This window comes from Anolis sagrei, chromosome 2, assembly GCF_037176765.1.
Source record: "Anolis sagrei isolate rAnoSag1 chromosome 2, rAnoSag1.mat, whole genome shotgun sequence".
Lineage (NCBI taxonomy): Eukaryota > Metazoa > Chordata > Lepidosauria > Squamata > Dactyloidae > Anolis > Anolis sagrei.
Window position 1 is genome coordinate 294,238,670 of NC_090022.1, and position 72,089 is coordinate 294,310,758.

The window sequence follows — 72,089 nt, forward strand, 5'->3', positions numbered from 1 at the left end:
TTGTCTTTCTCTTGTCACTTGAAAAACGCCTGAGATTTTACACACATACACAAACATACTGTATCTGTTCTCACTCACTCTCTTACTGATGCATGCATGCACCAATCACTTCTTTCTGTCCTGTTTCTACATTGTTATTTTTATTTTTATTGAAATACATATTTCTAAACACAGTAACCAAAATCCTACATTATGCTTGTATAGTGGAAATTAATTGCTCCAGACCTAAATAGCAGTCTCTGCTGCTCTAGAGATCACAACATGGAACAATGGATTCAAACCACAGGAAAATAGATTCTACCTAACCATTAGGAAAAAAATTCCTGATAGTAAGAGCTATTTACTCTAGGGAGGTAATGCTACCCCTCTATTCTGCTCTGGTTAGACCACACCTGGAATATTGTGTCCAATTCTGGGCACCACAATTCAAGAGAAATATTGACAAGCTGGAATGTGTCCAGAGGAGGGCGACTAAAATGATCAAGGGTCTGGAGAACAAGCCCTATGAGGAGCGGCTTAAGGAGCTTGGCATGTTTAGCCTGAAGAAGAGAAGGCTGAGAGGGGATATGATAGCCATGTATAAATATGTGAGGGGAAGCCACAGGGAGGAGGGAGCAAGCTTGTTTTCTGCTTCCTTGGAGACTAGGACGCGGAACAATGGCTTCAAACTACAAGAAAGGAGATTCCATCTGAACATGAAGAAGAACTTCCTGACTGTGAGAGCCATTTAGCAGTGAAACTCTCTGCCCCGGAGTGTGGTGGAGGCTCCTTCTTTGGAAGCTTTTAGACAGGGGCTGGATGGCCATCTGTCAGGGGTGATTTGAATGCAATATTCCTGCTTCTTGGCAGGGGGTTGGACTGGATGGCCCATGAGGTCTCTTCCAACTCTTTGATTCTATGATTCTATGATTCTATGATTTGACAGTGAAATCTGCTGCCTGGAAGTGTGCTTCTCTGGGCCCTTCCACACAGCCTTATATCCTAGAATATCAAGGAAGAAAATCCCACAATATCTGCTTTGAACTGGGTTATCTGAGTCCACAATCAGATAATCTGAGATTTCTTACCTTGATATTCTGAAATATAGGGCTGCGTGAAAGAGCCCTCTGTAGGTTTTTTAACAGATGGCTATCTGTAAATACTGTTTTGAACCTATTTCCCTGCATGGCAGGAGGTCCTTTGGATGTCTTCCAACTCTAGGACTCTATGATTCCAGGGGCCCTTCCACACAGCCCTTTATCCCAGAATATCAAGGTATAAAATTCCACATTATCTCAGTGTGGACTCAGATAACACAGCTCAAAGCAGATATTGTGGTATTTCTGCCTTGACATTCTGGGCTGTGTGGAAGGGCCCTATATCAATATTGTGCTGGAAAGTCTAACCTTTGTATGGAGGGACTTCCAGAGCCCTGGATCAGCCACCAAGAAGGTCCTGAATGTATGTTTCCAAAGTGTTTAGAAACTCTGATAAGAAAACCGCTCTACTTCTGAGATTCTTCACAGTTCAGTGTTTATTTTGTGCACAATTCATATATAATCTTTTTTGTGCAGAAAGCAGAATTTTCAATGCAGAAGAGACTTTTTCTATGCTGAAAAAATCAAGTGTTTTTTTTTTTTCATGGACTACAGCCTGGATTCCTAATTAACTTTAAAATCTGCATTGTTTTCAAAGTCTTTCCAAGAGCAGAAAGACAAGTGTGAAAATTAAACATCAGCCTCACACTGATATCAGGCAAGTTTCTGGAAAAGGAAGTGGTCTGCAAACACTTAGAAACCAAACAACTCATGCCAGACTAATCTAATCTCTTTTTTAAATAGAGTTACAAGCTGGGTAGATGCTGGGAATGCCATGGATGTGGTGTATCTGGATTTCAGTAAGGCCTTCGACAAGGTCCCCCATGACCTTCTGGCAAACAAACTAGTTAAATGTGGGCTAAGCAAAACTACGGTTACGTAGATTTGTAATTGGTCAAGCGAATGAACCCAGAGGATGCTCACCAATGCTTCATCTTCAACCTGAAAAAAAGTGATGAGTGGAGTTCCATCAGCAGTGTTCCATCCTGGGCAACATCTTTGTAAATGACTTAGATGAAGAATTAGAAGGTGTCATCATCAAGTTTGCAGATGGGACCAAATTGGGAGGTATAGCCAATACCCCCAGAAGAGAGGAGCCGAATTCAAAATGATCTGAACAGATTAGAGAAATGGGCCAAAACTAACAAAATGAAGTTCAACAGTGACAAGGTACTCCACTTAGGCAGAAAGGAGGAAATGAAAAGAATAGGGAACACCTGGCTCGACAGCAGTACAAGTGAAAAAGATCTTGGAGTCCTCATGGACAACAAATTAAACATGAGCCAACAATGTCATATGGTGGCAAAAAAAAAAAAAAAGCAAAGTTCAATGGCTTAAACTGGAAACTAGGACGCAATGGAACAATGGCTTCAAACTACAGGAAAGGAGATTCCACTTGAACATTAGGAAGAACTTCCTAAATATGAGTGCTGTTCAGCAGTGGAACTCTCTGCCCCGGAGTGTGGTGGAAGCTCCTTCATTGAAGGCTTTTAAACAGAGCCTGGATGTTCATCTGTTGGGGGTGCTTTGAAGGTTATTTTGGACTGGGTGGCCCATGAGTTCTCTTCCAACTCAGTGATTCTATGATTCTTTGATTCTATGATTCTACACTTCTTTCTTTGTAAGGAAGCTTGGGGTACATTTACACTGTAGAATTAATGCAGTTTGACACCATCATAACTGCCTTGGCTCAATGCTATGGAGGCAAGGGAATTATAGTTTGGTGATGCACAGACATGCTTTGACAGGGAAGACTTCCATTGAGACATAACAATTAAAGTTGTATCAAATTGCATTAATTCTACAATGTAGATGCATTTTAATGAAAAATTCTATCTTATTCCTTTTGTCCGTAATTTTAAATTATGACATTGAACATTATCAATGCTTGAATCTTAAATAAAACTAACAATCTGGGGGAAAATCCTGTTTTTCATTCAGTCAGCCATTTTATGAGTTGGAACTAGCCTAGAAAATCACAAAAACACCAGTAACAACAACAACTTTCTCTAATTGTTAGTCTTGTTATATTTGCAATTGTTTTTTCTGTAGAAAAAAAACAGGCTTCCTGTGCAGAGAGATATACTACCTGCAGAAAGAGTTCAATACTCTGTTACCTGACAGAATTAATTGGCTAACATTTATAAAATGCATTGTATCTTTCAGTGCTTCAGATCTGAATCTGGTAGACATTTTCTAATGGACTCTAAACAGAACAGGGTCAAAACCTATTATAATTGAGGGCACTCGCTAATACCCAGCACTCATAGTCCTTCCTGCCATTCTCAGTTAGATGATAATGCCACTCGCAGATATGACAGGGTGCCCAATGGAAAACAAAGGTTGGGGACACATTTGGTTGTGCAGATATGTGAGCTCATTTAGGACACTTTTCCACACCAGAGGACACAGCAATATGTCTCCATATGTTTCTGGGGCCACAAGGAGAAAATCTGAACATGAGCGCCAGTTCCATGGCACATCTTGTAATAGAAGAAAACAGAAGGGTGGTGATACACACATGAAACCTTCTCTGAGGGAATGAAAATAGAAAAAAAAATGTTTTTTTATTGCCACAGGAATTTGTTGACAGACTCAGGTTGGATGAGGAAACATTGATGAATGGTTGGTTGTTGGATTTTCTTCCTAAAACACTTAAGATTGCCATTAAGGAGTTGGAATTGATCATAGAATCATAGAATCAAAGAGTCGGAAGAGACCTCATGGACCATCCAGTCCAACCCCATTCTGCCAAGAAGCAGGAATATTGCATTCAAATCACCCCTGACAGATGGCCAACCAGCCTCTGTTTAAAAGCCTCCAAAGAAGGAGCCTCCACCACACTCCGGGGCAGAGAGTTCCACTGCTGAACGGCTCTCACAGTCAGGAAGTTCTTCCTCATGTTCAGATGGAATCTCCTTTCTTGTAGTTTGAAGCCATTGTTCCATTGCGTCCTAGTCTCCAGGGAAGCAGAAAACAAGCTTGCTCCCTCCTCCCTGTGGCTTCCTCTCACATATTTATACATGGCTATCATATCCCCTCTCAGCCTTCTCTTCTTCAGGCTAAACATGCCCAGTTCCTTAAGCCGCTCCTCATAGGGCTTGTTCTCCAGTCCCTTTATCATTACATAGAACAATATGAGGAGAACAAGAATAACCATCAGTATTCGATGCCACCTGATTCAGTCATGAAAAGCTGCTGGTGTTAGACAAGAAAAGAGAGGCCGTACAGTTAGCTCTCTATATCCATATTCAGCATTCATGGATTCAACCAGACTTGAAGGCTTTCATGGCCGGAATCACTGGGTTATTGTAGGTTTTTTCGGGCTATATGGCCATGGTCTAGAGGCATTCTCTCCTGATGTTTCACCTGCATCTATGGCAAGCATCCTCAGAGGTAGTGAGGTCTGTTGGAAGTAGGGAAAAGGGTTTATATATCTGTGGAATGACCAGGGTGAAAGAAAGGACTCTTGTCTGCTGGAGCTAGGTGTGAATGTTTCAACTGACCATCTTGATTAGCATTTGATGGCCTGACAGTGCCTAGAGCAAACTTTTGTTGAGAGGTAATTAGATATCCTTGTTTGCTTCCTCTCTGTTGTTGTGTTGTTGTAATGTTTGAGTTTTTTAATACTGGTGGCCAGATTTTGTTCATCTTCATGGTTTCCTCCTTTCTGTTGAAATTGTCCACATGCTTATGGATTTCTATGTCTTCTCTGTGTAGTCTGACATGGTGGTTGTGAGAGTGGCCCAGCATTTCTGTGTTCTCAAATAATATGCTGTGTGCAGGTTGGTTCATCAGGTGCTCTGCTATGGCTGACTTCTCTGGCTGAAGTAGTCTGCAGTGCCTTTCATGTTCCTTGATTCATGTTTGGGCAATGCTGCTGCGTTTGGTGGTCCCTATGTAGACTTGTCCACAGCTGCATGGTATACAGTAGACTCCTGCAGAAGTGAGAGGATCTCTCTTGTCTTTTGCTGAACGTAGCATTTATTGGATTTTCTTGGTGGGTTTGTAGATAGTTTGTATGTTGTGTTTCCTCATCAGCTTCCCTATGCGGTCAGTGGTTCCCTTGATGTATGGCAAGATCCACCCAGAGGAAAAGTGAAAAAACCTACAACAACCCAATGACTTGAATATATATATATTAAAAATATATTAATCCCAAAATAAATCATCAATTTCAACAAAACAAAAACAAAACAAAACTTTATTTATATATCACTCTATCTCCCCGAGGGGACTCAGAGCGGTTTCCAAGTAACATCATCAATACATAAAGAGTAAACAAACTGAGCCCTGCCACATGCACAATGGAGGACCTTCTTGCGGCAACACCAGAGGCACTCCAAGTGGCCAGATACTGGTCAAAGGACATTTAATCAACTACCAAGCTTGCCAACTTTGTGTTTTTTTATCTGTTTGTTTGCTTTGTTCTGTTAGAAATGTAATACAATGGTCTGGTTGCCCCTGACACGATAAAATAAATAAATAAATAAATTCCCACCTACTGCCTCCCCTTCCTGGCATATGTTATTCTTCCCTGGCACTTGCTTTTTCTGCTTTAGAGTAAGAGGCACTTGACTGTAGGCACTGGCAGTCATGTGCACTTTCCAGACCTGCCTGCATGTCCTGCCACACTTGCCCCACCACATTCTCCAAGAATGCGTGTCTGGTGGGCCATGCCTGCCTACATGCCCCACCACACATGCACACTCTTTCCAAGGCAAGAAGGCAAGTTTAGATGCACATGAAAGCAGGTTTTTATGTCAAACAGATTTTTGTGTGGGGAGGGGGCTTCCCATTTCATGCTTCCGAAGAAATGGAAGACACAAAATAAATGGTAGGAAAGAATTCCACACACAACTCTACAGAAGAGTCAAAGTTCGTGAAGGAGTCAAAGTATATATATATATATATATATATATATATATATATATATATATGTGTGTGTGTGTGTGTGTGTGTGTGTGTGTGTGTTAAAGAAATATTTTCAATTTTTTCTGGCCAATTAGGAAAAAAAAATTCTGAAATTTTCTTTGTCTCACCCTGGTCATTCCACAGATATATAAATCCCTTTTCCTACTTCCAACAGACCTCACTACCTCTGAGGATCCTTGCCATAGATGCAGGCAAAACGTCAGGAGACAATGCCTCTAGACCAGTGGTTCTCAACCTGGGGGTCGGGACCCATGGGGGGGTCGTGAGGGGATGTCAGAGGGGTCACCAAAGACCATCAGAAAACACAGTATTTCCATTGGTCATGGGTGATTTGTGTGGAAAGTTTGGGCTAATTCTATTGTTGGTGGCGTTCAGAATGCTCTTTGATTGTAGGTGAACTATAAATCTCAGCAACTACAACTCCCAAATGTCAAGGTCTATTTCCCACAAGCTCCACCAGTGTTCCCATCTGGGCATTATGAGTATTTATGTGAAGTTTTGTCCAGATCATTGTTTGAGTCCAAATTGCTCTCTGGATGTAGGTGAACTACAACTCTAAAACTCAAGGTCAGTGCCCACCAAACCCTTCCCGTAATTTCTGTTGGTCATGGGAGTTCTGTGTGCCAAGTTTGATTCAATTCCATTGTTGGTGGAGTTCAGAATGTTCTTTGTTTGTGGGTTAACTATAAATCCCAACAACTACAACTCCCAAATGAAAAAAATCAATCCCCCCCAACCCCACCAGTATTCAAATGTGCGTGTATTGGGTATTTGTGCCAAATTTTGTCCAGTGAATGAAAATATATCTTGATTACCAGATATTTACATTACGATTCATAAGAGTAGCAAAATGACAGTTATGGAATAGCAACGGAAATGATTTTATGGTTGGGGGGTCACCAAAACATGAGGAACTGTATTAAGGGGTCGCGGCATTAGGAAGGTTGAGAAACACTGGTCTAGACCATGGCCATATAGCCCGAAAAAACCTACAACAACCCAGTGATTCCGACCATGAAAGCCTTCGATAATACAAAATCTGAAATGTTGGTAAATTACCACCATTCAGTTCAGCAAAACAACTAAAACAAAACCTTCCTGCATCCCTTTTTCTACTCTGCTGCCACTGAGTTGCAACTAATCTGGAGTCAGATCCTTGGTTTGGAGGCAACAGCAAGTAATATAGAATGGGAATGAAGGACATATCATTTCATTTCTTACAATTTTTTATTGTATCTATTAAATTTGGTTTCATGTTTCACTTCCATCTAAGATAATATATGCAAATGAACATCCTAACAGCATGTATGAGTTTTCCCCCTCTCTCCCCCATTCTTTCTTTCTGTCTCATACTTCATTTTCAAAGCATGTTTCCCCCAGAGAGAGACTATGACCAGATCTCATTCTGTTATTTTCATAAATTAAAATTAAATGGAATGGTCATACAGTCTCCTCTCCTGAGATAGGCAGAAACTGGCTTCACATCTTGGTCGCTTATTCTAAAAAAGCAGGTGACTTTTTGACTAAATTAGCACTACTTAAGAAGAGAGGCTGAGGCTATGAGGGAGTAAATTAATTCACATCTTTGTTGAGTCAAAAGTTACAAGAGCTAAGTCCAAGTACAGCATTTTTCAATGGATTGCAGTGGTGATGTGGCATGATAGCATTTATTAGGCAAATGTAATATTCCTGATGGCCTTCTGCTCATTTTCATGATTATGTACATGAGAAATGAGCTAATTCACTGCATACAGTGACTTTAAAATTAACTTTTGTGAATTCTTTCTACCCCATTATATATATGGAATTAGTGACAATCTAATATCAGATGAGATTGTGTATCATGCTTCCATAGTGTAAATTTACACCCAAGTAGTTTTGCACTAGTTACATTACAGCACTTTTTTTACCACTTACGATTGTGCATCAGTAAGGCAGATTTTTTACCATTAGACAATGAGGAGCGTGCAGTGGCTGCTTCTGAAAAAATAAAGTGTTACATTGAAGTCACTGACACATACCTTTACATCAGTGGTTCTCAACCTGGGGGTCGGGACCCCTGGGGGGGGGGGGTAGACAGGGGGTGTCAAAGGGGTCACCAAAGACCATCAGAAAACACAATATTTTCTGTTGGTCATGAAGGTTCTGTGTGGGAAGTTTGGCCCAATTCTATCGTTGGTGGGGTTCAGAATACTCTTTCATTATAGGTGAACTATAAACCCCAACATCTACAACTCCCAAATATCAAGTCTATTTTCGACAAAATCCACCAGTGTTCACATTTGGGCATATTGAATATTGGTGCCAAGTTTGGTCCAGCTCCAACATTGTTTGAGTCCACAGTGCTCTCTGGATGTAGGTGAACTACAACTCCAAAATTCAAAGTCAATGCCCACCAAACCCTTCCAGTATTTTCTGTTGGGCATGAGAATTCTGTGTGCCAAGTTTGGTTCAATTCCATTGTTGGTGGAGTTCGGAATGCTCTTTGATTGTAGGTGAACTATAAATCCTAGAAACTACAACTCCCAAAAGACAAGTCTATTTCCCCCAAACTCTACCAGTGTTCACATTTGGGCATATTGAGTATTTGTGCCAAGTTTGGTCAAGCTCCATCATTGTTTGAGTCCACAGTGCTCTCTGGATGTAGGTGAACTACAACTCCAAAATTCAAGGTCAATGCCCACCAAACCCTTCCAGTATTTTCTGGTGGTCATGGGAGTTCTGTTTGCCAACTTTGGTTCAATTCCATTGTTGGTGGAGTTCAGAATGCTCTTTGATTGTAGATTAACTATAAATTCCAGCAACTACAACTCCCAAATGACAAAATGAACCCCACCAGTAATGAAATTGTGCCAAATTTGGACCAGTGAATGAAAATACATCATGCATATCAAATATTTACATTATGATTCATAACAGTAGCAAAATGGCAGTTATGAGGTAGCAACGAAAATAATGTTATGGTTGGGGGTCACCAAAACATGAGGAACTTTATTAAAGGGTCACTGCATTAGGAAGGTTGAGAACCACTGCTTTACATCTTCCAAGATTATATAAATGCAGTGTGATAAAAGCTGGTGCTTGGTCCTAGGGTCCATCCTGACAGCCCCATTAACAACTTTGGCTGGTATAAAAATGCAGTAAATAAAATAATAATAATAACGTAGGAGTTCCCACAATTAAAAGGGGGCTGTCCAAACCTGAATAAATTCGCCACAAACCAGGACTGTGGCGCAGCTGGTTGGGAGTCAGCTGCATTAAGATCACTACTGACCGAAAGATCAAGAGTTCAGAGCCAGTCCGGGTTGGAGTGAGTGTATGACCAATTTGTGTAGCTTGCTGTCAACCTCTGCAGCCTGAAAGACAGTTGCATCTGTCAAGTAAGAAATTTAGGTACCGCTTATGCAAGGAGGCAAATTTAACTAATTTACGAGGCCATAAAAATCTCCAGCAAGCATGAAAAGAACGAGGAAGTACTTCATCGATGTCACAAATGGTCAGTGAAGGGTCAGCTCCCCTGGTGGCCAAAATGCCCTCAAGAAAAGCTAGAATGTTAAATTGCCTCTGTGTCTGTCTATATGTTGTGTGTCTATGGCATTGAATGTTTGCCATGTATATGTACATTGTAATCCCCCCTGAGTCCCCTGCGGGGTGAGAAGGACAGAATATAAATACTGCAAATAAACCGGGAAAACCCTTGTTTGTGGCAAATTAATTTGTTAGTGGGTTCTTCCATGACTTCTTGGAAGGCGTGGGATAAACTCACTACTCCCACTAAGCCCCTCCCCAAAAGCCCCCTAAACCCCTTTAAAAAACAAAAGAACTTACCAGGCCTGCTGGAGCTCTCCTGTCATGTAGAAATGATGCACTAGGAGAAGGGGGAGGAGGAAAATCTCTCCTTCCCTCCTTTCTCCTGGCACACTCCTCCTCTACAAGAAAGGAGATTCCATCTGAACATGGAATCTGAACAGGAAGAACTTCCTGACTGTGAGAGCCGTTCAGCAGTGGGACTCTCTGCCCCAGAGTGTGGTAGAGGCTCCTTCTTTGGAAGCTTTTAAACAGAGGCTGGATGGCCATCTGTCAGGGGTGATTTAAATGCAATGTTCCTGCTTCTTGGCAGGGGGTTGGACTGGATGGCCCATGAGGTCTCTTCCAACTCTTTGATTCTATGATTCTTCATGCCAGAAGAGTGCCGGCAATCCTCTAATGGAGGCCAGGTAAGTTATTTTGTTTTTTAAAAGGCTTTGGGGGGCTTTCGGGGAGGAGGATAGTGTGTCCGGGTGTTCTCTCAGAAAGTTCCAGGAGAACATCTGGGCACCCACCCCCGAAAGCATGCGCTTTCTTGGGTGTGTGTGTATAGGGTCCAGGAACATTCACATTTTTAAAACACAAATGTTCCTGGGATAAAGGGCTGTGTGGAAGCGCCCCTAGTTAGAGTAGGCCCATTGAATCAATTGTTGAGTGGCAGGTCAACATGCAGGTAAACCTAATGGAGACAATAATGGGATTTGGGTACACATGAAATGGATAAATTTGTGAGTCTACACTACTGGAGAAATCTGTGGTCAGATGGGTCCTGGAATTGGCCACACACACACTCCCAAAACCCACAACCTCATGGTCTAGTCAGGCCATCACATCTTAGTGTCATAATTGCCACTCCCAACATATATATATTCCTCTTTCTTTCTGTTTGAGTGGGTGCCTTTGTAGATGTTTTGAAGGCCTGCCTCAAAAATCTCAAACTCTGGAGCATTCCCCAACTTTGCCTGAAGCTGGGTAAAGCCATATCAATCCAGGACAATGTTGATAGTCACTGCAATTAGTAGGACACCATGAAAGCAATCAAAGCCAATTCAGGATGCGTTTGGATTTTCATTCTCATGAAGACTTACCCTGAGTTGTAGACGAAGCCATTTTAGATATTTTTCTCTCTCTCTTCTCCCCCTCTCCTCGAGATCTTTTCTGAAAAAGAGCATGAAAGAAATCCAAGCACTGTGCAAAATTAACTACACATTTGTACATGTTAATATACAAATATTGTCTCTCTTTCTTTTTCACACACACATATTTGCAAATGCACACCTAGAAATCATTATACAAAATGGCCAAGGCAAATCGAGGAAAATAATTATTGCAGTTGATGGAGCAGAAACCCCATTACAGCTAAATTCTACTTCACAATACACAGTCTTGCCAGTTCAGAAGCAAATGCATTTTTCAGCATCTGTAACATACTTTATTAAATTAAGTTTTAAAATAATTCACTCCCTCCTCCCCTTTCCTATCTCATCCTGAGCTTTGTGGTCATTATTTCTGGACTTTTTTCCCCCCTCAATGTTTTATCATGACTTTTGTGTTGCAATTAATTTTGAATTGGGACAAAAAACAAAACAAAATAAGTTAACCATGTTCAGAGTCAGCTTTATAATTGGTTAATCTGTATTATTGTGGGATGGTTGCCCACAAGGCTTCTTGCGGCAATTCCTCCATGCTCGGAATATGGATAAATCTCTCTCTCAGTTCTTGTGGGTTTTTTTTCGGGCTATATGGCCATGTTCTAGAGGCATTTTCTCCTGACGTTTCGCCTGCATCTATGGCAAGCATCCTCAGAGGTGAGGATGCTTGCCATAGATGCAGGCGAAACGTCAGGAGAAATGCCTCTAGAACATGGCCATATAGCCCGAAAAAACCCACAAGAACTGAGTGATTCCAGCCATGAAAGCCTTCGACAATACATCAAATCTCTCTCTCTTCTCCCTCTTTATCTGCTTTTCCATCCTATGACAGTGAACAACAATAGAAACTCTGAACAATTTCCAATATTGTCCCACATTAAAGCATTGTTGCAAAAAGAGGTAGGTTTGCACACGGATGAAAACAAGACTATTTCACTTTTTACCATTTTTTTTGCCTACCTCACACTGTCAAAGAGGGTTTGGCAATTGGCTACGGTGTGTCTACATAGTTTTCATATAGCTGAGATTGAGGGGGAAAGAAGAGGTACAGCAAGCACCCATTCAGTGAAGGACACAAATCTGGAACTGTCTCTGCATGTCATGTGACCAGAGGGGTGAAAAAAGAGAACATCCTTGGAACTGGGCTCAGGATTTTTGCCCTCTCCAGAGTTCATGCCAGAGTCTTCACGAACATTTCTAGCTTCCAGAGAAACTCATATCTAAAAGGATTCCTCTTGGGGATTATGTTTTTGTTTTTTTTACTCAGGAGAAGCTGGGGGAGAAAGTCTGGAAGAGATCTCCTGCATCACTTTGTTTCCTATTCTCAGTATATGTCACATAGGGAAAAAAAAACCTGAAATAGGTAACAGTTAAATAAGTTGTCCATACATTCAATTCAACCCATATCTTGTGTTTGGTCTCATTATTGTTGTTTATTTGTTCAGTCTCTTTCGACTCTTTGTGACCTCATGGACCATCCCATGCCAGAGCTCCCTGTCAGCTGTCACCACCCCCAAGCTATCCATCCGTCTTGCCCTTGGTCGCCCCCTCATCCTCTTTCCTTCCATTTTCCCCAGCATTATTGTCTTCTCTAACCTCTCCTGTGTCATTGTTAGGCTTGTGCATTTCAGCTGAACCTAGATCCATTTCTGCTGCCCAGATTCTGATAGACTCCCCATATCTGTTTTCGTGCACCTCCTGAAAAGGGCAGAAAGACTCCACCTCAGAGTCTGAGATCTTCTGGGGAGGCCCTACTCTCGACCCCACCTTTATCGCAAGTGAGGTTGGTGGCGACAAGAAGCAGGGTCTTCTCGGCAGTGGCCCCTCACCTGTGGAACTCACTCCCTGGGGAAATTAGGTCATCGACATCTCTCGTCTCCTTCAGAAGGAAATTAAAAACATGGTTGTGGGTGTTGCATCCCAGAACAGGAAACGAGACCATGAGATTAAATCCACCACACTGGACTGTGGGAAAAACAATCTTTTTTAATTGATGAAAAATGGTTACAAAAGAAAGATAAATGCAAAGTCAAAAAGTCACAGTAGAAACTCAGCAGGCAGGGAAAAACTCTGAACTTGAGCAAAATTCCAAAACAACAATACAAAGACCAGGAACCTGTTAGCAAATCACTAACTGTACTTGAAACTAGAATCCTCTGGGAATGCAGGCCATGGAACACAGGAAATCTGCCAAGGTGCTGCCTCAGTCTAAAACGTTGCTTGATCTAATGAGACAACCGGGGGGAGACCCCCTTAAGCTAAAGAAACTATTTCTTGAAACGCCCCCAGACTTTGAAGCCTCCCTCTCCCGTAATCTATTTGACCTTCGTAGAAACTGTGATTCACTCCTGTTTTTCCAAATCTGTTCCCTTCGGTCCTCATAGGGAACTTACGAGGCTCCCCTTTTCATTCCTGGGATTCTGTTCTTTCTTCCCCTCAAGGGAGACTGAGTTTCAGCAACAAGGTTAAGGAAGCATCCTTCCTGGGACCTTTTCCTTTCTTTCCTTTAAGGGAGCCTGGAGTTCAGCAAGAAAGTTAAGAAAGCACCCTTCCTGGGACCCTTTCCTTTTTTCCCTTCAAGGACACCTGTGTTTCAGAAACAGACTTAAGGAAGCAGACACAGCTTGTGTTAGAGACATCATGATGTTCTTATACTTTAAGTGGTCCAACAGACAGAGTTCACAGGGAAACCCCATGTGAGGAGCACGTGGTAGCCTCTCCGCAGGCCACAATCTTCTGAAAGCAGAGGGGGAGTCGCCAATGTACAGGGAGCACACCACCCCCCTGTTACATCAGCTCCACTGGCTGCCGATCCAATTCCGAGCACAATTCAAAGTGCTGGTTTTAACCTACAAAACCCTATACGGTTCTGGCCCAGCGTATTTGTCCGAACGGATCTCCCTCTACATCCCATCTCGAAATTTAAGATCGTCCGGGGAGGCCCTGCTCTCGACTCCGCCACTATCACAAGTGAGGTTGGCGGGGACGAGGAGCAGGGCCTTCTCAGTGGTGCCCCCTCACCTGTAGAACTCACTCCCCGGGGAGATTAGATCAGCAACCTCCCTTCTGACGTTCAGGAAAAAACTGAAGACCTGGATATGGGACCAAGCTTTTGGACATGCTGGCAGCTAAAGGAAGATCTGACGACAAACATGGACGAATGGAATGGAATGGATATACGGAACTCTGAACATTGAGCATGAGATTGTTTTGCTATTTTATTATGTACTAATGTTTTTAACTTGTTAACTGTCTAAATTGTTGTAGGTATTGTTTGTTTATTGATTCAGGCATCGAATTGTGCCGTTGTTTGTAAGCCGCCCTGAGTCCCCCCTCGGGGGTGAGAAGGGCGGAGTATAAGTAATTGAAATAAATAAATAAATAATGCCATGTGGTCCCATTACAAACGGGAAACTGTGATGCCTAGGTCCTTGCTGTTATGACTATCCAACCCAGCTGAAGAAGCCAGATTGGCCAAAGGAAAACAGCTAAAATGGATCTGCAAACAAGCCTCCTCATTAGATTCTTGTGGGTTTTTTCGGGCTATATGGCCATATTCTAGCGGCATTTTCTCCTCCTCATTATTACATTGCTAGTGCAAGCAATCGTGGATATCCCTAGTCTTAATATGTCTGAGTTCAGCTAGGAACCAGAAAGCTCTCATGATGAGATATTTTGAAAAGCAAAAGAGGACTTATTAACTGACCGAGTACTTTAAACCTTTGGTCACTAGGTCTACCATCACTTTAAGAACTTCATAAGCTTTTGATTGACATAAAAGAAGCCACCATTCCACAGTTGCATCACTCCAACACCTTCCTTGCAGCTGGGCACCATTGCTGCAATGGTCACGGGACATCTTCTGCCTCTTCATCACCATCTTCCCTGAAGGATGGAAGAGGATGACAGCCCCAACCATGATGGTGGATGTCAAGAACAAGCTGTAAACACACACAGAGAGAAAGATAGAAATGTGAGCTCTGAGGAAAAACGATATTTCTGGAAAATTAGAGGGAGGAAATTTTAACTGAAAAAGGAAGGCGTATCACAAATTCTAATATTATGTTTTCCAAACTTTGGCCTTCCAGTTGTTTTGGAGTTTAGCTTTCAGAATTCTTGACTGTTAATCAGGATGTCTGAGGCTTCTGGGAGAAGTCCAAAATAGTTGGAGGACCAGAGTTTGGGAATCACTGCCATAATATAATCCGCAGTTCTGAATACTTAAAGATATTATCACATATTTTTCATCATTAAGCCCAGTATAACAGCTGACATAAGAAATAAATTTGGGAACTTTAACACATTCACTTATATGCTGTTGAAGAGAAAATCTACTTCCTTTTCTTTCTTTTTTTTTGCAAAAGTCTCCATCCCTTTCTTAAACAATTCTTCAGAAGGGAAATAAAGGGAGTATGGCAGGATTATCTTTTGCCTTGATTAGAAGGGATCTATTTATACAGATGCCTTTCTAAATTATGAATTCAATCATCAACCCAAAGATAAAGGTTGAGTTATAAAGGCCCGTGTTGATTTAATATCTGAGGATGAGACTTTGAGTCAAAAGCCTGAATTACATTAGAAGTGCTGGGTTTGAAACCACAAGGCTTTGAAACTAAATAGTACAGCAAATAAATCTGATAATGCATTTTAAAACTGAGATGGAGAAGAAGGGAAAGGGGGAGGAGAAGGAGGAGAGGAGGAGGGGAGATAGATAAACGCTATCTATCCATAAAAGCAGCATCTGAGTATTTTTGATCAAAACCACTGCATTTTTCAAAGGAATGGCATCAACACACTTTATCTTTTAGGGTTAAATGAATATTTTTGGTCTCTGTGTGATAAATGTGCCCCTTCTTTCTTTCTTTTTTTAAACTTTAGGACTTGATCTTACAGTTGACGATCAGCAAACACCTCCAAGCAGGAGTGATGTTCCCATCGGAGGGGCAAAATGAGAACCTTGCTCCTCCATTAAAATTCTGCTCCCCAAACTAACTATTTCATCAATTCCTTGATTTCTAGCACAGCCATGCCTTAAAGTTTCTGGTGAATGTTTAGATATAAGAGTCCAGACATTTCAAGAAGAGGAGAACACAACTTGGCCAGGGGAATGAGAAAATGCAGGAATCCTACAGGAATCTTCTGCCATGTTAGACATTTGTGCAATGAAAGGAAACTGGAGAAAAGAATTCCTTTTTGGAAGGGTAGTGCCTTCCTTTTGCCCTAGGCTCATCCCTGAACCCTGTCTACAAGTAGGAGTCAAAATGGGGCTCAAAAAAGCTGAATATCTTCCCCTCCGCATAGTTCAATGGTTCATATCTTCAAACAGACCATCAAAACTGTAATGCATTTTCTCATAGGTTTTGATAGTAACTATGGATGTACCTCGTATGGACATTTTCAAATATTTCTGTTCTTATCTCACCTATGTTGAAGAACCTGGGTGTTGAGTAGAAATGAAGCTTATTAGCTTGCATCCTGTTGTTAACACTACAAAATTAGATCGGAGTTATCAATGAATCAATGGGATTTGCCTATACCATGCCTTTTCAACAGTCCAACTTCATTGAATCATGGTTGAGGGATAATAGTGAGCCAAACTGGGCATAGGCCTTCCCATTTGTGTACCGTGTCAGTGAACAGGTGATGCAAAGTGGGTGGAAGAATGGGGTGGTGTTGTTTATTTGTTTAGTCACTTCTGACTCTTTGTGACTCCTTGGACCAGCCCACACCCCCAGCTTCTTCAAGATCAAGCCAGTCACTACAAGGATACCATCCATCCATCTTGCCCTTGGTCAATCCCTCTTCTTTTTTCCTTCCATTTTTCCCCAGCATCATTCTCTTCTCCAAGCTTTACTGGCTTCTCATTATGTGGCCAAAGTACTTCATCTTTGCCTCTAATAACCTTCCCTCCAGTGAGAAGTCGGACTTATTTCCTGAAGTATGGACTGGTTGGATCCACAAGGCACTCTCAGAATTTTTCTCCGACACCATAGTTCAAAAGCATCTATCTTCCTTCACTCAGCCTTCCTTATGTCCCAGCTCTTATATCCATAGGTTACTATGGGGAAGACAATTGATATAACTATGCAGATCTTCGTTGCCGGTGTGATGTCTCTATTCTTCATTATTTTATCGAGATTGGTCATTGCTCTCCTCCCAAGAAGTAAACATCTTCTGATTTCCTGGCTGCAGCCTTCATCTGCAGTAATCTTTGCACCTAGAAATACAAAAGAATGAGTTACTATGTCTTATAAAGACTGTGCTGGTATGGCTGTACCAGGAGCTCCAACTTTATTTTCTTTCTGTTATCCGTTTTGCAGTCATAGAGCAGGCCTCCTGTCTATCATAATTAAGCTTTGGTTCCTCCCCTTGTTCTGGGCTCTGGGAGGGAAAGGAGCCATTTTTTTTAGTCAGTCTCACACAAGGTAGCTAAGCTATAGGACGTAGACCAGTTCATCCCATAGAAAAGCTTCCTTTCTCAATAACATCCGGGGATACAGAAACAGAAATTTCAGGGGAAAGTTCCCAAAAGCTCTGGCTGAGAGCTCACAGCCTCACAGCATCAGAGGGAGCAGCCCAGAAGTTTTCTAAGAATTCTCGAAGGGAGAACAGCATTACAGATCCATGGAATTCCATCTGAAATATCTACAAGCCTTGGCTGGTAGGTCTATTTGATGTCCAGATGCATTTGGAATCGGTAGTAGTACCCATATCAACGAGGCCTAAATAATAGACAGCCTAGGAGAGGTTAAAAAGGGTTTTTCTTACAGAGAAAGTACAGTTAATCAAAGTGAGGTACCAGTCCATTGAGGACTAGACTAAGAAAGCCTTGAAGTGTTGTTTGAACATTTGAACATTTGTTGTTTGTTCCATAATAAAGACTTTGTTGTATCATTAAAGACTCTAAAGACCATCACTTCAGAAAAATCCCTGAGAACCTCTCTTTGAGGCGCCCTGGCTTCCTGCTGGACTTAAAGTATACGTCCTATAGAAAAGTACAGCTGTTACAGGCCCAGCGCGCGACAGAACAAAGAACATCTTAACCTGACCAGACTACCTATTAGGGATATTGGGCAAGTCTATTTAGGTTTTTGGACATTGCTCTCCTATACAACTTGTCCGGCAACCGTTTGCTTGATTCACACAAGAAAAATGGGTCAAATTTCTCATAGATTGAGTTTATTGCTTCATAGCATTGAACCATGACAGTTAAAGTAATTGGAAGGGCAACATCTGTATTTCTCCTTACTTTCATATAAGAATAGAAGAGACCTTTATATTCATATTCAATATTGGGAAGAGGTGATGGGAAGAGAGCAGGGCTAATAATTTGCATGCAAGAGCATTATTATAGATTTGTATTTGCACAGCATACTTAGATGTTCTCAGCAGTGTAGATGGATCCCTAGTGGTTTTATATTTGCATTTGCTGCAGTGATGGCAACCACAGTAGATGAAGTAGAGTGGCCATACAGAAAAGAGAAGAAGGATTCTGTGTAGAACAGTAGTTCTCAACCTGTGGGTCCCCAGATGTTTTCATCTTCAACTCCCAGAAATCCTAAGAGCTGGTAAACTGGCTAGGGTTTCTGGATGTTGTAGACCAAAGCACCTGGGGACCTACAGGCTGAGACCACTGTGTAGAATGAGGGATTTTATCAAATAGCAAGCATGGGACAATGTCAGCTGAAATCCTTTTCAATAGATACAAAAAGGACCTTATATCTTGTCCTTGTTGAGTCACCCCAAAATAAAAGAGAGTACCTGTGCCCCCACCCACCCTTTTATTGTCTCATATATGCTATGATGTAAAGATACATGCCAGATGCAAACAATGTGAGACTAGAAATTGAAAAAAATCAGGAATATTAGGTCAGGGAAGTCTATGAATAAATTCTAAATTTAGAATTTCTTGCCATTTCTTTTTCTTGCATACATCAAGGGAACCACTGACTGCATAGGGAAGCTGATGAGGAAACACAACATACAAACTATCTACAGACCCATCAAGTAAATCCAACAAATGCTACGTTCAGCAAAGGACAAGAGGGATCCTCTCACTTCTGCAGGAGTCTACCATGTACCATGCAGCTGTGGACAAGTCTACATAGGGACCACCAAACGCAGCAGCATTGCCCAAACACGAATCAAGGAACATGAAAGGCACTGCAGACTACTTCAACCAGAGAAGTCAGCCATAGCAGAGCACTTGATGAACCAACCTGGACACAGCATATTATTGGAGAAGACAGAAATACTAGACCACTCTAACAACCACCATGTCAGACTACACAGAGAAGCCACTGAAATCCACAAGCATGTGGACAATTTCACCAGAAAGGAGGAAACCATGAAGATGAACAAAATCTGGCTATCAGTATTAAAAAAAAAAAAAAACCTCTAAAATTAAAACAGCAAAACAGCAGAGGGAAAACAATCAGGGACATCTACTCACCTCTCAACAAAAGATTGCTCCAGGCACTGCCAGGCTATCAAATGCTAATCAAGGTGGTCAGCTAAAACATTCACACCTAGCCCCAGCAGACAAGAGTCCTTTGTCCCACCCTGGTCTTTCCACAGATATATAAACCCATTTTCCTAGTTCCAACACTCACTACCTTGGAGGATGCTTGCCATAGATGCAGGTGAAACGTCAGGAGAGAATGCCTCTAGACCATGGCCATATAGCCTGAAAAAACCTACAACAACTTCTAAATTATAATTATTATTATTATTATTAATATTAATATTATTAATATTAATATTATGGCAATCTAATTCACCTAAACACAACTACAACAGTCTTGAAAGGTGCTTGTTCACCTCCAAAGGAGGTGAGACCAACCCCATTCAAGGCATATTCTGCCATTAAATAGATTGTACTGTAAAAAAAAGTTTCTTAAACTTTGGGTAGAATCTCTTTTCTTGCCATTTGAATCCATTAGTTCTTGTTCAAATTTCCGGAGCAGCAGAAAACAAGTTCAATCCATCTTCTACATGACATCCCTTTAGATATTTAAATTTGTCTCTATTCATTCCAATATTTGGCACTATTCATTCACTGGAAGAATAATAGGTTTCCTGATGCTCAAGCAACTCCCGCCAAGAAGAATAGAGTGGTAAGATTCTTATCACTTTGCAAAGTCTCTCAGGGAATAATTTTACTCTAAGTGTACATTTTTCTCTCGACTCTGAACCCATTTTGCTCATAAAACACTTTCTTGCACAGAAAAATGTGTTTGCTTTCTTTGCACATCAAACACGGTTTGTTAAAAATGATTAGCACAGCACACTACATCATATTTCTCCTGATATTTTGGTTTCACAGAAAAAGCTCAGATGAATCCTTTGCTGTCCCACTTTTTCAGCTTCTTTGAAAATGTCCCAATTTATATCTCTTCCTTTCATTGCCCCCCCCCCCCTTTCTCTTGGCTTATTTTAACCTTTGCAAATATAAGTCAAAACCTAGAAGTAGTTTGCACTCATTTAATTCAAGAACAAAGAGAGGAGAGAACTGAGTAAATCTTATCCTTTCCATTAGGCCCAGGCAAAAGCAAACTGTTGCAGCCTTTCTTAGAATCATAGAATCAATGAGTTGGAAGAGACCTCATGGGCCATCCAGTCCAACCCCCTGCCAAGAAGCAGGAATATTGCATTCAAATCACCCCTGACAGATGGCCATCCAGCCTCTGTTTAAAAGCTACCAAAGAAGGAGCCTCCACCACACTCCAGGGCAGAGAATTCCACTGCTGAACGGCTCTCACAGTCAGGAAGTTCTTCCTCATGTTCAGATGGAATCTCCTCTCTTGTAGTTTGAAGCCATTGTTCTGTGTCCTGGTCTCCAGGAAAGCAGGAAACAAGCTTGCTCCCTCCTCCCTGTGGCTTCCTTTCACATATTTATACATGGCTATCATATCTCCTCTCAGCCTTTTCTTCTTCAGGCTAAACATGCCCAGCTTCTTAAGCCGCTCCTCATAGGGCTTGTTCTCCAGACCCTTGATCATTTTAGTTGCCCTCCTCTGGACATATTCCAGCTTGTCAATATCTCTCTTGAATTGTGGTGCCCAGAATTGGACACAATATTCCAGGTGTGGTCTAACCAAAGCAGAATAGAGGGGTAGCATTACTTCCCTAGATCTAGACACTAGGCTCCTATTGATGCAGGCCAAAATCCCAATGGCTTTTTTTGCCGCCACATCACATTGTTGGCTCATGTTTAACTTGTTGTCCATGAGGACTCCAAGTTCTTTTTCACACGTACTGCTCTCGAGCCAGGCGTCATACTCACATGGCCCAGAAGAGTACTGAAATGAGAAGCCTTGCAATGACACAGCAGTAATACAGCACCAGGGCATGGAAAGTTACTATTTAAAAAGTAACTTGTTAGCTCTGATGCTGAAAAAGGTTTCTATCCCTGTTAACTTGCTGTTTTTTGTTACTTTGTGTTATTTTAGGAAGAGGGTAGGATGAATATAAGGATGACATAAACCTGAAAAATCTATTTCCAGATCCCTTGACAAATGCTAAAATTGCCCTTGAAACATAATTTTCAAAGTAACAAGGATGGAAGAGGCACGAGGCTCCAGAAGAGTAAATTGCCTTGTGCTTGTTACCTTACTTTTTGAAATAAAGTGGTGCATTGAAGAAATTGACAAATAGATATATGCTGTCGAAAAATGTACAACTTTATGTGAAATAGTTTGACTTGCAGAAATCAGCTGATACAGCCATAAACTGAACATGTTCATCCCACAATAATATTTTTAAGAAGAAAGAAACCTACAACCACATATGCAAAGGAACTAGTCAATGGCGTTCATAGAATATTGGATAATGCTGGCTTTGCAAAATAGCATTTTTCGTGCACACACACACACAAGTCTTCATTACAAAGTTTTCACTGGAAAAAATATGTTTAGAACATTTTAAAGAACGCAAAACTCATCAAGCATATCAAGACGTTTGTCAAGACATCAATTTGCATTGATGGGGAGAAGCTTTTTTCTTTGTGAGTATGGATTTAATATCCTTTATATATAGTACTTGGAATCAGAAGTGTTTTGTATTTTGAGGATTTTTTAGATTCCTGTACATTTCCTTGACAGGAATTTTGTTACTTCTGTGTTTAACACTCTGTCAAATAGTGATAAATCAAAGAGGGAAAGAAACAGCAAACAAAACAACTTACAAAAAAGGAAAAAAAAAATGACATCTGCTCCTGAAAGTATAAACATGTTCTTTTTGTTCTCTGCAAAGTCTCGGGAAATATTCTGCTATTGGTGTTTCAGTTCTTGCTCTGGGTAACTCTATATAAAATGGCTAATAACAGCCGCAAGGCCGAACGGGGTATTGGGTCGCAACCTGTACTGGACGGGTTCACACTCCCCTTGAAGGCACAAGTCCGCAGCTTGGGAGTTCTCCTGGAGTCATCACTGAGCCTGGAATCCCAGGTTGCAGCGGTGGCCAGGGGAGCATTCGCACAATTAAAACTTGCGCACCAGCTGCGCCCGTACCTTGGGAAGTCAGACTTGGCCACGGTGGTCCATGCTCTTGTTACATCTAGAATAGACGACTGCAACACACTCTACATGGGGTTGCCTTTGAAGACTGCTCGGAAGCTTCAAATAGTCCAACAAGAGGCAGCCAGGTTAATAACTGGGGCGGCATACAGGGAGCATACAACTCCCATGTTACGGCAGCTCCACTGGCTGCCAGTTTGCTACTGGGCACAATTCAAAGTGCTGGCTTTGGCCTATAAAGCCTTAAATGGCCCCGGCCCAAATTACCTGTCCAAATGCATCTCCCTCTATGTACCATCGCGGAGATTAAAATCCTCCGGGGAGGCTCTGCTTTCCGTCCCGCCATTGTCACAGGCGCGATTGGTGGGGACAAGAGACAGGGCCTTCTCTGTGATTGCTCCCCGGCTGTGGAACTCCCTTCCTTGTGAGATCAGGTCGGCCCCCTCTCTCCTGTCCTTTAGAAAGATGGTAAAAACTTGGCTGTGGGACCAAGATTTCGGGACAGGGCAATGAAGCAACAATGGGAAAGATGACAGGGCCAATTGGATTTGATGCGGATGGCTAGGACGGTTTTAAATGATGTTATTTTAAATGGTGTATTTTAATATTTAGATAAATGTTTTTAATGTTTATGTATTGTATCCACACATTGAATGTTTGCCATGTATATGTTGTGCTCCGCTCTGAGTCTCCTTTGGGGTGAGAAGGGCGGAATATAAGTGTTTTAAATAAATAAATAAATAAATAAATAAATACTAAGTAAAACCACCATGTTTGCTTTTTAGGGGACATTAGATATTGTGCACAAAAGGTCCTATTAGTTCTGCTTTTTCACCTTTCAGCATGGTGGCATTATGAGCAATTATAGGTTTTACAGACTTACTAAAATGTTTTATTGTCCTCCTTGACAAGACCTACCAAGGAGGCTGCTGCAGAATCATAGAATCATGTAATTGTAGAGTTGAAAGAGACCACAAGGGCCATACAATCCAACCTTATTTTGCTATACAAGAATACAAAGTCCAAGTCCACCTATCAGATGACCATCCATCCTTTTCTTAAAAACTTCCAAAGGATGACATTCCATCACACTCTCTAGACCTATTACACTGCTGAAAAGCTGTTACCATGAGAAAGTTCTTCCTAATATTTAGGTGGAATTTATTGTTCTGAAATTTGAATCCTTTGCTCCATATTCTACTGTCTAGAGCAGTGGTTCTCAACCTGTTGATCCCAGGTGTTTTGGCCTACAACTCCCAGAAATCCCAGCCAGTTTACCAACTGTTAGGATTTCTGGGAGTTGAAGACCAAAAACATCTAGGGACCCCAGGTTGAGAACCACTGCTCTAGAGCATCAAAAAATAAGCTTGCCCCCTTCATAGTGCAACATCCTTGCAATATTTGAACATCATGCCACCTCTCAGCTTTCTTATTTTATATATTTATTTATTTTGGAAATTCCTGTACCACCTTTCTCCAATGGTTTCAAGGAAGTTTACAACAGCATAGAAACATACTATATAAAATAGACCCTAACAGGTTACATATTACTTCCCTGTAGGATGTTAAAATTATCATTAAAATAAGTAAAAACACTCTAAAACTTCCCAAATTGAGAGAAGATATAATTATAAAGTGCTATAAATCCTGGGCTTCTGCAACAGATCAATTAAAAGCTATTCCAAACAAGAAAGTATTAAGATTTTTCCTAAAGGACATGAGGGTGGGGGCTGCTCTAATTACTTCTGGCAATGCATTCCAAAGCTCAGCCTGAGAAAGTGCCATCTCGGGACAGTTTTCAATGAAGATTATCCCTAATCTGGGTGGAAATTAGCACCTTAGTAGTTAACCTTAAGGGTCTGTCTGGTATACATGGTAAGACACTGTGTATCAAGTAGCCTTTTCTCCTAGCTAAACAGACCAGGCTCCCTAAAGTACTTCTCATAGGGTTTGACTTCCATATCTTTCACCATTTTGCCCCCCCCCCCTTCTCTGGACACATTCCAGCTTGTGTCATAAACTCAGCCACAATAACAGGAGCTTAGGTATCAACAAACAATAGGAGGATATGTCAAAGTCAAGAGTTTTCTAATAGACAAACCCAAATTCTTGAGTCCTTGAATGTCCAGCTGGAACAACACAAGTACAAACCATAAACAGATAAAGATTAACTAATAGTGACTTCCAAAATCCAATTAGTGAAAGTCAACATGGAGAACCAACAAAAACCAAGGTCAGAAATAATGGTAATCCAAAAAAGCAGTAGAGTCTGGTTTCAAGAAAAGAAACAATGGCATTAGCCAAGGCCACAGTCCAGAGTCAGAAATGTCAGGAGTCAAAAGAGCAGCAGAGTCAGGATCAAAGACAATGGTAACAATAAAACCAAGGTCACAGTCTAGAAACCGGAAATGCCATTTGTCAGAGTCGAGGTCATAAGTTGAGGAATTCTTGAAAACAAACTATGGGACAACAGATCCAAGACCCAGAACCTACTCTTGGAGCTCTGTCATGAGGTTTCACCTGGTGCTGATATGTCATCCTTTCACAGCTAATGTCTGAGACTTGTGATACCTTCCTCATTCCAAAGAAGGGGTATAGTAAACCTTCACTAGATCATCAAAATACTGGAGAATGTCTTCTGCTGAAGACTTGCTTTCAGTAGTAGCTAATAGGGCTGGGCGGTTTCATTCGTTAATCTCATAATTCGTTATTGATTCGTATTTAAATTAGCTTACGATCCGATATTGAGCCATGCAGGAGCAACTAAAAATCGAAACGAATTTTTCAATTTATTTCGTAATTGTTTCGTAATTGGTTCGAAATTGTTTCGAAATCGTTTCGAAATCATTTTGAAATTGTTTTGTTATTATTTCCGTATGTCTGGTGCAAGTTTTATAGTTGTTGTTCGTTTTATCAGTGATAAAAAATAAATTATCACACCAACAGTCAACAACAGAGGGAGAGGGAAGCTTCAGAAGTTCCTCCTGTCCCATTTGGAGGTTTTTTTAGCGTATTGCGCAATTGCGTCCGCCATTAACGAATCAATTCAAAATTTATGAAATTTCATAAATAATGAAATTTTTTTTAAAGAAAAATTCGGAATTCTTTTAAAAACGAAACGCAATGGACCCCCTAAAAACGAAACGAGTTTAGAAACAATTTTTTCCGTTGTTACCCAGCCCTAGTAGCTAAGATAGAATGGACAGACTGCTGGGAGCAGCTGACTATGACAGCTTGTCCATATCCTTCTTGAACTGGACACAGGATTATGCCATAGAAGGCCTGACCAAAGCAGAACAGTACTACTGCTTTCCTCAATTTAGACATTCCACTCGTATTGAGTATTGATGTCACCTACAATCACATTGACTTTTTTAACTGCCACATCACACTGTTGACTGTAACTGGTCGCCTTGTAAACAGGACTGTTGTTGAATAGATGGAGATTTCCTAAAAAATGAGGCACAAGGCCTGGGAGATTAGCATATTCCCTGTCGTGGAGTATTCAAGATTTGCAACTCTGCGTATCAGCTTGCAAGGATGTCCTGGTTAGATTTAGCACATCCATCAATCAAAAGAGCCTCCATTCTTGTTAGCAGCAAACTTGGTTTGCCACCTGCTCCAGCCAATACTGCAAACCATTTGCCAGGCTATAAATGTATCTTGCTTCCTGGGAACAGAGTTGGCGAGAATGAAATGACCTTGGACAAGATAATATTTTGATGTCAGAAAGCAAAGCCCCTGTTCTTTATGGAACGGAATCCGTGCTCTCAACTTGACTGACAAAAGTCAAACCCTTTCAGAAGAAGATGAGACAGAATGGCTTTATTTCTCGATTTCTTTTCAAATCCAAGGAAGCTTTCATATTTCTCCCCCGCCTTCCCCCCTCTTTGCATCCCAGGTAAATTGCATGACACAAATATTTATGAATGTCAGATGGTACAATCCTATAGCATTTGCTTAGTGGATGTGCTTCTTAATGAATTCTGCTATGCACAAGGGATTGGGGCTTTAATGAATAGGTCACTGTGAATTCTCGAGATGGCTGTCACTTTGAGATATGAGAATCATTTCTCTTTAGCAAAGAAGAACTTGGATATGTGCATATTTTGAGAGCTCTGTTTGCCAGTACTTTGGAGCTGGCAGGAATGATTTGGCAGCGGAGGCAAAAGTCAAGTGATTCTAGGTCACATTTGAGAAATCTTGAAAGAACAAGCAAGCTTTTGAGGAACCCTTTTTTGGGGAGGTTCTATTTAATTCTATGCATTTCTTCCCAAAGAAAATAACCTGGGACAAGAGCCAAAACTATTTTTTTAGGGGGAGAAGTGTCTTGAGGGTTTTTAGTAGTGGTTGTATAGCAGTGGTGATATTTAAAGCAAAATCTCATTATCAGCAGATGGACAATGTTGTCCATTTTGATTCCTATCATTGGGCATCCAGCCTGAATGAAAAGTCTCAATTTTTGTTTCTGTTCTTTCAGATTTTCTGCTGGTTTAAAATGAACCAACCTAGAGGACTGGCATATATCATTAAACTTTTTTACTTTTCCACAATTATGATGTCTAGTCAGGGCCGTAGCCAGAAAAAATTTTCGGGAGGGGTTGAAATTTTGGGGGAGGGGGTTGAAATTTTTGCTGGGGGGGGGGTTGAAACCTGCCTCCTAGCTCACGCTGAAGTGAAGAGCACAGCAGGGGGCAGAGCAGCCTTCAATAACTTTCAGCTCCGCCCCTGTCAACCACCTCCACCAAGTCTGGCCTCCTTAATGAGAGCATTCAACACCCCTCCCTACTTGGTTGCTTCACTACATCGGCTATTGCTGCAAGTAATGACAGTGTGAATAAATTCAAAGTGCTGATTCTAGCCTATAAAGCCCTAAACGGTTCTGGCCCAACTTACCTGTCAGAACATATCTTCCCTTATGAACCATCTAGGACCTTGAGATCATCCGGAAAGGCTCTGCTCTCAGCCCCGCCTTCGTCACAGGTACGTTTGGCGGGGACGAGAGACAGGGCCTTTTCAGCGGTGGCTCCCCGGCTATGGAACGCCCTCCCCAGAAAGATTAGATTTGCTCCCTCCCTCTTAACGTTTCGAAAGCAACTCAAAACGTGGCTGTTTGAGCAAGCGTTCACAAACACAGAGTAACAGATACAGACAACTGATATAGGAATGGATAACTGATGATGGAATTGGACAATGCTTGACAATAAGGAGATGCCAATGATGTTGTTTTTATTGCTGTTGTGATTTATGTAATTTTAATGTTTTTAAATTGTATTGTGATACTATGTATACTGTTTTGTTGGAAACCACCTTGAGTTGCAGATAGGCTGAGAAAGGTGGTATACAAATACAGTAAATAATAATAATAATAATAATAATAATAATAATAATAATAATAATAAATTGTCAATATTTGCTTGAGATAGTGCTTGCAGTTCTGGAAGGACTCTTTTTTGCATCTCATAGACTTAGCATGGGGATTTGGTTAACAGGAGTGAATTGAGTGAATGGAGTGACAGTGGAGACAAATTAAATGCAGCCTTACTTGGGTTGCAAGAAATATAAAAGCATTTTTTTCTCACAGTGAGGCTGTGATTTTCCTTTTTATCAGTGATTTTTTTTTAAAAAAAAATAATTTGGGAAGCCATGTAAAGCTGGAAAATATTACCATTGCCTTATTCACTGAAAGAACTGGAAAACTATGGATGAATTGGGCATATGGTGAATCCTGAAGATTCCCTGTAGAATAATTTCAGCAATAATCTCTGAGAAAGCAATTAATTCTTATTTTTAGAGATCAGGATTTGTACAACAATCTTGTTTATATTTTGGGTAAATTATGGAAAATTTGAAGCAAAAGGGCCACAAATAGTATTTTTGGTCTTTAGGGTCACAATTTTTTTCTGAATGTTCCCATAATCTGAGTTTACATCCTAGAATCCTTCACCCAGAAAGTCTCCGTGCCGATTAGTGGATTCTGGGAGCTGGAGTTCCAAAAATAACTTTTGTATATACTGGCACCTGGGCTATTCCCCAAAATTGTGATGATGGGGTTTCCTCATTACCTTCCATTACCTTCCATTTGATTTTATTTTGTTTTTTTGTTTGTTTTTTTTTAAAAGAAGGATCTTGGTGGTTCAGGAAAAAAAATGTTTTCTTAAATTAACAGTGGCATCCTGTACTTTAATCCACTCCCACGACTGTGGCTATAAAATGAGAAATGAAATCAGGGATGGTTGCAAAATAACAAGTGCATATCTCATCTTGAGACCTGCACTGACTTCTGTGGGAGAAATCTATTCCTCGGGAGTACAAGTCTTTAAAGCGGCACTACTACAAAGCAATTTTCTTATTTTAAGAATAGCAACGTAGGCTAGAAACTGTTCCATAAACATGACAAGAGGCAATAGTACTCGATTTTTAGTGAATGCAGAAAACCCATAGGGAGTCAAATTCCTGGTGGGAGAAATTAAATAGTGATGCTCAGAGAATAGAGAAGATAGGCAATTCTGGTTAGAGCCAGCCAGTCACAGCTCAGGAAATGCTATCAAGAAAAGCTATGGGAAAGGGTGACACATACAATCAAGAGCAGTGGTTCCCAACCTTTGGTCCTCCATATTTTGAGACTCCAACTTCCAGAAGCCCCTGTCCATTTGGCCAACTCTGACAAATTCTGGGAGCTGATGTCCAAAACACCTGCAGGACCAAAGATTGAGAATCTCTGATCTAGAGCTTGTCTGTGACATTTTAGGACAGTTAGACATAGAGTGAAAGTGTGAAGAAAGTCTTGGAATCTGGAGATGTGGAATGTGTTCAAGGATTTAATATTCAACATATTTGTAATACCATGAATCTTTAGGTGTTTTATTTTCTACCTTTGGACTTGATTGAAAGCAAAGACTGGCCACAATTTAACACACTGAACCAACAGTCACCTTGAGACGTGAATGCCAGATTCAAGGAGGACTCTTGGTAGAAAAATAAGGGGAGCTATAGGAGCACAGAGGCTGGAACTGTGAGGCTGATCGGAAGAAAGGCTCCTTACACCCCTGTCCAAGGGCTCTTCTACACAGCACCTAAAATGCGGAAGTTATCAGGTTAAGGGGGGGGGGGGTAGCTAAATGACGCTAGTCGTAAATCCGCACTGATTCGCTGCAACAGACAAAAAACATGTGTTAAAAAGGTACACTTATATCCTGATTCTGGATGGAAAATGCACCTATTCACATCACTATATATCCCTGCACTTGCAAAAATAAAACCACGTGGTTTCCTTATCTCCCCCCTTGTGGAGACTGCTCCAGGGCACATGCCAGAAAACGCTGCTTTGATTGGGCTGTCAAAGGGGCATACCACTGGTTTAAAGAAAGCACATTAGGATTAGAACTCTCTGAAACTCTTTATTTACAACTTTATAATATTAAATAGAGCTGGAATAAACAATTGTCAGAAGAGAGTGATCTGTCAGATGTTTTTTAAAGCACTCCATTATGCCCTGGACTATATATGTGCACATAAAAATCTGCTTGTATTTATTATGTGATTGATTAAAAATGTTTCAGAAGAATTAGGGGGCACCAGCATTTTGTTTCTAAAGTTTCTATATATATAAAAATGTTCTGTGTATAATGAGTACCTTAAAAACAAAACAATGAACGAAATCACACCAAATTTGGCAACAAAACATCTCACAACACAAGGAGTGACCATCACTCAAAATTATGATTTTGTCATTTGTGAGTTGTAGTTGCTGGGATTTATAGTTCACCTACAATCAAAGAGCATTCTGAAGTCTATCAATGATGGAATTGAACCAATCTTGGCACACAGAACTCCCATGACCAACAGAAAATATTGGAAGGGTTTGGTGGGCATTGACCTTGAGTTTAGGAGTTGTAGTTCACCTACATCCAGAGAACACTGTGGACTCAAACAATGATGGATCTGGACCAAACTTGGCACAAGCACTCAATACGCCCAAATATGAACACAGATGGAGTTTGGGAAAAATAGACCTTGACATTTGGGATTTGTAGTCACTGGGATTCACGGTTCACCTACAATCAAAGAGCATTCTGAACCCCACAAAAGACAGAATGGGGGAAATTTCCCACACATAACCCCCAGGACCAACAGAAAATACTTACGGCCATCCATTCCAACTCCCTTCATAAGGGCAAGAAAACGTAATCAAAGCCCTCCTGACAAAGAGCCATCCAGCCATAGATATATAGATAGATAGATAGATAGATAGATAGATAGATAGATAGATAGATGATAGATAGATAGATGATAGATAGATAGATAGATAGATAGATAGATATGATTCACACACACATACGGATATAGTATCATAGATTTGAAAGGGACCCTTAAAGAAGGACAATGATATGTTGCATGTTCCAAGGTGGGCAAACCAGACAATCTCTACATCAACACTGACAAAGAAACAGAAAGAAATACTGTTTACCCAGAAGCACAAAGAAAATACATATATTAGAAATCAGCACTTTCTCATTACTTTATTTTCCAGATCAACAGACTGGGCCACACCAACGCGTGGCAGGGGACAGCTAGTTATTAGTAAAAATTTCATTACTATAACAAGAGTAACAAAATTCTGTTTCTTTTTCATAATAGTAATTTCAGAAGTGGGAAAACTTCAGGGGTTCCTTTCTCCCTCATTGTTACAGTTGCTGGGGTGAAACTTGCTACAATGGTAGAACACATTTACCACTGTTAGTTCATCAAGTTTCAGCATGTTTCACTTATCCATGGATTTTTAGGGAATTTTCAAAGATTTTATAAACAGCATTTTTTAAAAGTACAAGATCTCTTTTTAATTTTCCGTGCAATGACACAAGATAACAGAGGATCATTTTCCCCAACATTCAAAAATATTCATACATCTCCCTGTGCATACCTGAACACTGACTTAGAAAGGCAGAAGCACTATTGGTTTGTCCAATGCACTTCAGAAGGTTGCAATGTACATCACAAGTGTTTAATGTGTATGAGAAGTGCCCAATGTGTATCAGTGAGAACCAGAATATATTTGTTGGTGCCTGGATGTACATCTTCACAATTTTTTTAATATTTCTTTGTTGCACTTCTGCAATATAGCTATAGATTTGCAAAGTTACCAAATGTAGATTCTGGTGTTGAATATCAGCTGTGATTAGCCAATAATTCTATGCATTATTTTATTAACATTTTTAAGACACACACCTGCATTTTTCTGTATTCCCTTTGACTTGAATCTCTATATTTGATTGTGTTTCTTCCACATATTATTTTCCCTGCCACTCTGACATTTACTAAGACCACTTGCACTAAAGGATGCTGAAGTTTGCAAGTCTGTTTCTAAAGCATTGTTCGTTCCATTCACTTTGAACTTTAAAGCTGCTGCTGCTGCCTTTTTCTTCTTAAAGAGCTGAGATAACAGGATCTACAGTGTGAGATCAAGCTTAGGAATCACAGCTTGAAATGCCCATCCAGGTGAAGTCATGCGGAAAATGAAACATATCTGGCAGAACAAGACTGTGGCCAGAGTGACAAGGCAATGTCAAGGAAAAGGGCAACAAGGAATGTCCAGAAGACAGGAAAAAGCTCCCTGGAGTGTCCAGGAGGGGAAAGGGCAAAAAGAAGTGAGGAGACGGAAGAGTTAAGAGTTCATTCCTTGACTTGGAAGCTATCAGGCACATAATCCTCCGTATACCTTTGAAGCCTCTTAGAAAGATCACTCTTCTTCCTTTGAATAATTTCCTTGTTTACATCTGGGATCTTTTTTTCTTGATGCAAACTGTTTTCTTCTTCACTCATATGGTGCCCTGCCCATTCACATGCTGACCTCAAATCATTGAGACATAAGAACGAGTCCATCTACTGTGACTACAAATCTGGGGATGTTGCAGCAATCTCTTGTTGGCCATAAGCTGAAGTGACATCAGCCAGGGTGGCAGGGCAATCTGGGAAAGGAGGAGAGAAGAGAACAAGGGTTTTTTTGGCTCCTCCTCCCTCTCCCTTAGCACCTCATTGTTTCAGCTGATATCACTGCAGATGATGGCCAATAAGTACGTAGGACTGCATCATGGCTGGAGACCACTGTGACACAGAAGACAGGAGGAAAAAGAGGGTGGACATCCAGCAGCATCAAACCATATATGGTTTGATGCTGGAGTGGGGGAGGGGGGGTCAGGACTTCCTTCTGTGTCCACATTGGTAGGGGGACTTCTTGTATGTGTGACTCATATCTATACTAGATCAGTCCTGCATATAGATCCACCTTCAGAGTCTAGTATGTTAAATTTGTGACTCAGACTACACAATGTTTTAGAGAGTTATGGCGAATCCCAATATTTTAATTATACAACCATACTTATGCATATGTATTTTATATATATTTTTAATATTTACAATTCTTACAATTTTATTAGTTGGAATTTTATGTGTATTGTATTTTTTTTAATTTTATCACTATGTATATACTGTTGTTTATATGTGGCAACTGGAGTGCTTCTGTGAGCCACCACGAGTCCCTTTGGGGAAATGGAGGTGGGGTATAAATAAAGATTTATTATTATTATTATTGCTATTATTATTGCTATTATTATTGTTATTATTATTATTATTATTATTATTATTATTATTATTATTATTATCACAGACATAAGTAACAATAATACATATCAAAGTACTCAACATACATCTCTGTTCCAATTACAAATAAGTCTAAACTCCAAACAATTGATTTTAAAAGTGGATTTCTTGCTTTCCTTTTTTTGGTTTCTCTATAATTTAGTACTTTTCCTTCCTCCTTGTGTCTCACAAATAGATTAGTTCTGCTTATTTTAACATTAACACATAAATAAATATCTCAACAGATAGATGCTTTTGAACTGTGGTGTTGGAGGAAAGTTCTGAGAGTGCCTTGGACTGCCAGAAGATCCAACCAGTCCATACTTCAGGAAATAAAGCCCAACTGATCACTGGAGGGAAGGATATGAGAGCCAAAGATGAAGTCCGTTGGCCACATGATGAGAAGACAGGAAAGCTTACAGAAGACAATTATGCTGTGGAAAATGGAAGGAAAAGGGAAGAGGGGCTGACCAAGGGCAAGATGAATGGATGGCATCCTTGAAGTGACTGGCTTGACCTTGAAGGAGCTGGGGGTGGTGACGGCTGACAGGGAGCTCTGCCGTGGACTGGTCCATGAGGTCACAAAGAGACAAAAACAACAACAACTAATCTCAACAGAGAGACCCTGACCTGGATTAACTCTGGAGTATCAATTCTTGTAGATCAACTCTTAGAAAGAGACCTGGTATGTCAAAGCTAGGGCTCAGACCAGACAATGCCTTAGAGAGTTATGGCTGATGTTGACATAGCTCTCCTGGGAGAATGGGAACTGCCCTCTGCAGCTTTGTCTGTGGCACAACACCCATTACAAAGTATTCTGAAATTAATATTAAACAAGGAAATTGCAAAGAGGATTTCAAAAATAAAGACAAGAACAAAATTATAAATTATTGATTAAGACGTCAGGCCAACAATAAAAAGAGACAGCTACAACAGTTTTGCAATCCACTGCTGATGTCTTTAGGAATTTCCAGTAGAACTTTTGGGTTGCAACTGCAAAGCTGACAACTTTGTGTGTCTGATGGTTTTGAATAATCTGCCAACAGATCACAGATGATTTCATCTCACCCTCACTCTCAAAAGGTCTCTGAAGAAATATCTCCTGGGGTCACTATATAATGGGCAGTTAACTAATGATGGATTAGATCTTCCATTTCCTCAAAGCCAGAGATGCATAGGAATACATTATAGTATTTGTTCCCACTATCCTGGGGAGCCCTCCATGGCACAGTGGGTTAAACCGCTAAGTTGCTGAACTTGCTGACTGAAAGGTCCTTGGTTTGAATCCGGGGAGGGGAATGAGCTCCTGCTGTTAGCCTCAGCTTCTGCCAACCTTGTAGTTCAAAAACTTGCATATGTGAGTAGATCAATAGGTACCGCTCTGGTGGGAAGATATTTATTTATTTATTTAAAAGTTTTGTATACCGACCTTCTCACCTCTCTTGAGGGACTCAGACTGGTTTCCAACCATAAAATCACATACAGTCAATACAACATCATAATTCATATTACAATAAAACATTAAAACAGCAATTACAATCAATAACTACAATGGTCAGTCGTCCTACTAAAAGCATTGTTCATCATCCTCCATCATATCTCAGGGTGTTGGCTCACTCATTGAATGCCTGTCTCCATAACCACATCTTCAGCTGTTTCCTGAATGTCAGGATAGAATGGGCGGTTCTGATCTCCAGTGGGAGAGAGTTCCAGAGTCGCGGGGCCACCACCGAGAAGGCCCTGTCCCTCGTCCCCACCAGACGCGCTTGCGAGGCCGGTGGGACCGAGAGCAGGGCCTCTCCAGATGATGTGAGAGCCGTTCAGCAGTGGAACTCTCTGCCCCGGAGTGTGGTGGAGGCTCCTTCTTTGGAAGCTTTTAAACAGAGGCTGGATGGCCATTTGTCAGGGGTGATTTGAATGCAATATTCCTGCTTCTTGGCAGGGGGTTGGACTGGATGGCCCATGAGGTCTCTTCCAACTCTTTGATTCTATGATTCTATGATCTTAATAATCTTGATGGTTCATAGGAGAGAATACGTTCGGAGAGGTAAACAGGGCCGGAGTCATTTAGGGCTTTATAGGTTAACACCAGCACTTTGAATTGTGCTCGGAAGCTAATTGGAAGCCAGTGGAGCTGGTGTAACAGCGGAGTGATGTGCTCCCTGTACCCAGCACCCGTTAGTAGTCTGGCTGTCGAGCGTTGGACTAGCTGCAGCTTCTGGGCAGTCTTCAGAGGCAACCCTACGTAGAGAGCGTTGCAGTAATCTAAACGGGATGTAACCAAAGTGTGGACCACCGTGGCCAAGATAACGGTGCTCCATGCAGCCACATCAGCTTGGAGGTATCTATGGACAACGCTGGCTCTTCGACTTAGAAATGGAGATGAGCACCAACCCTCAGAGTCAGACATGACTGGACTTCATGTCAGGAGAAAACTTTACCTTTACCTTTACTATCCTGAGATCTTATCTTCACTTTTTAAAACTAGCAATATAATTGTTGCTCCCATTATGTATTATGAGGGGAAGCAGCTCTCCAGATTCTAGGACAGGCTTGGCAAACCTTCCAGATGTTTTTAACTTCAACTCCCAACACATTAACTGCCATGGTTCAATTCTATGGTGTCCTGGGTGTTATATTTGTTGAAGCACCATCACTCTTGGACAGAGAATCATAGAATCATAGAATCAAAGAGTTGGAAGAGACCTCATGGACCATCCAGTCCAACCCCCTGCCAAGAAGCAGGAATATTGCATTCAAATCACCCCTGACAGATGGCCATCCAGCTTCTGTTTAAAAGCTTCCAAAGAAGGAGCCTCCACCACACTCCGGGACAGAGAGTTCCACTGCTGAACAGCTCTCGCAGTCAGGAACTTCTTCCTTGTGTTCAGATGGAATCTCTCCTCTTGCAGTTTGAAGCCATTGTTCCATTGTGTCCTAGTCTCCAAGGAAGCAGAAAACAAGCTTGCTCCCTCCTCCCTGTGGCTTCCTCTCACATATTTATACATGGCTACCATATCTCCTCTCAGAGAAGGCTAAAGACCTTGCAAAACAATAACTCCCAAGATTCCATTGAATTTAGCCATGGCAGTAAAAGTGGTGTCAAACTACATTAATTCTAAAATGTAGCTGTTCCCCTCATTTGTGCTGTGCAACCCAGTGTAGGGTCTCAGTTGTGTTCTAACAAAAGGAGGTGTTGAGAGAAGCAAAACAAAAAGTGGAGAGCCCTACTGCTGTCCATCCTTTGTTAAATAAAACTTCACAAATAGCATTTTTTTTGCAACCTTGATTAACATATGTTCTCATTCTTCCCTTTCATTGCCACTTATAAAAATAAAGAGAGACAGAGGGAGACAGATTCTGCTGAAGAGACTTCTGAAGAATTCGACGGGAGGGGAAAAACCAATCAAGGACACGTTGTTTATTGGGCTTAATTTTTCATTTTAAAAAATCATTAAAAATGACACTGTCCTCTGATTTTTTTTCTGTACAGCATCTGCCATTGTCAAGCTGTTATATTCTTTTTCTATGAGAACCTTTTTTTTTTTTTTAAGAAGTGGCAGATTGCTTTTATTTGGAGACAGATCGTAATGGGAAAAATTACACTTTCAAGCCTTCCTTTCCTAACCCCACCTTAAAACACTCTGGAGCCTTTCTACATGTTTGCACACAATAGCCAGAGTCCCGCTCATATCTTAAAACAGGCATAATTTCCTATGCAGAAGTGATTGGATACCTTTGCCCGATGAAGAATTTCTCTATTTAGTTCAACTTTGTAATTGTAGTGTTGTACATATTAGGGCTGGGTAACCACAGAAAAAATTGTTTCTAAACTCGATTCATTTTTAGGGGGTTTTTGCGTTTCGTTTTTTAAAAGAATTCCGAAATTTTCCTTTAAAAAAGTTCAACATATACAAAATTTCGTAAAATTACGAAACAATTACGAAACGATTTCAAAACAATTACGAATCGATTTGTTAATGGCGGACACGATTGTGCAATATGCTAAAAAAAACCTCCAAATGGGACAGGGGGAACTTCTGAAGCTTCCCTCTCCCTCTGTTGTTGACTGTTGGTATGATAATTTATTTTTTATCACTGATAAAACAAACAACAACCCTAAAACTTGCACCAGACATACGGAAATAATTACAAAACAATTACGAAATTATTTCAAAACAATTACGAAATAGTCGAAGGCTTTCATGGCTGGAATCACTCAGTTCTTGTGGGTTTTTTCGGGCTATATGGCCATATTCTAGAGGCATTTTTCCTGACGTTTCGCCTGCATCTATGGCAAGCTTCCTCAGAGGTGAGGAAGCTTGCTATAGATGCAGGCGAAACGTCAGGAAAACTGCCTCTAGAACATGGCCATATAGCCCAAAAAAACCCACAAGAACTGAATTACGAAATAAATTGAAAAAATTCGTTTCGATTTTTAATTACTCCTTCATGGCTCAGTATCGGATCGTAAGCTAATTTAAATACGAATTAATAACGAATTACGAAATTAACGAACGAAACCGCCCAACCCTAGTACATATGTGTTGCACACATAATTTATTTATTTATTATTTATTTACACTATTTCTATCCCGCCTTTCTCAAACCCGAAGGTGACTCAAGGCGGCTTACAACCCGGCAGGCATTTGATGCTGTAACATATGCAATAAATAACACTGTTCAACGGAGAAAAAGTTGTGGGCCTGAAAATAGTTGTTCTTTTATGATTTTGGGGTGCTGAAAATGAAAACGACATTTAAAAATGTATAGTGGCTCTAGTTTTTATAATATAAGCAATCACGTGATCACATATGGTTGAAAAAATGCATGTTGCGACTTACACTGTGGAAGATTCTAGAAAGTTGCGGGCCTGAAAATAGCTATTCTTTTATGATTTTGGGGTGCTGAAAACGAAAATGATATTTAAAAATGTATATTGGCTCTAGTTTTTATGATAAAAGCAATCATGTGATCACGTATGGTTGAAAAAATGCATGTTGCGACTTACACTATGGAAGATTCTAGAATACTCTAGAAAGTTTGATGACGCAGTATTAGTGCCGTGTACAAAAGCCAGAAAGCCCTATATAAGGCCAGACTTTTGAACGGTGAGGGTCAGTCAGTTGAAGACTGAGACAGTATCGTTAAACATCGTTTTACATTGTTCCTTTTACTGTAGTTCTGCCTCGCACGTGTGTAAATAAAGCACTATGGAAAATAGATATCAAGGCAAATGGACTCCGTCAATGCTGTCAGACTACTACTGGAGCATCGTAAGAGACAATCTTTTCCTTGAATACAAAAGAAAAGTCAAGAGAAGCAAACAGGATATAAACTAAAGTCACGATTAAAGCGACATTTAAACTTTCAGACTTTTCAACTGCATTAGGCCTACTAATACAGCTTCTTGCTGCACAAACATAAACAATAGACTAATTAAATAAATATTTCTCATGTATAAACTATTGGCAATATATTTATTTATTTATTTATTTATTTAGTACACTTGTATACCGCTAATATCTCAGCCTAAAACGGCGACTCATTGCGGTTTACAACATTTAAAAACAACAATATTCCAATTAAAAATATAAAACACATACATGTACAATACACAGTATTGGGCCACCAATACAGACCAATGCATCTCTTAAATTAAAATCATAATCCAATTTCGTTGTCTGTGATTGCCAGTCCTTGATCAGAGATTTCATCGCATCGGATTAGCCGAATGCTTGCTCAAACATCCATGTCTTGAGTTTTTTCCGAAATACTATCAGCGAGGAGGCTGATCTTATCTCTATAGGGAGGGCATTCCAAAGCCGCGGGGCCACCACAGAAAAGGCCCTGTCCCTCGTTCCCGCCAGCCGCACCTGTGAAGCAGGCGGGATGGAGAGAAGGGCCTCTCCCGAAGATCTTAGGGTCCTGGTGGGCTGATACGCCGAGATACGTTCGGATAGATATGTTGGGCCAGAACCGTTTAGGGCTTTAAAGGCCAATGCCAGCACTTTGAATTGGGCCCGGTAGCTAATCGGCAGCCAGTGAAGCTGGTACAGCAGAGGAGTTGTATGCTCCCTGCGCCCTGCTCCTGTTAGTACCATGGCTGCCGCCCGTTGGACTAGTTGGAGCTTCCGAGCCGTCTTCAAAGGCAACCCCACGTAGAGAGCGTTGCAGTAATCAAGGCGGGATGTAACCAGAGCGTGGACTACCGTGGCCAAGTCAGACTTCCCAAGGTACGGTCGCAGTTGGCGCACGAGTCTTAACTGTGTGAATGCTCCCCTGGTCACCGCCGAAACCTGGGGATCCAGGCTCAGCGATGAGTCCAGGATCACACCCAAACTGCGAACCTGCGTCTTCAGGGGGAGTGCGACCCCGTCTAACACAGGCTGTAACCCTATACCCTGTTCGGCCCTGCGACTGACCAGGAGTACCTCTGTCTTGTCTGGATTCAATTTCAATTTGTTCTCCCCCATCCAGACCGTCACAGCGGCCAAGCACCGGTTCAGGACCTCGACAGCCTCCTTAGTAGCAGGTGGGAAGGAGTGACAGAGTTGGACATCATCTGCGTACAGATGACACCGCACCCCGAAACTCCGGATGATCTCGCCCAGCGGCTTCATGTAGATGTTAAACATGGGGGACAGTATTGAACCCTGAGGAACCCCACAAAACAAAGGTTGTGGGGTAGAACAGGAGTCCCCCAGTAACACCTTCTGAGACCGACCCTCGAGGAATGACCGGAGCCACTGCAAAGCAGTACCTCCGAGATCCATTCCCGCGAGGCGTCCCAGAAGGATACCGTGGTCGACGGTATCGAAGGCCGCTGAGAGGTCGAGTAGCACCAACAGGGACACACTCCCCCTGTCGAGCTCCCGACGGAGATCATCCACTAAGGCGACCAAGGCTGTCTCGGTACCATGCCCCGGCCTAAAGCCAGACTGTGCCGGATCCAGATAATCCGTGTCTACCAAGAATGCCTGGAGTTGTGAGGCCACCACACATTCCATGACTTTGCCCAAAAAGGGGAGGTTGGAAACAGGCCGATAGTTGACGAATTGAGTGGGGTCCAGTGATGGTTTCTTCAACAGCGGTTTTATCACAGCTTGCTTTAAGCTGGCTGGAAATATGCCTTCCCGAAGGGAGGCATTAACCACCACCTTAACCCACTCAGCCAATCCCCCTCTGGCCTCTGACTAAAATTTAGTAAATATTCACGGTTTATATACATGCAGTAAGATTAGGCGCATTATCATAATATTAACGAATTACCTATTGTGGAGAAAATTGAAATAACTGTTGCATAAAAACCAGAGCCAATTAACACATTTAATTATTATATAACTGAGAAAAACTGAAAATTTGTAGAACAGTGTTCTCTGCTCAAGTTTTTGTTGGTGGGAGACAGTGATGTGGGCAAAGGAGAAATCCTGGAGAGCCTTCAAGATGGAGCATCAGAATCGCCATATGCCTATAGCAACGGAATTGACTAGAAGACCACAACTATCCCGGAAAGGTCAAACTGGAGCTGTGGGATACATCAGGCCAAGAGAGGTTTTGTACCATTTTTCGATTGTATTCCAGAGGGGCTCAGGGAATCCTCCTGGTATATGACATCACCAACCGCTGGTCCTTTGATGGAATTGACCAATGGATCAAAGAAATAGATGAGCATGCTCCTGATGTGCCCCATATCTCGGTTGGAAACCAGCTTCACCTGGCCTTTAAGAGACAGGTGCCGACAGAGCAGGCCTGGTCTTACGCGGAGAAAAATTGCATGACATTCTTCGAGGTCAGCCCCCTGTGCAACTTCAATGTGATCAAGTCCTTCAATGAGCTGTCCCGCATCGTGCTTATGAGGCATGATTACATTTTCTTGCCCTGATGAAGGGAGTTGGATTGGATGGCCTTGAGTATTTTCTGTTGGTCATGGTGAAGCCGAGCATGACCCCCCCCCCCCAACAAGGGATGGTGACTTATAGTTATGCTAAGGACAAAGGTACCAGACTGCACAATTGGGGTTAAATCTTGGTCAATTTGCCAAGGCCTTAACAACAATGAGGACCTCATGAAACTTTGGGAATGGCTAGACCTTGGGGTCTCTGCCTCTCTCTCGAGAGCTGTAGTTTTCCAAGGACCATGGGACCGGCTTTCATCCCAGCTCTGCAGGGCCCAGTGGAACTCCATAAACTCCCTTTGGTTGCTTTTTTTGAATTCTGCTACGTTCCTGGACTTCACTCTCTTCAAGGACTCGCTCTCTACCCATGAACTTTCTTCAAGACAACTTATGAATTCATGCTGTGTCCTGATATCATCTGCTTTTTATAATTGGTATTATTAATTTCTCTCTGGGGTTCTGGATGGGAAGATAGCTGCATATGATTTCTCTGTGTATAATTTCTATATGGTTTTTATGTTTCCTTGTATTTTTGACCCTTTGCCCCTTCTCCCTCCAAAGAAATATGTAAGAGAACCCCCTGGCCTTCAGAAACAAAAGACTGAAACCTCCCGCCAAAGACACCTTTGCATGGATAAAAGAAGGAGATTCTTATCTCTAGCCTCGGAAGATGGCCCACTAGAGTAAAGCATTATTTGACAAAAGTTTCTGTAAGATAAGGGGAAACCTCCCCCTCTGCTTTTGTTTACTTAGCATTAACCTCAGGCTGCCATCATTGTCCCCCTGTCTCACAGCCAGGAAGGATCAGGACACATGTTGACCCTTTGTCTCTCAAGAGCACATGGCATTCCTTTGTTTAAGGACCCCTTTCCCAGATTCCTTTGTGCTTCCTCATCCCACCTCCATTTCTCCTGATTGGCTGTCGCCACCAGGTGGCAGAGGTCTCCCCATTGGTTCCTACGGACCACTGGAGCCCATCACCCAATCATGGCAGGGAACAACAGGGAAGCCGGGGCGGGGAGTTTGAACTCTACAACTTTTAATTTGCTATAAATATAACTGTATTGGTGTATTCCCCTCATGCTCTGCTGGCGAATGATTGCAGCTTTGCATCCGGTTTCAGCTGAATCGCATTAAACTTCGATGGCTCTTCTTCAACTGGTGAGACTTTTCATTGGGAAATCAGGGAAAAATATGGGATGCTTCTCTGTCTCGCCAGGGAAAAAAGAACTCTTTGATGAGTCTAATTGGTCTCTACCTCCTGGCAAAGACCCCTAAATTTTAGCTCTATAACAATGGGGGTTCTGTGTGGGAAATTTGCCCTGATTCTGTTGTTCGTGGGGTTCAGGATGCTCTTTGATTGTAGGTGAACTGTGAATCCCAGTGACTACAACTCCCAAATGTCAAGATCTATTTCACCCAAACTACATCTGTGTTCATATTTGGGTGTATTGAGTGTTTGTGCCAAGTTTTGGTCCAGACCCATCATGTTTCAGTCCACAGTGCACTCTGGATGTAGGTGAACTGCAACTCCCAAACTCAAAGTCAATGCTCACCAAACCCTTCCAGTATTTTCTGTTGGTCATGGGAGAACCGTGTGCCAAGTTTGGTTCAATTCCATCATTGGTGGGTTCAGAATGCTCTTTGATTATAGGTGAACTATAAATCCCAGTAACTATAACTCCCAAATGACAAAATCATAGTTTTTTGAGTGATGGTCACTCCTTGTGTTTTGAGAAATTTTTTTTGCCAAATTTGGTGTGATTTCATCCATTGGTTCTTTTGTTTTTAAGGTACTCATTATGCACGTTTAGATAGATGATAGATAGATAGATAGATAGATAGATAGATAGTAGGGCTGGGCGGTTTCGTTTCGTTAATTCGTAATTCGTTAATAATTAGTTAATTTTTTTAATTACGAAACGATAACGAACCATTCTGGAGCAATTTTTTTAAAAAATGAATTTTTAAATAGTTTTGTAAATGCTTCGTATTTTGTTATTGTATTCGTTTCGTTATTGTTTTGAGGTCGTTTCATTATTATTTCCGCATGTCTGGGGCAAGTTTTATGGTTGTTTTTTAATTAGTGAAAAAAAATTATAATATCACACCAACAGTCAACAACAGAGGGAGAGGGAAGCTTCAGAAGTTTTTGGAGGTTTTTTAGCGTATTTCACAGTCGCGTCCGCCATTAACGAATCGATTTGTTATAGTTTCGGAAATCGATTCGTTAATGTTTTGTAATTTTTTTTCACATTTACGAAATTTCGTAAATATTGAACGTTTTAAAAGGAAAATTTTGTAATTATTTTAAATAACGAAACACAAAAACCCCCAAAAAACGAATCGATTTTAGAAACAATTTTTTCCGTTGTTACCCAGGCCTAATAGATAGATAGTGATGCCTTCAGACCCATCACTGCTCAGAGGGTCATTGAGGTTTCTCCTGACCCATGGCTGCTGCCCCAAGGGGCCTGGAGACCTTTATGAAGTCTGGTGATGTCATCTGACCCATCACTGCTCAGAGAGTCAACCTTTTATGAAGTCCTGATGTTTCTTCTGACCTGTGGCTGCTGCCCCAAGTGGGCCTGGAGACCTTTATGATGCGAGCAGGACTCCTCCCAAGGCTTGGCACCTGCCTCTCCAGCCAGCATTGGCAAAGGACCCAAGGTGGCAATGTCACCTTGGGTTTGCTGATGACGATGGAAGAGGCAATGCTAGACATTGGTGATTCCATTGCTTATTTCATTGAATTTCTTTTAATTCTGATATTCAATGCATTACTTCTCTACCTGATTCGGGAGCTCCTGAGATACCCTCCATTACGGCAGGATCTGTGTCAAATATCCCACAGATGCCTTTCTGCCTGCCTTGGAATTGTGTCCTGGCTTTGGCCCTTTGGAGAATGGGTGAGTACTTTGGCCTCTGGAAGTGGCCCCAAAAACCCATGGCTTGGCACCAAGGAACAGAGTGTTCTGTCCATCTGGATAGACCTGTGCCATCCATGGGGAAAACAATCAATACTCATTACTAAATTGTGTGTGCGTGTGTGTGCGTGTGTGTGTGTGGGGGGGGGGGGGGTGAATCATTTCTAAAGTGTTTCCAAAATATCATAAGAGGTCTGTATCATAACTATAACAGTATATCAAAATTTTGTTATTTTTTTGTATAAGAGCTGTAAGTCCAGAGCTATAAGTTCCTGGGCGTATTTGGTCAAGTAAACAGTATAAACACGACCCTGGTGATAAAGGGATTATCTTTCTTTTTTACATATACAAAAGAGATTATATGATCAAGTCTGGAGCGATATTTGATCTCCCTTCTCCGAAGTTTCTGTTAATAGAGGGCACTCGGGAAAACAAATGCCTTCACAGTACATTCAATTTAAGATTTTCTACATTTAGGAATGAATACAAAACACAATGAATACAAGTTACATAAAAATATCATTTAGTACATTTTATTAAAGGGTTAGTTCTGAGTTTGGGAGACAGTTGCTGCCGGGTCCTCCCAGAACCTCCAGCGGCTTTGGAACAGCGGCATTTCGACAGAGTAGAAAAGGTTTAAAAAGAAAAAGAAAATCATATATTAGATATGCAGATGATACCATTTTGATGGCCGAAAGCAGGGAGGAGTGGAGGACCCTTCCCACCAAGGTGAAAGAAGAAAGTGAAAAAGCTGGGTTGCAGTTAAACATAAAAAAAAACCCAAGATGATGGCAACCAGGCTGATTGAGAAGTGGCAAATAGAAGGAGAAAACGTGGAAGAAGTGACAGACTTTGTATTTCTAAGGGCGAAGATTAGTGCAGACGCAGACTGCAGCCGGGAAGTCAGAAGACGCTTCCTTCTTGGGAGGAGAGCAAGGACTAACCTTGATAAAATAGTGAAGAGTAGAGACATCCCACTAGCAACGAAGATCTGCAGAGTCAAAGCAATGGGATTCCCCGTAGTCACCTACGGATGTGAGAGCTGGACCAGAAGGAAGGCTGAGCGAAGGAAGGGAGACGCTTTTGAAGTGTGGTAGTGGAGGAAAATCCTGAGAGTTCCTTAGACAGCAAGAAGATCCAACCAGTCCATCCTCCATGAAATAAAGCCCAATTGCTCATTGTGCCGTTACACCCAGCCGTTACAAAAGTAAAACTAAGATGTGCTGCTCTCTATGTCTGAGTGAACTGTGAGTGTCTTTCTTTAGAAATTTGAGATATTCAGCAACTGAGGCCATTAAAGGTTTTGAACATCAAAAAAAGAATATTTATTCTTCAAAGTCCTTGCAGACTTGGCACAGTTCATCAAAGTTGCAAACAGAACAGTCAACTGGTGAAGCAATAGAGATGATCTTTCTTTCCTTTCCTTGAGTTATTAAGGCAACCTTTCCCCAAAATGGCAGATAAGATTCTGGAATTTTTCACCCTAACCCTGAGCTGCTATGGTTAGAAAAAAGCAGGGTTTTTTCCCTATCTATAGCTCAAGGTTAGCTTTGGAGATGAAGTAATGCTCAATATCTCAATACTAAATTTATCTATCTATGACTCAATCTTACTCAATATTACTCAATATTTATCTATAGTATTTCAATCTATATCTGTTTCTCAATATCTATCTCAATAGTCTTAATATCTCAATATCTCAATAGTACTTCCAATGATTCTCCCAGAGCTACCCTGACTAACCACCAGCACGTCTGAAGTTCCTTCTCTAATAGGGCTGGGCGGTTTCGTTTCGTTAATTCGTAATTCGTTAAAAATTCGTTATTTTTTTGTTAACGAAGCGATAACGAACCATTCTGGAGCAACTTAAAAACGAAACGAATTTTTCAATTCGTTTCGTAAATGCTTCGTATTTTGTTATGTATTCGTTTCGTTATTGGTTTGAGGTCGTTTTGTTATTATTTCCGCATGTCTGGGGCAAGTTTTATAGTTGTTTTTTGTTTAATTAGTGAAAAAAAATATAATATCACGCCAACAGTCAACAACAGAGGGAGAGGGAATCTTCAGAAGTTTTTTTAGCGTATTGCTCGATCGCGGCCGCCATTAACGAATCGATTCGTTATTGTTTCGTTATTGTTTTGTAATTTTTTTACCATTTACGAAATTTCGTAAATACCGAACTTTTTTAAAGGAAAATTTTGTAATTATTTTAAATAACGAAACGCAAAAACCCCGAAAAAACGAATCGATTTTAGAAACAAATTTTTCCGTTTTTACCCAGGCCTATTCTCTAACTAAAAAGGCAGGGGAGATTCCAAAATGGAGATCTCAGCCCAGGAGAAAAGGCGGTCCCTAGACCCAAAGAGATACCTTTCTGAACCAATAGCTGCAAAGGGGGCCTGCAGGCTGGCTTTCTAGCCTCTAATGCTGTTAACTTTCAGAGTGCAACTGAGATTGTCGCAACCCTGGGGAAATGCAAAGGAACACTATCCCATGCAACGAAAGGTAATGCAAACTATGCTCCTGGAAGACAGAACACTCATTGGAGGGAAGGAGATGAGAGGGCAAGATGAAATACTTTGGCCACATCATGAGAAGACAGGAAAGCTTAGAGAAAACAATGATGCTGGGGAAAATGGAAGGGAAAAGGAAGAGGAGGCAACCAAGGGCAAGATGGATGGATGGCATCCTTGATGTGACTGCCTTGACTTTGAAGAAACTGGGGGTGGTGATGGCCAACAGGGAGCTCTGGGCTGGGCTGGTCCATGAGGTCACCAAAAGTCAGAAACGACTGAACGAATAAACAACAACAATATGTTGCTTCTAGTCTTCCAAATGTCTAAATTAATTTGGGAGGGTGGCATGTACGGTGGCTTGACAACAATGGAAATTACCATGTGGCTGGCTATTTTTTTTCCAATGGAGCCATATCTTAAAATTCTTATATTTTATATCATTCCTATGGTTGGGGGGCTGACTTCTTGATAGCCGGACCTTGCCCTTCCCAGGGTACTCACGAAAAGAAGCCCTTCTGTAATTGGCTGCCGTATAACTTGGGATGTCCCTTCCTTCCTTCTTTCCTCTTGGCAGGTCTGTGGAATGTGCCGAGAGAGGTCGCAGGAGACGGCAGCACGGCCAGGAAGAAGTAAAGCCCCTTCTGCCCCAAATGTCTGGAGGACTCGTGGTTTTCAAGGACTTCCTAAAATTTGGAGTCTCCTCCATAGGGTTTGGATTCCCCCTCTGGGCCATTTTAGGGGATCTTTTTTGTAGGGAAGTAATTTGTAATTTGGGGAATGTTTGGTTTTCCTCCAGAAAGCACAATCAGCTTTAACTCTTGCAAATTTGATTAATATTATTTATTTATTATTATTTACAGCATTTATATACTGCTTTTCTCACCCCTCAAAGCGGTTTACACATAGAAAATGGCAAAAATTCAATGCCTTGCAACTACAATAGTAAAACCACACTTTAAACCTATATCATATTGAAAACAGAACATCATCAAATATCAAAACAGTTATTAAAACCATAAAACAATCCCATCAGTCGAGTCGCCGTTCCAGTCCTTGTCCCACTAAAAGCTGCATACATCTATTGTCCAAACGCCTGGTCCCAGAACCATGATTTTAATTTTTTTTCTAAAGGTCAGGAGCAAGGGAGCAGATCTTGCCTCGTTTGGGAGTGTGTTCCATAGGCAGGGGGCCACAGCCGAGAAGGCCCTGCTCCTCGTCCCCACCAGCCACATTTGTGCTGTTGACGGGAGAGGGAGCATGGACTCCTCTCTGGGATTGTCCTAGGTCCTCCGGCATAGCTGTGTCACGAATGTTGTTGTGGAGGAGCTAGAGATTCATCGGGAGGACAGATTAACCAAGCCCTAAATGGTTCCAGCCCAGCTTACCTATCCGAACGAATCTCCCCTTATGACCCATCTGGGACCCTAAGATCATCTGGGGAGGCCCTGCTCTCGGTCCCACCTCTATCTCAGATGCGTTTGGCGGGAGCAAGAGACAGAGCCTTCTCAGTGGTGGCCCCTCGGCTATGGAACGTCCTTCTGAGGACATTAGATTGGCCCCCTCCCTCTTCACATTTAGCAAAAAGGTTAAAACCTGTCTTTTTGGGCAGGCATTTGCAAATCCAATGTAATCAAGCTATAATAGACCACGGAACGACTGATGATGTGATGGAATAGTGATTTCAGTAAGGAGACGCTAATGATGTATGTTTTTATTGGCTTTTTATGAACTCATATTTTATATGCTCATGTTTTAATTGTATTTTATATGTTGGAGGGCATCACATTGTGCCGAATGTAAACCACCTTGAGTCGCCTTCGGGCTGAGAAAGGCGGTATATAAATACGGTAAATGAATAAATAAATAAATAAACAAGCCCTCCAACATGACTCCATGGTCCGCTTATGCCAGGCGTTGATTAATTATAGGCTTGTGCTGGAGGACCAAGAGAGAAAGAGCTGGTGTCAAAGAGGCACTGCTTTTGTCATATAAAGGAGTGGGATTTTCACTCGTGGGAAAGGAATAGAAAGGCCAATAGTGCTTCTTCGTGTGATTTCTGGGTTGCATCTCTTTCCATCCTGTCTTGTCCTTCCTCGTGCCTTTCCAGGGAGAAGACAGGATGGATCCAGCGAGGCCCAGCAGGCCCTCTTTGCAGCCAGGCCTATTCCCTTCTTGGAGGAGGAGGAGGTGGCCACACTCGAGTCCCACTGCATGGTCAAGAGAACACAGCACCTGATGGGACTGCCCTCAACCCTCCTCAGATCCCTCGGGACCTTCATGCCTCCTGCTCCAGACCCTGTTTCCCGGAGGACCCGGAAGGAAACACAACTAGCGTTGAAGGTTAAGCCTTCTTCTTTTCTGGCGAAGGAAATCATGGACGAACTGGAGCAGCACTTGAAGAAAATGATCGTGCAGAAGTCTTGGCGGCTGCCCAGAAGTGTCCAAGAGGCTGTGCGGCTCTTTGAGTCCAGGGAGGAGAAGGCTCTTTTGACCGTCTCTGCTCAGGACAGAAGGGGAAGACCAACCATCAGAACTGGAACCTTGGACTCCAACAGCACTCAGGCTTATAGAGGACTCCTCCAAACCCAGACTGTGGAGACATCCATCTGGATGAGACAAGAGGACCTCCTTGTGCAGAGCGATGCAGGGCAGAGTCACCTGTCCCTTCCCAGGCTTATTCCCCCCGGTCAGACCTACCTTCAGCAGAGGAGCAGCCTGTCCGTGATCCTTCGGGGCAAAGGGGATGTTGTGGAGATGAACATCAAATGCAAACGCCTTCACTTCCTGTGGGATCTCCCAACCATCCAGATGCAGTCCCTGGCCAAGATGGTGCCCGGGCCCCCTTCTCTGCTAGCTGCATGGCCCTTCCAAGCACCTGTTCACCTTGAGTTTGGCAGTGTCGAGGCCTCCTTCATAGCCCCCAAAGATAGGCAGGGTCTGGAGGCCCATGTCCTCAGGAAGAGGCTCCAGCACATGTGGGGACAGCCTCTCCTTGTTCAAAGGTCTCTGAAGAGGCTCCTGTTGCCTGTCCCAGCATCACCATACCGTTTGGCCCTCACGGCCACTGCCCAGTGTGAAATGCAGGTGAGCATTACCATAATTGACATCACTTTCATCCAGCCGGATGTGAAGGGACACCTTGAGATCCACCTCAGGAGGAAGATCATAGAGAGGTATTGGGGCCGACCCAGGAGGGTTTTGGAGGCCCTGAAGATGTTCTTCATGTCTCCTCCACCCATGGAAAGATCTAGAGAGGATGGAAGTGGACTTGCGTTACTTCGGCAAGACTCCATGGAGAAGAAGATGCCTTCCACAACAATGCAGAGATTTACTAGGAAGCCTGCATGCCCTTCAAGGAAACTCTGGGAAAGGAAGAGACTCCAGGTCCACGTGGCCAAGAAAGCGGTGGAGATCCAGCTGGGCAGAGTTCCTCTGGTGGCACAGCAACCTTGTGAAGGGGCCCCTCGGGCGCTCCCCAAAGGCATTCCTCCTGGAAGGAGGCCTCTGCAGCCAAGGGCCCAGGAGCTTCTCTTTGTGGATAGACCCTCTCTAGATCGCATCCAGCTGAACATTGTGCACAAAGTGGTGGCCTACCGATGGGGGCTGCCCACCATGTACCACAGGTCCCTTGCCCAATTGTTCCAGGGGGCTGCCTTCCCAGCGAGCTTTGGCACTCTCGTTCGCAGAAGGCAGGGCAGGTCCAGCTTCACTGCCCAAGAGACCCCCTTCATTGATAGAGAATCCCGGAATCTTCTGGAGCAGCATGTGAGGAGCAAGAGCCTCCAACACATGTGGGGCCTCCCAGGGCTGGTCCAGAGATCTCTCCGGCGCCTCTTACCAGACATTGGCCGTATCCGCCCCCAGAAGACCAAATACAGGGAACGGGTGGATGTTCACCTGACTGAACTCTCCTTTATCAGCAAGGAAACTCAAGCCTTGCTGGAGAAAAATGTGGGCCAAAGGGTCATCCATCAGCAGTGGGGGTTGCCCACAAGGGTCCTTAATTCACTCCGACTGCTGTTCCCAGAAACTGGAAGACGCATCTTCCTTGAAGGAAGGAGGAGAGAGACACATTGGGAGCCTGGCTTTGGTGGCATTCATCCACAGTCTTGGGCTTTACGTGCCATAGGTGCCAAACAAGACAAAAGGAACCCCAAGATAGATGGGGAGGCAGCCTTGCATCAGACGTGGTACTGCCACAGACCCAGGGATGCAGTCGTGGTGACCCTGAGGGGCCACTTGACCAAGAAGTCTCTGGAAATCCAGCTGGGATCTTTCCCGCTCATCTTCACCATCTCCTGGCAATGCTCCTTGTTGGCCCTGAGGAGGCCTCTTCCAAAGCCCATCCGTCCTGGGATTAGGCCACTGGAACCCTGTACCCCCTTCCGCTTGTTCGGCCTACAGGAAATGGGCCGGATTGAATTGCATGTACGGTGTAGACGCCTGGCTTCCCTCTGGGGATTGGGGACAAAGTATGTCCAGGCCATTGCTGGGATGGAGGCACCCAGGATGCCCTCTGCTCCACTCCAGACAAGAGGAATCCTCCTTGAATTTGAAGGCAGAGAATTGCCCTTCCTCCAGAGGACCTCCAAGGAGATTCTAGAACAGCATGTGAGGAAGAAGAGGGTCCAGCACGAGTGGGGACTTCCGTCCCTTGTGCAAAGATCCCTCCGGGGCTTTATGGAGGAAACCCCCTCATTGCCTCATGGTACTAGGACTTTGACGCAGACCTCTGTGGTGTCACAGGAGCTACTTTTCCTTCCAAAGCGGGTCTCCCACCACCTGGAGGTCCACCTCCAGAAAATGAAGCTGCAGCGCCAGTGGGGTCTACCCCAGAGGATCCTTGAATCTGCCAAAGCCTTCTGCCCTCTTTCTCCCCCAGGAAGGACTCCAATTCCTCAGAGAGTCAAGAGAAAGGAGTCAGCGAAGGCAGTGTCCCATCTCAAAGAAGAGAAGATGGACCATGGAAGGTGGATGCTGGAAAACAAGAAATCCCTACAAAGCCAAAGCAGTGTGCATGAGCACTTGAGGAGGAGTCCTCTTGAGACCCATCTGAAGAAGAAGGCTCTGGATGTTGAATTCCAGTCTCGGAAATCTCCTGAGTCTCCAAGGCAAAGCCCTCTCCCAAAGCCTGCCTTGGTTTCTGCAGAACGAAGACCCAGAAGGTCTTCCATATATTCTGTGAAACAGGAAGCTCTGATGAAGATCCAGCTGAACATCAAGCAAAAGCACCTCTCCTCCCTTTGGGGGCTTCCCACTGTATACATAGAGTCCCTGAATGAGATGTTTGGAGGAGATCCAGAGCGGCCTCGAAGGACCATAGATATAAGAGCATCATCCAGGGCATCCGTATATCAAAAGGAAGGGAGAGCATACTCCACAATCTCGGAAGGAACAGGCCTTGAGCCCTCTAAGAGAGGGCCAGCTTTCATCCCAAGAAAGGCCCTGGATCGTTTGGAAATGCATGTCCAGCGTAAGAAGCTGCAACATCAGTGGGGTTCACCAGCCACTGTTCAAAAATCCCTTCGTGCATTAGCTCCAGCTCCAGCTTCTTCAGAAGCAGGAAGGTCTTATCTGAGACCAGGTCAAGCCACCCCATCCCCTTGGGGTGAAGTAACATGGAGGACAAGTGCATCTGAGAGCTTGCCCTTCGATCTTGAGATGACGAGGACCCTGGAGTCTCATGTGAAGAGCCGGACCGCATCACACAGGTGGAACCTTCCTTCACGGGTGCAGGACTCCCTGAAGGCCTTTCTGCCTCCTGCCTCATTCTCCCGAGATGAAGAGGGCACTGCTCGATCTCAGTTCCCCCAGTCCCTTGACCAGTCCGGGATAGGAGCCACTGCAAAGCCAAAGGAGTCCGTCCAGCAAAGGGAGCCACGAGCAACTGCTCAACCCAGCCTTGGAGGGGTAACCTTCCCTTGTCCCCCTTTCAGACCCAAGTCCAAATCTTTCCAAGTGGCAACAGATGATTCCCAAACAGAAGGTGAGCAGGAATGCACATCAAGAAAGGCCAAGTCCAAGAGGAGGTCAGAGAGGAAGCAAGATGCCTCCCCTGAAAGGACAAGACCCAAGAGTGATAAAGGGCCTGCTTCCTTCAGGCCTGAGGCAAACCTGCCTTTCTTGACAGACAAGGCTTGGGATTTTCTGGAGTTCCACATTCAACGCAAGAGAATCCAACACACCTGGGGTCTTCCCTCCAAGGTGATGGAGTCCATGCGTACCTTCTCCCCATGTCTTCTCAAGGAGAAGAAATACACAGGACAGAGTGTGGCCAAGACACACTCACAAGAGAGAGGAGAAGTGGAGATTGTGCCTCAGAGTCTCCCTTTCCTCAGCTCTAAAGCACAGGAGCACTTGAGTGCCCACTTGAGACATATGATTGCGGAGCACAGGTGGGGCCTCCCAGAACGGGCACAGAAGTCCCTGAAGGCGTTTCAGTCTCTAAGAGTTCCTCCTCGATCTGGGATTGATCCGCCACAGCCTCCCTTTCATTGCCAGTCTAAGTCCACCCAGAGGGCTGAGGATGGCTTCCAGTCTAAAGGCACAGAAGAACTGCAAGAGAAAGTCCACCATGAAAGGCAGCCGACAATGGCTGTTTCTGGACACGTTGAAAGTAGAGTGTCCTCAAATATTGGGGTGAAGACTCCATTTTTCAGCACAGAGACCTGGAACCTTCTGGAGTTCCACATTCTTCACAAGCGAATCCAACACACCTGGGGTCTTCCTTCCAAGGTGATGGAGTCCATGCGTATATTCTCCCCATGTCTTCTCAAGGAGAAGGAATACACAGGACAGAGTGTGGCCAAGACACACTCACAAGAGAGAGGAGAAGTGGAGATTGTGCCTCAGAGTCTCCCTTTCCTCAGCTCTAACGCACAAGAGCGTTTGAGTGCCCACCTGACCCATACGATTGCGGAGCACAGGTGGGGCCTCCCAGAACGGGCTCAGAAGTCCCTGAAGGCGTTTCAGTCTCCGAGAGCCCCTTCTCGATCTAGGATTGATCCAACACAGCCTCCCTTTTATTGCCAGTGTAAGTCCGTCCAGAGGGCTGAGGATGGCTTCCAGTGTAGAGATCACCAAGAAGAAGCACCGCAAGAGAAACTCCACCATAAAAGGCAGCCGGCAGGAGCTTCTTCTGGACAGGCTGAAGGAAGAGCTTCCTCAAATGCCAGGGTGAAGTTTCCATTTTTGACAGACAAGGTTTGGAACCTTCTGGAGTTCCACATTGTACACAAGAGAATCCAACACGCCTGGGGTCTTCCCTCCAAGGTGATGGAGTCCATGCGTATCTTCTCCCCATGTCTTCTCAAGGAGAAGGAATACACAGGACAGAGTGTGGCCAAGACACACTCACAAGAGAGAGGAGAAGTGGAGATTGTGTCCCAGAGTCTCCCTTTCCTCAGCTCTAAAGCACAGGAGCGTTTGAGTACCCACCTGACACATACGATCGCGGAGCACAGGTGGGGCCTCCCAGAACGGGCACAGAAGTCCCTGAAGGCGTTTCAGTCTCTAAGAGTTCCTCCTCAATCTAGGATTGATCCGCCACAGCCTCCCTTTCATTGCCAGTCTAAGTCCACCCAGACGGCTGAGGATGGCTTCCAGTCTAAAGGTGCAGAAGCACTGCAAGAGAAAGTCCACCATGAAAGGCAGCCAGCAATGACTGTTTCTGGACATGTTGAAAGAAGAGTGTCCTCAAATATTGGAGTGAAGACTCCATTTTTCAGCACAGAGACCTGGAACCTTCTAGAGTTCCACATTCTTCACAAGCGAATCCAACACACCTGGGGTCTTCCTTCCAAGGTGACACAGTCCTTGCGTATGTTCTCCCCATTTCTCCTCAAGGAGAAGGAATCCGCAGAACAAGGTGTGGCTAAGACGCACACACAAGAGAAAGAAGATGTACGGGTAATGATCCCGAGTCTCCCTTTCCTCTGCTCTGATACACAAACGCACCTGAATGCCCACCTGAGCCGTAAGGTTGCGGAGCACAAGTGGGGCCTCCCAAAACGGGCTCAGCAGTCCCTGCGTGCTTTTGCCCCACTTCCTCCCCAACCGCAAGGAAGCGACAAAGCTAGAAAAGCACCACAAGCTCCTTCCGGGAGCGTAGTGGCATCGGGAAAGAGGAGTGTCCAGGTGCCAGAAACAGTGGAGGACTTTCTGATCCCATCTTGCCTCCTACGTTATTTGAATGCAGAAATGCAGGAGAGCCTGAAAGAGCATGTGAAGAAGTGGGTCATGGAATACAGGTGGGTGCTCCCCAAGCAGGTTCAAGCCTTGTTGGAGGCCATGCGTTCACCTCCTCATCCGAAATCCCACACTGAAGGAAGACAGGTCCAAGAGGAATCCTGCCAACGGCACGGCATTTCCTCCCCTCCCAAGAGAAAGGGAGATTCCCGGCCCCTTGTCCAATCCAGAGAAGGGGTCACTGCGAAGCAAAAGGAGACCACCCGGCAAAGGACACCGGGAACAACTGCACAACGTGGTCCCGGAGGGGTGGCCTTCCCTTGTCCTGGGAAGAAGCCCTCTTTCCTCACGGAAGAAGCCTGGAACCGTCTGGAATTCCACGTTGCGCACAAGAGAATGCAACATGCATGGGGTCTTCCCGCCAAGGTGATACAATCCTTGCGTGTGTTCTCCCCATTTCTTCTCAAGAAGAAAGAACACATAGGACAGAATGTGTGCAAGGCGCACTCCCAGGAGAGAGGAGATGTGAAGATCTTGACCTCAAGCCTCCCTTTCGTTTGCGCTGAAGCACAAACACGCCTGAATTCCCACCTGAGCCGTAAGATTGCGGAGCACAAGTGGGGTCTCCCAGAACGGGCTCAGAAGTCCCTGAAGGCATTCCAGCCTCCAAAAACACCAACCGCTCAAGAAGATGATGCAGAACTAGCTTGTGCTAGTGCTAATACTGATTATGAACAAGGTTCTGCAGCGTCAGAGACTTCACTTCCAATAGATGCAGAAAAGGAATGGGGCTCCAGTCCAGAAGAACAGTATTCCCTTTCATCCCTTGAAGCCCTTTGGATGTCTGTGCAGGGCAGCACATTGGAGAGCACCACGAAGAACTTTGCGGAGAGGAAAGAATCCATCTCTTGGTTTTCCAAGAGGTCAGGAAGGAGCAACAGAAAGCCCTTTCAAGCCCAACAGGACACTGATTTCGATCACCAAGACCTTGCCCTCCTGCCGCCTCCTCATTTTGAGACTCAGTCTTCCTACGAGGATCTCGTGGAGAGGAACTACCGGAGGGCAAGGAGTGAGAAGCGTGACCAAGGAAGTGCCCGGCAAAGGCAAAGGAGAGGGAGCAGACGCCGGTGGAGCCGAGCTAGGGGGAAGGCATTCTCCTGCCAAATCCTGGGAGACATCACCACCACTTTGGAGGCAGGGCCACCAGCATCTCCAGCCGGAAGAAGACCAGAAGGGTCCTCCGAATCCATTGGGGAGAGGCACCCTTCCATGTCTCTCCAAGGTCCGGAGGGACATGAAGTCTCCACCCAAGAAGGCACCCAAGCTTCAGAGAGAGGTAAGGAGGCCTCCTTTGAGGGCCCTGGAAACCTCTCTGCTCTTCCCCTGCCTCTCTGCTTCTGAAATCAAGCTCACTGGAACTCTGTCTCTCTGCCAAGAGCCCTTGACGGATCCCTGTTGATTATTGTCCCACTTTTCTTTTTTACAGAGACTCACATGCAGGTGGTCCTGATGCAAGAAGAAGAGAAAGATGAAGCACCTGGTCAGGCCTTTCATTTCTTTGCTGTGTTTTCCTATCTGTATGTTGACCTCTTGGGTATTACATCCGTCTCACTTGACTGGAGGTGTCATTTGAGTCTGACCTTTCTAGGCACGGAGTGTTTTTAGCTCCTCAGTTGCCCATGCTATCAGCCACATGTCTTGGAAATGATTTTTCCTGGCATGTAGCGCCACCTTACTTACTTACTTACTTACTTACTTACTTAGGCGATCCCTCGTCGGCCGAGTAGGATACTCTTCCAGGATCAGAATTCTTGTGAATTTGTAGGTGACTGAGGAGCCCTCTTCTTGATCTGCATCTTCTCCCACAGTGAGGGCATCAGTTTCCAGATGGAAGGCGGTCTCGGTTGGGTTTGGCTTGACATGCCTTCCTCTTGGCATGTTTCTCTCTTTCACCCTCCATTCGTGCCTCTTCAAACTCCACAGCACTGCTGGTCACAGCTGACCTCCAGCTGGAGCGCTCAAGAGCCAGGGCTTCCCGGTTCTCAGTGTCTATTCCAGAGTTTTTAAGGTTGGCTTTGAGCCCATCTTTAAATCTCTTTTCCTGTCCACCAACATTCTGTTTTCCGTTCTTGAGTTTGGAGTAGAGCAACTGCTTTGGGAGACAGTGGTCGGACATCCGGACAACATGGCCGGTCCAGCGGAGTTGATGGCGGAGGACCATCACTTCAATGCTGGTGGTCTTTGCTTCTTCCAGCACGCTGACGTTTGTCCGCCTGTCTTCCCAAGAGATTTGTAGGATTTTCCAGAGGCAGCGCTGATGTAACCGTTCCAGGAGTTGCATGTGATGTCTGTAGACAGTACACGTTTTGCAGGCATATAGCAGGGTTGGGAGGACAATAGCTGTATAAACAAGCCACTTGGTCTCCCTACGGATGTCCCGGTCCTCAAACACTCTCTGTTTCATTTGGAAAAATGCTGCACTTTCAGAGCTCAGGCGGTGTTGTATTTCAGTGTCAATGTTGACTTTGATAGAGAGGTGGCTGCCAAGGGAGCGGAAATGGCCAACATTGGAATTGTTCCAGGAGTTGCATGTGACGTCTGTAGACAGTCCATGTTTCGCAGGCATAGAGCAGGGTTGGGAGGAGAATAGCTTTATAAACAAGCCCCTTGGTCTCCCTATGGATGTCCTGGTCCTCAAACACTCTCTGTTTCATTTGGAAAAATGCTGCACTCGCAGAGCTCAGGCGCTGTTGTATTTCGGTGTCGATGTTGACTTTGGTAGAGAGGTGGCTGCCAAAGTAGCGGAAATGGTCAACATTATCTAATGTTACACCATTACACTGTATCTCTGGCATTGGAGAGGGATTGGCTGGTGACTGATGGAAGAGCACTTTGGTTTTCTCAATGTTCAATGACAGGCCGAGCTTCTCATATGCTTCTGCAAAGATGTTTAGAGTGGATTGTAGATCTTCTTCTGAATGTGCAGAGATGACGTTGCCGTCAGCATACTGGAGTTCTATAACATATGTTGTTGTAACCTTGGTTTTGGCTTTCAGTCTGCTGAGGCTGAATAGCTTGCCATCTGTCCGAGAGATGATTTCCACTCCGGTGAGAAGCTTCCCATCAACAAGGTGAAGTATCATAGCGATGAAGATGGAGAATAAGGTTGGGGCAATAACATGTCATTCCTGTTTGACACCTGATTCCACCTTAAATGGCTTTCATGGCCAGAATCACTGGGTTGTTGTAGGTTTTTTCGGGCTATATGGCCATGGTCTAGAGGCATTCTCTCCTGACGTTTCTCCTACATCTATGGCAAGCATCCTCAGAGGTAGTGAGGTCTGTTGGAACTAGGAAAAAGGGTTTATATATCTGTGGAATGACCAGGGTGGGACAAAAGACTCTTGTCTGCTGGAGCTAGGTGTGAATGCTTCAACTGACCACCTTGATTAGCATTTGAGAGCCTGGCAGTGCCTGGGGCAATCTTTTGTTGAGAGGTGATTAGATGCCCTTGTTTGTTTCCTCTCAGTTGTTGTGCTGTTGTAATTTTAGAGGTTTTTTTTTAATACTGGTAGCCAGATTTTGTTCATTTTCATGGTTTCCTCCTTTCTGTTGAAATTGTCCATATTTTAATAAAATATTTTAATTATTATTTTAAAAAACAAGTATGGATCGTTGATGTCGTAGGTGACAAATGGCACTGTCAGGCCATTATATGCTAATCAAGGTGGTCAGTTGAAACATTCACACCTAGCTCCAGCAGACAAAAGTCCTTTGTCCCACCCTGGTCTCTCCACAGAGATATAAACCCATTTTCCTTGTTCCAACAGACCTCACTACCTCTGAGGATGCTTGCCATAGATGCAGGCAAAACGTCAGGAGAGAATGCCTCTAGACCATGGCCGTATAGCCCGAAAAAACCTACAACCCTCTGTTGTTTTCTTGCTTTTAATTTTTGTTTTCTTTTTTCTGCTTTGGTTTTTTCTTCTTTATTTTGTTCCTTTTTGTGTTTAAATTCATGTATTTTAATTATTGTTAAAATCTTTTTTTTTTCCAAAACAAAACCTCAAATAGATGAATTGATCAGAAACGAAAACGGCGAAGACGGGGCACCCAGTGGAAGCGGAGGAGGAAAGATGGGGGGGAAAGAGGAGGAGGAGGTGCCCCTCCGTCCAAGGGAAGAGCAACAGGATGGACCCCCTTTGTGTTGTGGGGAGGAAAACAAGCCAGATCTCCGTGAATCCATCTTCATCCCAGCTCCCATCCACAAACAAGTGGCCGTCATTGCCTCCGCCCTGGAGAAAAAACTTAACCTTGAGGAACGGCTGAAGATATTTGAAAAGTACCGGGAATTTGTACGTGCGGAGGGCATTGAACCTCAAAAAGCTGAGTGCCACCCTCCACTCGCACTGAATGCCAAAGAAGACAAAACCTCCACCAGCACCGCAAAAGATGGGAACAAGAAAGCCAACTGTGGTCACAAAATGAACTGGTGGAAGAGACTCAAGAGCAAGAGAACAACTGGCGTGTAACTTTTCAAGTTTGAGTTCCAAATTTTAGTTTCATTTAGTTTATAATTACACATTTATTCACATAACAATAAATATACCATTAAAACTCTTGAGGAGCGTGGGTGTCCTTTTGTGGTGATATTTATCCTAAATGTATTTATTTGTCTTAATTTATTTCAAAGTTTTATTTCAAAGTTTTCTATACCGAGCTTCTCACCTCATTAGAGGGACTCAGCCTGGTTTCCAACCATAAAAGCACATACAATTGGTAAAACATCAAAGTACATAATTACAATAAAACACTGGAAAAGCACATAAATTCAAAAACTACAGTGGTCAGTCGTCATACTATAATCTAGTGGTTCTCAACCTTCCTAGTGCCATGAGCCCTTAATACGCTTCCCCATGTTATGGTGACCCCCAACCATAACATTAATTTCATTGCTACTTCATAACTGTCATTTTGTTCGTTGATTTTGTCCTGTACTTACTGGGATTTATAGTTCACCTACAATCAAAGAGCATTCTGAACTCCACCAACGATGGAATTGAATCATACTTGGCACACAGAACTCCCATGACCAAGAGAAAATACTGGAAGGGCTTGGTGTGCATTGACCTTTAGTTTTGGGAGTTGTAGTTCACCTACATCCAGAGAGCACTGTGAGCTCAAACAGTTATGGATCTGGACCATCATTGGCACAGATACTCAATATTTGGCACAGATACTCAATATTTCCAAATGTGAACACTGGTGGAGTTTGGGAGAAATAGAGCTTGATATTTGGGAGTTGTAGTTGCTGGGATTTATAGTTCACCTACAATCAAAGAGGATTCTGAACCCCACCAATGACAGAATTGGGCTAGATTTCCCACAGAATCCCCATGATCAACAGAAAATACTGTGGTCTTTTCTGATGGTCTTTGGCGACCCCTGTGACACTCCTTCCCGACCCCCAGGTTGAGAATCACTGCTATAATCGAATATACACCGTCTTCCATCCAGAACGTTGTCCCATTCTTCGAAAGCCTGTCTCCACAACCATGACTTCACCTGTTTCCTGAATGTCAGGATTGTTGGGGCGGTTCTGACCTCAGGCGGGAGAGAGTTCCAGGGTCGCAGGGCCACCACCGAGAAGGCCCTGTCCCTCGTCCCCACCAGATGTGCTTGTGAGGCCGGTGGGACCGAGAGCAGGGTCCCTCCAGAAGATCTTAGTTATCTTGATGGTTCATAGGGTAATCTTGATGGTTAATTGCACTCAGGATGGATTCATTGGCTTTCATCATCATCATCATCATGATATTTAGTTATTTATCAATCGCCTTCCATCCGGGAATGCTCTAGGCAATTTACAGCTAAGTTGTAAAAGATAAAATACATACATATAGAAATTAAAAATTAACAGAGATCGAATGCTCTAGTCAAAAGCCAGTTATCTTAAGTGCTAGACATTCCGTTCTCTCCAGAAGCCATTCAAAGTCCCTGTTCCCTCCCTGGATTGGTCACAAAGTCAGTCCACCCGGGATCTGGGTCTTCATTGGCTGGAATATCTTCACGACATCAATGGCGCTTACGTCAGTCTTTGGAGAACAGACTTTGCTGACCTTTCCCTTCATCCCATCTGTGTCTTATTTGGGAAAGTGACACTCCGGGCCCCAAACCTGTGGTTCTTGTGGTAGATGAAACCACTTAAAAAAATTAGAATGGGTTCTGTAGGAATGAGTGTTTTGATCACAACGTTGGCTTAGTAGGAGCCATAATGGGCTTGTCAAAAGCAACGCTCCCAAACTAAGTTTAGATAGGTTCTTGTGGGTTTTTTCGGGCTATAGAGCCTCTGACCCCTGAAGGTTCTAGATATCAAATGTTTTACCTTTTTCTATCTGTTTTCCACGACAACCTATTTAATGCCACACCCTCCCAATTAGCCCAATAACAGTATAGAGTAGGCGAAAAACCCACCTAGAACATAGGTGGGGGAAAATTCCTACTTGGTCCCCCATTGGCAACCATAATATACTGCTCTAAAGGGCGGGCGAGGTCGGCAAAGTCAAGTCGCTTCTGTTGTTAAGTTGGGGCAGCGAGTTGGCAAAAGCCCCAGCCCCGCCCCCAGCGGAGGTAGTTCCACCCGGAACTACTTTGTCTCTGTCGGGGGGGTGTGGACAAACCCCTCCTCCTCTCCATCTGCAACGGAGAGGGGAAGCTTCTTGCTTTTGTGATATACTGTTTAATGTTTTTTATCTATTATGTTTTATGTATACTGATTTGTTGGAAACCGCCTTGAGTTGCCAATCTGCTGAGAAAGGTGGTATACAAATACAGTAAATAAATAAATAAATAAAGGGGTGGGCGGAGGCCAGTGTTTGCCTGAATTTAGCTGTATTTGATTGCCACAAGAAAAGAGCAGCCTACACATATTTTTCCTCCCCCACCCCTTTAATAGGCTTGGGCGGTTTCGTGCGTTAATTTTGTAATTCGTTATTAATTCGTATTTAAATTAGCTTACGATCCAAAATTGAGCCTTGCAGGACTACTGTGAGGAGTAATTAAAATTGAAACAATTTTTCCAATTTATTTCGTATTGTTTCGTAATTGTTTCGTAATTGGTTCAAAATTGTTTTGAAATTGTTTCGAAATTGTTTTGTAATTATTTCTGTATGTCTGGTGCAAGTTTTATAGTTGTTGTTTGTTTTATCAGTGATAAAAAATAAATTATCACACCAACAGTCAACAACAGAGGGAGAGGGAAGCTTCAGAAGTTCCCCCTGTCCCATTTGGAGGGTTTTTTAGCATATTGCGCAATCGCGTCCGCCATTAACAAATCGATTCATAATTTTATGAAATTTCGTAAATTTCCAAATTTTTAAAAGGAAAATTTCGGAATTCTTTAAAAAAACGAAACGCGATGGACCCCTAAAAACGAAACGAGTTTAGAAACAAATTTTTCCGTTGTTACCCAAGCCTACCCTTTAACCATGTCAGAAACAATCAGAAAAAGAAAGAAAAACATGGTTTTTTTTGTTTTGTTTTGTTTTGTATGTTTGTTTTTTTTTAAAAAAGCAAAGCTGGCATTTAAGAGGGAGAGACGTGTTAGCATTGTATGTCTCAGTGCTGCTGTTTAGTGCTTAGGGAATGGATCACTTTTTTTGAGAATTCCTTTTCCTTCTGCATTAAATTTTAAATATCTTTCAGACCTTCTTTTATTTTACTAGTAATTTCCTAGGGAGGAATGGGTGGGCTACTCCACCCTATCAAAGTTACTAGTAAAGTAAAAGAAAGATTGGAAAAGATTTAAATAAGCCCCCTCTTTTACCTCTTTGACTCTGAGTTTTTGCTATACCTTACCTTCTGGCTTGTGTATGCCTGCACCACTTCATCAGTCTCACCACCAAACCCTTCTTGTTAGTTCATCTCTTTGCATCTATGAGGCTTTCTTTAAACAAAAATAAACTTTGAAAATTTTCTAAAAATCAGTGGATGACCCAAACAGTCCAAAATGTAGGTGGCTTACAATGGTGAATGTGTCCTCCACATTTGGCCATTTTCATCCCAATAACCATATTTGACAGAAAGAGGAGCCTCACCATTTCCCCCACTGAAACCAATGGCTGGATCTTCCTGGATCCAAGAAATGGCATTCCCCCCTCCTGATTTTGGGAACTTCCCAAAAATCAGAACAGCAGCTCGGCCAAAAAAGGGGGCTGAAAATGGGATGGATTTTTTTTCCAAATTGCACAGCCCTAGTAAGCAACCTTGGGTTCGACCAATCAACCAATTCCCATTCCACCTAATAGTAACATTGTTTATCCTACATTTTACTAGCTTCTTTGTGAGAACATCAAGGAAAAACTTGTCAAATGCCTTGCTGAAAAATCAAGATATGCTACACCCATGGCATTCCCTTTATCTACCAAGGTATCCTATAAAAATTTTAAAATACTGATTAGAAATTTATATGGGACCTACCTCTAGGCAAGTGAGAAAGGCAGGTGATAAATAAAGATGATGATGATGATGATGATGATGATGATGATGGACTGCAGTAAACAGAGTTAAGCAGTGTCAGTGTTTGTATTGAAAAGGGTTGTTATGTTAAAGGGGAACTAGTGACATGAATACTGAATTTTAGGACTGACAGACACCAATGTGCACTGTATACTCTCAGTGCCCATTCAGACAATGGCTATGGACAAATCATTGGTAGAGCTCAATTCACCTTGAGATTCTCTTGCCAGTCCCCCAATATGCATCTTTACAATTCACTAACTGGGTTTTGTATTACCTCTGATGCATAGCTAAGAGCACATACAAATAAACAATGTAGGTCTCAATGTAGAATCACAGTTATGACCTTTAAACAATTGCCTAAATCCTATTATTGGTCCCCATTACAGTAGAGCCATTACTTGGATTTATCTGCAAGTTGACTCATCATTCAATAATTGATTCAATAGTTATGTTCTGGTTGGGATTAACTGACTGGATTCCAGCCAATGATAGTAATATACAAACTCAATGGAGGCTTTTGGCCATTGAGTCCCTAAAAGAATTTAGGCATCCCACTGGGGACGTAATGGCTTTGAGCAACTATTCTTTTGATGAAGGTTCTTGTTTTGGGGAAGGAACAAATGCTTGTTTTGACTACAACTTGTTTGTTTCACTTTTATTTGTTTTGTTTGTAGCAGCAATGCTGAATTGTGACCGTAGATATCCAATTCAGCATGGTGTGGTGGCTTGAATGATGAATTTGGAGACCAGGGTTCAAACCCTTATTTAATAGGCCTGGGTAACAACGCAAAAATTTGTTTCTAAAATCGATTTGTATTTGGGGTTTTTTTTGTTTCGATATTTAAAATAATTACAAAATTTTCCTTTTAAAAAGTTCGATATTTACGAAATTTCGTAAATGGTAAAAAAATAACGAATCGATTTCCGAAACAATAACGAATCGATTCGTTAATGGCGGACGCGACCGCGAAATACGCTAAAAAACCTCCAAAACCTTCTGAAGCTTCCCTCTCCCTCTGTTCTTGACTGTTGGTGTGATATTATAATTTTTTTTTCACTAATTAAACCATAAAACTGGCCCAGACATGCGGAAATAATAACGAAACGACCTCAGAACAATAACGAAACGAATACAATAACGAAATACGAAGCATTTACAAAACGTGTTTAAAAATTCGTTTTTTTTAATGATTGCTCCAGAATGGTTCGTTATCGTTTTGTAATTGGAAAAATTAACGAATTATTAACGAATTACGAATTAACGAAATGAAACCGCCCAGGCCTATTATTTAACCATGAAAACCCACTAGGTCATCTTAAGCAAGTTGCATTATGTCAGGGTGCAACCACACTATAGAATGAATGCATTTTGACACAAATTTAATTGGCATTGACCAACAGTATGGAATTAGGGGAGTTATAGCTTGACAGAGAAGGCTAAAGATCTTGTAAAGTTTATGGAGTCCCTAAGGTGAATCCATGGGAGGGTTTTCTTGACAAGTTTTGTTCAGAGTAAATTTCTCTTTGCTTTCCTTTGTGACTGAGAAAGTGTTGTTTACCCAAGGCCGCCAAGTAACTATTCATGGCCAAGAAGGAACTTGAACCCTACATTGTTGAAGGCTTTCGTGGCTGGAATCACTGGGTTGTAGGTTTTTTGGGCTATATTGCTATTTTCTAGAAGCATTCTCTTCTGACATTTCACCTGCATCTATGGCAGGCATCCTCACAACCTCTGAGGATGCCTGCCATAGATGCAGGCAAAACGTCAGGGGAGAATGCTTCTAGAACATGGCCATATAGCCCGAAAAACCTACAACAACCCAACTTGAACCCTGATCTCTAGAATTATAGTCCTACACCATGGTGGCTCAAAAAGTTCATTTGTAAACTTGTATATGGATTTGCTTACTATCCACATCCAATGATTCACTAGGAGCATGAAATGATGTGCAATGGATTGTTATTTCCCTGTTCCTTCCTGCACTTGGAAAGGACATAATATAATGAAAAATGTAACCAAATTAAATTGAAATGTTGAAGCAGATAATGATTCAACATATTGAGCAAAATGCACTTATTTTTTTGCAGTCAAAGTCTGCCCTGATGGAAGTGAAAGGTGTTGAAAGCCACTCAGACTATAAGTAGAGTGTTTACATATTATTCATAGTGGCAAATAACCACAAAATGTCACCATTTCAATTTCCTCTGAAGGAGCTCCTTCAGGTGGAAATCTCATTGCCTATTGCCATGTGTCCTTGCATAAGATTAGGAAAACAGAGTGTTTTGTAGGAGGGATAAACTGAGAGGTAAAAAACCACTGATGTATGGTCTTGATCTAGAATATTCAAAGAATGCAAACCTTTTTTTCAGTCTGAATAAATAAGACAAATATATAATCATGCAAGTCCAAGATGGGGCCATTGCATGTTTTTGCAAGTTTTTGAACCAGTATTTTGTACACTTGGACATATTTCATCGAGGTTTTTCTCTGTACAGAAATGCAAGTGTTTCTTGTTTTGTTTTTTGATACAAAAGTGTGGTGGTTTGCCTAAAAACCACGTATTTCATGCACAAAGAAGAATAAGGAAAAAATAAAATACTTTGCAGTAGTACACACTTTTGCAAAACAGGTGTTTCTTCAAAGGAAAAAAAAAGATTTCAGTTGTCACCTTCTACACTTTTCCCCAATTCTTTGCACACAAATCCAGTTGGTTAGTCCCACCTAGAGTTGATCCCATATTCAATAGTGAGTCAATAGCACACAAGATGTCATTGATTTAATGGGAATATACTAATAGGGATTAGTAAAAGAATTAAGTTTATTGTAGGTGAGAACAAAAGTAGTAGACCTGATCACAAATATGCGTTTGGTTGTAACAATGGCAGTCATAGAATCATAGAATCATAGAATCAAAGAGTTGGAAGAGATCTCATGGGCCATCCAGTCCAACCCCATTCTGCCAAGAAGCAGGAATATTGCATTCAAATCACCCCTGACAGATGGCCATCCAGCCTCTGTTTAAAAGCTTCCAAAGAAGGAGCCTCCACCACACTCCGGGGCAGAGAGTTCCACTGCTGAACGGCTCTCACAGTCAGGAAGTTCTTCCTCATGTTCAGATGGAATCTCCTCTCTTGTAGTTTGAAGCTATTGTTCCTTGTCCTAATCTCCATGGAAGCAGAAAACAAGCTTGCTCCCTCCTCCCTGTGGCTTCCTCTCACGTATTTATACATGGCTATCATATCTCCTCTCAGTCCTTAATCATCATCTTTATTAGTATTTTCAGAAAGAACCATTCCATTATTAAATCAATTTTTGTGAGTCAACAAATCACTAGATCTCATTGATTCAATAGATCTATACCAGTGGTTCTCAACCTGTGGGTCCCCAGATGTTTTGGCCTTCAACTCCTAGAAATCTTAACAACTGCTAAACTGCCTGGGATTTCTGGGAGATGTAGGTCAAAACACCTGGGGATCCAAGGTTGAGAACCACTGATATATACAACTAGAGTTTAGCAGTAGTTTTGAGGTTTTACTTTCCTGCATTTTGGTGTGGGGAGAAGAAGACATAGACCTGATCATCACAAATATGAGGTTGGATATAAAAATGACAGTCTTGTGTCAATGCTTCCCCTTCTCTCCCATAAAAATAACCTTTACATCTTCAGCAAGAACTATTCCATTATGTATTTTCGTAATATGCAAATGGGCTGTCATTATTGAAAGGTGTCACTACAAAATATATCTCTCTGTTTATAAGGTAGACAATATATTCTTTGGTACCAATATGGGATGACACATCAGCTATCCATCCCAGACTGGCTCAAAATAGGTGTGGATGCTCCACAAAAACACTGAGTTCATCATTACAGTTAAGTTGAGATCATAATGTCAATGGGGAGCTGAAAGAAAATATTTTCAGATAATTAGTTATTTATTCAAAACACTGAGGATGAACTTTTAGCACCACACCATTGGGTGCTATCAAAGTTGTAGTCTTAGTACTTCATCAGAAACAGCAGATAGTATTTGAGAACCTAACACTGCATGATGACCTTAATAGAATAAAGTATTTTTGCAGAACAAATGGGAATTCATCTTCTCAGGTTTGTTTAGCATCATCTGTTCTATGCAATTGTGTCTAATGAGTTAACTTCAATATATGTTAAGGAGTTGTGCCTTGGGTCATTTGTGTTAACAATGCTAATGCATTCCCTTCATCAAAATTACCTTAATTAATGTACAAGCCATTACTAAATGCCCAATTCGTATACAGGAATCTCTTCAAGCTCACTTGGCTCTTAAATAAACATTAAAGATTAAGGGCCCGATCTGGGAGAATGTTCTCATGCTCAAACTTCTTCAAATGAATGGAATATGTTGTCCAAACATATTTATTTCCACACCCTTTCCAACTATTCAATTGACCTGAAGGTAAAGGCTTCTCTCCGAGGAGGCATGGGGTCCCATGTTCAGATATATTCTTGTGGAGTAACTAAAATATTGTATGACTAGAAAACTAAGAGGAAAGGATAAGGAGGAGACCCTTATCCTTTTTGGTGCACATAACCAAATGGCACCCTGGGGCTTTTAGTTTCCAAATTATTTACAATTTTCCCAGGGGAGCTAGAGTGCCTCACCAAACTGTAAATTTCAAAATTCCATAGCAAGTAACCATGGCAAGTTTAAATGGTATGAAAAAGTTACAGTTTTGTGGTGTAAATGATACTTTGAGTGTAAAGAAACTTGGGGATGATCTCTGGGATTCATTACTGAACCTGGAACCCCAGGTCTCACCGGTGGCTAGGGGAGTTTTTGCATAATTAAAACTTGTGCACCAGTTGTGCCCATACATTGGGAAGTCAGACTTGGCCATGTTAGTCCACACTCTAGTTACATCCCAGACTACTGCAACTTGCTTGATGTGGAATTGAATTTGAAGACTGTTCGGAACCTCCAAATATTCCAATGGACGGCAGCCAAATTGCTAACCAGAGCAGGGGACAACCCCCCTATTATGTCAGCTCCGCTGGCTGCCAGTCTGCTACTGGTTGATACTAACACAATAAATAAATGCTACTGAGCACAATTCAAGGTGCTGGCTTTAGCCTATAAAGCCCTACATGGTTCCGGCCAAGCTTACCTGTCTAAATGTATCTCCCTCTATGAACCATCTCAGAGGCTAAGATTGTCTGGGAAGGCCCTGTTCTCAGTCCCACCTCTTTCGTAGGCGTGACTGGTGGAGACAAGAGACAGGACTTTCTCAGTGATGGCCCTTTGTCTATGGAATGCCCTCCCCAATGAAATTAGATTAGCACCCTCCCTCTTGGCCTTCAGAAAAAAAGCAAAAGCATGGCTGTGGAAACAAACATTTGGGCAGTAAGCAGCACAAGAAATGAACACGGATTAGAATCATAGAATCATAGAATCATAGAATCATAGAATCATAGAATCATAGAATCATAGAATCATAGAATCATAGAATCATAGAATCAGAGAATCAGAGAATCATAGAATCAAAGAGTTGGAAGAGACCTCATGGGCCATCCAGTCCAACCCCCTGCCAAGAAGCAGGAATATTGCATTCAAATCACCCCTGACAGATGGCCATCCAGCCCCTGTTTAAAAGCTTCCAAAGAAGGAGCCTCCACCCAGAGGCGGCCCTAGGTAATTTTCAATGGTAAGCAAACAGTATTTTGGCGCCCCCCCTCCCCCAAAACCAATCTCTATCTATCTATCTATCTATCTATCTATCTATCTATCTATCTATCTATCTATGGGGGCATGGACAAATTTTGGCCCTCCAGGTATTTAGGACTTCCTACTGGCTGTTTGGAATTGTGGGAATTGAAGTCCAAAACACATGGAGGGCTGAAGTTGGCCCATGCCAGCCATACATACACACACACACACACACTACTCATCCCCTGCCACGTGTTGCTGTGATCCAGTCTAGTGATCTTGAAAAGAAAGTAATAAGAAAGTTGGTTTCTAATATATGTAATTTCTTAATGCTTGTGGGTAAATAGTATTTCTTGTTGTTTCTTTGTCAGTGTTGATGTAGTTCCAACACACAATACTGAAGGGATTTGGGGAAAATAGACTCTGATACTGGAGGGGTTTTGGGGGAGCATGTACAATAATTTAGATTTGCAGTACCTTCAGTCACTTCCGTTCATGAAGAGGCCTCCTTGCCGCCCTGAGAGGGGTGATGGCACAGCTGCCTGGAGAGGCACTTGCAATGCTGCCCCTCTTCACACAGGAGAAGAGGCCCTGTGCTCCATCGGCTCCTGGGTATGCGCTTTGCATTCTCTTCCCCCACATGCTTTGCAACTCCGGGAGAGGGACACGCGCCGGCATTACCAGGCGCACGGAAAAAGAGCCCTCATGCAGGGAGCATGCTCTCCCTCCATCCTTCCCTCACAAGTGCGCACGTTGTCCTCCTCTCCTCCTCCTCCTTGCAGGCCAAGGGAGACAACAACGCCAGTGTGCATCCTTCTCCCAGCGTTAGGAAGTGCATGGAGAAGGAGGGAGATGCAGAGCGCACATTTCCTAATGCCGAGAGAGGGATGCGCAGCGGCATTGCCGGGCACGAGGAAAAAAAGGCCTCGTGCATGCCTCTTTTGTGTTTCATCTTGGGTGCTATCTTTGAAATGTGTCATTGTGTATGTAAACAGCTATCCCATGATCCCAAACATTTTATTTATTTATTTACAGTATTTGTATACCGCTTTTCTCACCCTCAGGAGGACTCAAAGTGATTTACACACTTCTAGTTCAAAGCACTTTGGATCAGGGATACTCAACCTGTATTACATTACAAACTGCTAGACTGGCTGTTAGGTATTGTGGGAGTTGAAGTCCGAAACACTTGGAGGGCTGAAGTTTGCTCTTGCATGTGTTTGACCCAGAAGCAGATGAAGAGCCCTCCTTCCATCCAACTGCCACTGCTTTGGCCTTGGAGAAACAGGTGGCATGTGAAGCCATGGAGCCCTTCCAGACAGGCCCTATGCCGCATTATCACAGGGTGTTTACGCCCTACACCACTGGAAAAATTACACTGTCTAGCCGGTATTGCGCCACCTGACATCCGCCGGGAAGTGGCGGCCAATAGTGAAAGGACCAAGGCAGAGACATCTCCAGCTCATCCCCTGTTTGGGTATCAGCTGGAACACCTCAGCAAGCGAGAGTGGAATCCTCGACGTGCGAGTGTGGAGAAGAGCAAACCACTGACCACCTGCTGCAATGAACCATGAGCCCTGCCACATGCACAAGGGAGGACCTTCTTGCGGCAACACCAGAAGCACTCCAAGTGGCCAGATACAAATGACAAATCAGATAAAGGAATACTGGGGAAATTAATATAAAGCAGTGTGTATAAAGGGACATTGCATTTGGTAATCTAATGCAGGCTTTAAAAGGTTTTAAAGATCAAGTCAGGGTCTGCTGCAGTTTTTAGTTTTGGATATGTTTTTTATGGATTTTAACTGAATTTTTAAAATACCAATGATATTTAATTCCATTTTAATGTTTGCATATTTGTGGATTTTAAACTGTACTGAAATGTTTTTAATCTAAGCCAACTTGAGTCTTCGTGGGGAGAGAAAAAGCAGGGTATAAATAAACATAATAATGTGTTGTGGAAGGCTTTCATGGCCAGAATCACTGAGTTGCTGTGAGTTTTCTGGGCTGTATGGCCATGTTCCAGAAGCATTCTCTCCTGACATTTTCCCCACATCTATGGCAGGCAACCTCAGAGGAACAAAATCTGGCTACCAGTACCCTCTAAAATAACCCTCTAAAATCAGAACAATAAATAAAGAGCAACACTAAAAAGGGGGGGGGGGAATTCCTGACATTAAGCAATTAGGGCCAGTTAACCGCTCCCAACAAAGGATTCCTGGGCAGCAACTAGCTCGGCTTCGAAGCTGCAAGGCCATTAAATGCTCATCAAGATGACCAATTGCAACATTCACACTTACCTCAAGCAGACATGAGTTCTTTTTCCCACCCTGGACATTCCAGATATACAAACCCCACTTGCCTAGTTACAAACAGACCTCACAGCCTCTTGAGGATGCCTGCCATAGATGTGGGTGAAACATCAGGTGAGAATGCTTCACCAAGCACCAAAGAGCATTCTGAACTCCACCAATAGAACTGATCAAACTTGGCATACAGGACTTCCATGACTAACAGAAAATACTGGAGAGGGGGTTGGGAAAAATAGACCCTGACATTGGGAATTGCAGTTTACCAAGCACCAAAGAACATTCTGAGCTCCACCAACAATAGAATTGAACCAAGCTTGGCATATAGGACTTCCATTATTACCAAAGACTAGAGGGGTTTGGGGGAGGCATGTACAGAAGATGACATTTGCAGTACCTTTTGTCCAGGCCTCCTTGCTGCCCTGAGAGGGGTCCAGGCTCAGCTGCAGCAGGGAAGGAAAGGGAAAGCGAAAGAAAGAGCCTGGCTGGCTGGCTGCCTCCCTCCTGGCAGCAGCACGTGGAGGGAGGGAGGGAGGACTTCCCTCTCGCCTAGTGGGCGGGGCCTGCGCTTCTCCATTAGAAGGCTGTGCCTCCCGCCCTCAATCCTCTCTCTCTCTCTCCCAGGACCCTCCGTGCTTCTCTCTTTCTCCTGCACATGTGGCGAGGCCTCCAGGCTCCTTGCGGCTGCCTTCCCTTCCTGGCTGGAGGGCCCAAGAAGAGCGAGTGGGAGAAGAGGCCTTGGGAGCATGCACGCAGGAAGGTAGGGAGGGAAGGCAGCCGCATGGCGCCAGGAGGCCTCGACACATGTGTAGGAGAGTCAAGCACGGAGGGCCGGGGTGGGGGGAGGCACAGCCTGCTGCTAATGGAGAAACGCAGGCCCTGCCCATTAGGTGAGAGGGAAGCCCTCCAGGTGCAAGGAGGCCTGCAGCTA

The 72,089-nt window shown here is 42.9% G+C and overlaps 1 pseudogene; it reads left to right on the forward strand.

Moving 5' to 3' along the window:
* The first annotated feature begins 32,575 nt into the window (after positions 1–32,575).
* Positions 32,576–41,008, forward strand: LOC132765354 (ras-related protein Rab-40C pseudogene; annotated as a pseudogene).
* Positions 41,009–72,089: the final 31,081 nt, after the last annotated feature.